The 72,089-nt window shown below is 37.1% G+C and overlaps 4 protein-coding genes across 6 annotated transcripts; 1 reads left to right on the top strand and 3 right to left on the bottom strand.

The window, feature by feature from the left end:
- Positions 1–18,581: 18,581 nt before the first annotated feature.
- On the bottom strand, positions 18,582–19,222 carry LOC121989389 (histone H3.2). The gene has a single exon (XM_042543411.1). The coding sequence runs from the start codon at positions 19,126–19,128 to the stop codon at positions 18,718–18,720; it is 411 nt and encodes a 136-aa protein (XP_042399345.1). The 5' UTR covers positions 19,129–19,222; the 3' UTR covers positions 18,582–18,717.
- A 24,110-nt stretch (positions 19,223–43,332) lies between these two features.
- On the top strand, positions 43,333–45,057 carry LOC121990644 (mitogen-activated protein kinase 1-like). The gene is made up of 6 exons (XM_042544748.1): positions 43,333–43,640; positions 43,726–43,855; positions 43,942–44,079; positions 44,166–44,498; positions 44,605–44,785; positions 44,885–45,057. Exons 1-6 carry the CDS (start codon positions 43,420–43,422, stop codon positions 45,055–45,057), a joined length of 1,176 nt encoding a protein of 391 aa, XP_042400682.1. The 5' UTR covers positions 43,333–43,419.
- Positions 45,058–50,178: 5,121 nt separating this feature from the next.
- LOC121989388 (14-3-3-like protein B) lies at positions 50,179–53,921 on the bottom strand. 2 transcript variants are annotated; one of them, XM_042543409.1, is made up of 7 exons: positions 53,721–53,921; positions 53,310–53,616; positions 53,145–53,232; positions 52,317–52,426; positions 52,085–52,233; positions 50,555–50,595; positions 50,179–50,430 (listed from the first exon to the last, which is right to left on the bottom strand). In XM_042543409.1, exons 1-7 carry the CDS (start codon positions 53,791–53,793, stop codon positions 50,428–50,430), a joined length of 771 nt encoding a protein of 256 aa, XP_042399343.1. In that variant the 5' UTR covers positions 53,794–53,921; the 3' UTR covers positions 50,179–50,427. The 2 variants fall into 2 exon arrangements, with proteins under 2 accessions (XP_042399343.1, XP_042399344.1); XM_042543410.1 differs by having other exon boundaries at positions 50,555–50,592.
- A 4,235-nt stretch (positions 53,922–58,156) lies between these two features.
- On the bottom strand, positions 58,157–69,308 carry LOC121989387 (SCAR-like protein 2). Of its 2 annotated transcripts, none has more exons than XM_042543407.1 (11): positions 68,855–69,308; positions 67,840–68,003; positions 66,572–66,695; positions 66,347–66,479; positions 64,636–64,703; positions 61,829–64,532; positions 61,599–61,700; positions 59,558–59,674; positions 59,436–59,478; positions 58,816–59,077; positions 58,157–58,518 (listed from the first exon to the last, which is right to left on the bottom strand). In XM_042543407.1, the coding sequence occupies exons 1-9, from the start codon at positions 69,010–69,012 to the stop codon at positions 59,437–59,439; spliced, it is 3,612 nt and encodes a 1,203-aa protein (XP_042399341.1). In that variant the 5' UTR covers positions 69,013–69,308; the 3' UTR covers positions 58,157–58,518; positions 58,816–59,077; position 59,436. The 2 variants fall into 2 exon arrangements, with proteins under 2 accessions (XP_042399341.1, XP_042399342.1); XM_042543408.1 differs by having other exon boundaries at positions 67,840–67,992.
- Between the last annotated feature and the right edge of the window lie 2,781 nt (positions 69,309–72,089).

The following is a 72,089-nucleotide window of genomic DNA, read 5'->3' as shown; positions in this document are numbered from 1 at the left end:
CGCGGGCTATATAACCAAAGCTTGGGAGTTTGGTTATAGCTGACGAAATTAGTGGTGGAAAACCCTAATTAGTAGTCTACTTGTTCTCAAGTGTTTGTGAGTGTTGTGGTGAGATTTCTCCACCCACAAGGATCTACTTGAGATAGTCGGAGTTTGCCGGAGGCTAATCCACCGACAGATCAGGATCGTCCACCTTACGGACAGTCGTGGAGTAGGAGCCCTAATCTCCGAACCATGTTAAACGAACGTGTTAGCGATTTGCATTTCCTTAGTTTTAGTCTTTAGGTTGTTTGTTTTGTTTGTATTCCGCTACGCAAGCTAACCTTGTAGGAAGCGAGTATTTGGTCGTCTATCCAACCCCCCTTCAAGCCGGCCACCGATCCCCTCACAGTTAGCATATGAATGTGTTGTGTTTTGTTCTCGTTATGTAGATGGTAACAATGCATTAAAAAATCATGGAATACAACATAAAAAGATACCAAATGTTGAGTTTCTCATACTCCCGAAGTTTCCACAAGTAGGGTGACCAACAAAAGGGCTTCAAGTAGTTACCTTAATTAACAAAACTCTAACTCAAACTCATAGATATATTCTCTCTAATTGTATAGTGTTGTAATCATATCGTGAGTAAGTATTACTTGTTGAATATAAATTTTGTTTTACTATTTTTTTAAATTTTTTGCTTAACATTTTACTATTTTATGAACAATAAATTTTTCTAATTGCATATTAATGTTGACATTGAACAGTAAATTCAAAAATGAACTAAAGAGAAGACAGTGATTCTTAGTTGGACAACATGGTTAAAATGCAATCTCTAGAATGGTTTGTAAGATGAGTAAGTAATATATGTGGTTTATTTTATATTATAAATTTATAATAAATAGACTTGTTACTTTTTTTTACTTTAAAAATTATATGTGTATATTATAGGTTGATCAAGTAAATGAACAAATGGATAACTTAGATCTTAGGGTGCTTTCGCGTGGTCCAAATTTAGTAGTATTTAGTTATTATGGGTTCAACACAAATGATTTTGCATTTCGCACGGTGGCATTTGAAAAACAAAATTAAAAGAGTACAAAATAGTAAAGTCATGATGCAAGAGATTCATAATAATTAATGATAATCACGAGTCAATGTATTATGGTTCACTAATTGATGTCATCTCACTTGATTTTGGTGGTTGTGGACAAATTGTTCTTTTTTGATGTGATTGGGTTAACACTACTATAAGTTTGAAAATTGATCCATTTGAATTTTCAATGCTAAATTTTTCACAATTGATACATACAGGAGAACGTGAGGAACATGTGATAGATCGGATGCGAGCGATAGAGGGGGGGTGAATATCGCTTCTTTTAAAAATTTTATTTTGCTTTTAAATCAAAATTGTGCAGCGGAAATAAAAAAAGAGACAAAGTCATTTACTTCGTTCGGAGCCGAGCTCAACTCCTACTCGAAGGCCCGCGGTCCTTGACCGCACCGATGGGCAAAACACTAAAACCCTTCTTTTTGAAATCTTCGGAAAAAAGCAGATCGTACAAATACAATGAAATAAGATAGTAACAATCCTACTATCTTATTTTAATTTAAGTACAATATAAAATAAATATACCGACAAAAGTATGCATAGGATATAGCTTGGTCGGTACTTCCAGACGGAGTGACTTGCTGGGTTGTTGAAGATGTGTAGTACAATCCGTACGCAGAATAGCTTTTGAGATTATCAGAAGAGTTGTTCTGGCCTCAGACTTCAAGCCTCATTTTATAGGTGTAATGGAGGTTCGGTCGACCGATTCCTCTGTTCGGTCGACCGATTCCTCTGTTCGGTCAATCGAACCAGCTCCCATCCTTTCCTGGCTAGAGTCTGACGCTGGCTCGATCTCTGACATTAACTGATCTTTAATGGTTCGGTCGACCGATCCCATTTTTCGGTCGACCGATAAGCTTCCTTCTCTGTTCATCGTGATTTGCCGAGATCAACATTCAATGCACCATTAATGCTGATTGGTTCGGTCAAGCGATCCATAGGTTCGGTCGACCGATCCGCTTCTTTTCCTTTTGCTGTTGATCGATGTTGATGAACTGGTTGTGCTGAGTCATCATGGTTCGGTCGACCGATCCTCTCGTTCGGTCGACGGATTAAGCTTTGACCGAACTGTACTCTGTTTTGGTCTGAACTGATACCTGCTTTGAGTTGACCTGGTTCGGTCGACCGATCCTCCTGTTCGGTCGACCGATCGAGTCGAACCTGCAAAACAGTGTTAGATAATAATCCTGCAAAATAGAGATTAGCACAGTAATATTATAATGCATGAGTAGTATAAAAGACAGTAGAACTGTCTTGATCTCAACTTGGAAACCTTCCCGGTTTATTCAGTTGGATCAGCGACTTTAGGTTGTTCCTTTCAGCAACCCGACCTCACTATCGCTCCTTCAGTTGTTTACCTCAACTTACCTGCCAAACATGGTCCTCCAAACATGTTTGGACTTTTCCTGCTTAGTGTCTGATCGCCCGATCCACTAAAACTTTTCCTGCAATATTACATTAGCCAACAGCAATAATAGTAATACAGAATACAATGGTAAACCTAAACCTAGATTTACCGAGATCAGCTGGTCCGGTCAACCGCGCGCGGTCGACCAGAAACCATCCGAACAACCTTGCTTAGAGTTCACTCCTCCAAGACTTCTTGTTACCTAAGGTTACCACCCCCTAGGGTTTTCTCAACCTGGCTTCACTCACCAGGACCTAAGGTTACCACCCCTAGGGTTTTCTCAACCTGGCTTCATTCACCAGGACCTAAGGTTACCACCCCCTAGGGTTTTCTCAACCTGGCTTCACTCACCAGGACCTAAGGTTACCACCCCCTAGGGTTTTCTCCACTTGGCTTCAATCACCAAAACTCAGTATTCGGCTACCCAGGGATCAAGTCCTCCAGATCTATCCACCTGGCTTCCACGATATACCAAGATTTTTCCTCTTGCCTAGCCTACAATTAGGACTTCCCTTGATCAAGTTCCATACTTAAGCATACTTAAACATATTTGTCTGACATTAAAACCTTGGAAGTTGATTGCACCAACAACATGAACCTTTTATTTTGGCGACGCGAGCTCAAATGGTTTATTATATTCGTGATCCAAAGGAGGATTGATATTGTGAAATTGTGCATTTGCATTTCATGGAGCTACTCACATTCATCAAAAATTAACTAAATTGGCCAAAATTTAAAAGTAAGCTCTCTATTGTATTTCTTATTAGCCTATTGTTGGACAATATTTCACAATCTAGTATTCTAGTTGTCGAAGATAACAGGGATGTTTTGAATTGAAATTACAAAAAACTAAATCAAACTTATCTCAAGTTGTAAGCCGAGGTTGATTAGGCTGAGTTGATGGGACTTCACTAGCCGACTACTAAGTGCTCTCGAGTGCTTCCCAAGTCTGAGTGGGAAGCTGAGTTCTCATCTGAGTCAAGAAGTCGAGCACCTAGTCAGTTGAGTCACTGGATTGTTGAGTTAGAATGGGTCATTATCTAAGTGTTGAGTGATATCTTATAAAACCTAGCCGCATGAATTCTAGACAATCAAAATAAGAATTCAAATAGGAAAACAAGAACATGTGATCATGAATCTTCGTTTCATCAACATGACATAAGAAAGAAAAATACATAAACAAATATGACAAAGAACCTAATTGAAGAGTCATCCTTGTCTTCAGCGTCGTCCAAAAATAATCCCTGTGGAAGAAGATGCGGCGAAAAGAAAAGGAAGGTCTTCCAAGGGGCTTAGGGATGACGACGCCGAAAAATATTAGGTCAATGGGGAACCAAAATCTCTGTCAAGATTCTTTTCTAAACTCTTGGGGACCAACCCTATATATAATAGATATCTATTATCAGTGCATAGATAATAATATATGCGAGACTATAGATCCCTATATATAGTGAACATTTATTATCAGCATATAGATGATAATAGAAGCGGGACTATAGGTTCTGCACATACAAGGTCTATATCCAATAATCGAACCCAATAGCCTAAGTTAGATCATTTTAATAGGTTTGGTTTGTACTCATATGCACAACTTATAATTAAGCCCATCAATTAGAGATAATAACCAACACTGAGTTGAGAGACCAAATCACTCGACTGTCGAGTGCCTGAGCTTCCAAATGTCGAGTACCGACTTGGACGTGTCGCGCCAAGTTGTCTAGTCACAAATTGTCGAGTCGGGAACTCCTGAGTCGATTGAGCTATCAAGTGGGTTGTCGAGTGCTCGGGAGGATGTTCAACAGGTCGAGAATCGAGGATGAGTACTTAGGAATTAATCTCAAGTCCAAGTGCGTCTTTGCTACCTAAGCAATGAGTCAGAAAAGATAAAAATTGAGGTTTGCATTTAACGCAATTTCCTTAAAATAGATGCGCCCACTCCGATGACTCTTCGAGGTCACATTAGATATATGTTTCCCAAAATACAACGACAAAATCACGTCTACGACCAAGTATAAGTTGTTTGTAGTGAACTGAGCATATACCCGAATGTTATCATAGGTAAAACTATTGAGCAATATGCATGACAGAAGATGAAAAATCAAGGGGAACACAGTGAATGGAGTTTTATTTTTTTTCATATGTATTTCTTCGCCTGTTGCTCGTAGTGTCCTTGTATAGGGGCTCTGATCCTCAGCTGCACTTGAATGGTTGAATAAAGGTCTTTCAATGCCTGAGTATAATAACATTAACAGGCCCGGACCTAAGGTGAGGCCTAGGAGGCGCTTGCCTCAGGCCCACTTTCTAAAAGGGCCCAAAAATTAGTCCATCATTTATGTTAGTATGATAGGTTTATAATTCTCAATTTGCTATAAACTTTGTTAAACATTATATTTTAAATTAAATAAACAAATTGAATTGTTGGACATGAAATGAAAATACATAATTGAAATTGGATTGGGACCGATTTACATCCATCGAGTGGATATGGAGATAAGAATTATATTAATTCAAATTAGGATTGATTTGAACTTAATTTGATCAAATTATGACCGAACTAAATTCATAAGCTTAATCGATTCAGTTGGCTTAAAATGAATTAAGGTATTTTTGAAAATATTTTATCTTTCCTCTTTTTCTCTCCTCAAGCAACAACCCACTGTCTCATGACGCTGACTTCATTTCCTTTTTCTTCTCCCTTTATTTTCTTCCTTCCCTCTGCTATATTCTTCTTCGATGACGACAACAACATTGTTGTGTTCTTCTTAGTTTTCCAATCAATCAACAGCAACCAACTTTTTCATCTCCTAGTCACTAATAACAAGCGTCAAGAGCAGTAAGTTTTTGTTTTTTTTCTTCACAGTAGCAATTCCTCTTTTCATAACAGTTATACAACGATTTGTAGCAGTCCTTTCAGCCTTCTCCCTCCCCTTACTCAGATTATTACTTGTTGTTCAATGCAACAAGCGTTGCTATCTACCATCGCTCATTGTCGGAGCTAACGTTCTCTTGTGGGCCAAACTAAACCAAGGAACCCTTTAGTGTACTTGGTCAAGAAAATTGTTGTTCGTGTACAATTACTGATTGAAACTTGAAAGTAATGATTGATAAATGAATTTCTTGATTATCCCTTAAATTTTTTAATACTTTTCCCCTCTTATTTTTTTATTTATTTATTATAAATGTATCCCTATTTCTTAGTTCTTATCCATTGTTTTTAAATATTTTTTTTAGGTATAATATATAATCATGGCTCCGCAACATTTATTTGGGTCTCAAAAAGGAAAAAACAAAGAAAAGAGACAATTATTCAAAGTCAAATAGGAGATATTAATAAATACTTTAATGGCAACAACAAAATGACTATGGAAAAGAAGATTAAAAACATGATCGGTGTTGAATAATAAATTGTAAATGACTTGGATGAAGAAGATAATGATAATATCTTTAATGTTCAACCTCAAACTATAAACCAACATAGTCCTTCACATTTGAATATTGATGATCATGGAAAATGGGGGAAAAAATTGATCAAAATTTGAGAGTTTTTTAGTTGAAAATTATCCAACTAGAATTGATGGCATCTTGTTTCCTAAAGAAAAAGTTGGTAGACATTTTGATGCATTGCAATATGAATGGATACTACAAAATGGAGAAAAAAGAGAAAATGATTAATTTATTCATCTTCCTTGGATAGAATATTTTACTTTTCTTGTAAGTTGTTCATAAATCATAACAACATCAATACAATTAATCAATTAGTTATTGAAGGCTACACAAATTATCATAATTTGAGTCGATGTCTTATAAAGTATGAAGTAAGGAATATATTGGTTGTATGACAACATTGAATGAATTGGAAAAATGAATGAAAAAAAAATAAGGCAACTGATGAAATAAAGAAAAAGAGCATTAGAGATTAGTGTTAAAGAGGTTAGATGTTGTTGTCTATAGACTTACAAAAAAATAATCTAGCATATCGAGGAAATTGTGAAAAACTTTATGTTGAGAATAATGATAATTTTTTATAAATGATTAAAATGATTACTGAGTTTGATCTAATAATGCAAGTGCACATAAGGTGTATTCAAGCACATAAGACACACTACACATATCTTGGTCAAAAAATTCAAAATGAATTGATTTAGATGTTGGCAAATGAAGTAAAAACTATAATCTTCAGAAAAATTAAAGAAGCAAAATATTATTCAATTATACTAGATTGCACCCAGACATAAGTTATGATAAACAAATATCTCTTGTAATACGTTATGTGGATAATTCAATTAACTCTGTTGTGGTTGAAGAATATTGTATAGCTTTTTTAAAAGTGATTGACACTTCTAGATTTGACATTTTACTGAACTAAAAAATATGTTGAATGATTTCAAACTTAATATTGATGATATAAGAGGGTTAGGGTATAACAATGGATCCAATATGAAAGAGAAGTATAATGGGGTGTAAAAAAGATTACTTGAAATAAATCATAGAGGTTTCTACACTTGTGAATGTCATAGTATAAATTTGACATTATGTGATATGACTAATTATTGTTCTAAAACTATGTGTAGGATTGAAAAAAATGTTAGAAGGGAGTTAGTGCGTGTCATTTTTTTCATATTTTTTGAAAAATAGAGAGATAGCAACGGAAATAGAAATCAAACACAACATTAATATGCACTACAAAAAAAAAAGCTAATAGACAACGCTTTAAAAGCGTTATCTATGTGGTTAAAAAGCGTTGTTAAAAGCACTGTTGTTAAAAGTCTACTCAAAGATAATACTTTAAAAGCATTATCGTTTATAACAAAGACAACGCTTTAAAAGCGTTGTCATTTTTTACAAAGACAACACATAAAAAGTGTTGTCTTTGTTAAAGACAACATATAAAAAGCATTGTCTTTTTGAATGACAACACATAAAAAAGCGTTGTCTTTTTTAGCAAAGACAACAGTTTCACAATGCATAAAAAAATGTTATTTTTTAGCAAAAGATAAAAAGTTTTAAACGGTTGTCTTTTAATACCAAAGATAAATAAAATATAAATGAAAATAAATCTATTTCATTCAACAACATATTATTAAATAAACAACTAAGATAAATATATAAATTATCATCCTTGCACTTCTATAATAAACATAATTACTTGCATACAAAGAAATTTTAATTATGAGACACTCAAAACTACTCCTATCGACTACATCTTATTGCATGAACTTAAAGGATCTTGATAGATGCTACTTATCCTCTTGCCATGAATGTTCTTTACTCATTGGCTTTAATCATTTTCTCGCTTAAATCCCAAAGTCTTCTTAATAGTTCTTCGTTGAAGTACTTTCCAGTCACACCCTTGAGGTTTGGATGGCAGTGTCACATAGCATGTAATTCTTGCTCCTATAATCATCCATACCCGAGCTGTTTAGCTGGAGTTTCTGAATACCTCTATTCACCTTCAAAATATCTGAAAAGACAGTGCACAAAATGAAGCAACACCATGGGAGTTGTAATTTGAAAATATTTACCATAGCTACTTAACTGGAAGCTATAGGATGCCAAACCTTTTTCTTCCACAACTAAACACAATTTTTCTAAGCCTAAAAAATAAACAGTCATTATTGAGTCAACTTAGATATTAATTCTTAAACAAACAAGCCACCGCAATGGCATCAAGAAGAATGCACAAGCATAATTTTCTTTCCCACTCTATGCCCACATCAATACTAAGTCCAAAGTGCCAATTTATAGGGTCGACGACATTGATTTTTTTTTTTTTTTTTGCAATATTAAATGTGTAAAGCTTTCTTTCTCATATGTTATTCCTACATAACAACAAAAGAAGCATATTGCCTTTTCTACTACCACTATGCTTAACAACAATTCAGAAATTAATATGATTTTAGCAAAGGGATTATGGAGATAAAGAAGCTATAATAGGAGGATTATTTGGCAAACATGTTAGATATGTAGTAAGGATGTGAAACACAGGAATTAACTTCAAGAAAAAGCCATATAATCATAATAGATCAGCTTGAGAACAACAGAGAATTCAAAAAACCTTTATGCTTGAGTGTATAAGCATAGAATTTACTTGCATAGACAAGAACTCAAGGTTTCCCAAATGAAAACACCTGAATACGTGGGCATAATCATTGATACTCACAGCAGAAACATATTACACAAGTATCTTCTCAATAGTTCGATTGTAGCAAGGATAGTTATTTTCATGCTCGATCGTAATTTCTGTTCACCACCATGAGCAAGTATTACAAATCTTGAATCAAAAGCATGTAAAGAGAAGTGATCCTGTCTGAGAAACTTGATAAAACAGAAAGCTGGGGAGAGAACCTAATGTTGATGAAAAAGAATACCCGGAGACTTTCGATCCGAGAAAACCAAAGCGGATCCGGAAGAAGAAAATCACAGAATACCTCCTTGTGCAAAGACCCAAGGGCGGAAGGAAGAATCCTTGGAAGAATACTAGGATCTGGAGCTGTAACAACCTCTTGCGCACAAGAGACCAGCCAACACTATTGTCAGCGACCTAAAACCGGGGTGGGAATCCCTGACTAGGCCCTCTAACGCTCAAGTTAGTGATTTCTCTTGGTGGGGAAGAAGGAAGAAGATGAACAATAACTCTAAATTAGGGTTTGCAATAGATGACTATGTGTGTTGTGAGCGTGAGCATACCCGGCCAATGGAGAGGATTCCCCTTTTTATACCACTTCACCTAACCTCCATAGTCATGAAGTGGACCCTGATTTGTTAGAGTTTGTTATGAGATGCCATAAGCCATGTACTTGCATAAAATAGTTTTTAATGAATCTTTCTTGTACCCCAGATGTACCCTTTTTGTCGCTTAGTACCTGCAAAAAAGTCTAGAAACATTTTTCCCATCAAATTAATCAACCTGTTATACAATCACATGCTGCAGATATTTTCATAAGCTATTTATGAATATTCTCGAAATATTTGTTCTCACCCTATCTTATAAATTATATCGAGGTATATTTATCGCTCATGTCTACTTACCTTGTTTTTGTTATGTTATAGACAGCCTGATATTATACTATGATTTGTATCGAACGTTATTGAACCTAATTTATGTTCGGGCGGGTTATTAATATTGTTCAACATATGTCTTTAATCGTCCGATAATATACCCTAAATCCTGTAAGGCCTTGTATCTTTATATACCCGGGTGATCATATACTCTCAACCAATACTAGTCTATATCCAGATGTGCTAATTCAGACAATCTTGACTTATCTATCTTAAACGTGTATACCCGGCCGATATTGGTAGATCTTCCTTAAGGTATTATATCGGCTGATATTGACTATTTTCTTGAGCATATTACCGGCCGATATTCATGCTTGTTTAATCCTACTATCTCTTTTCTCCTTCCCACCGGGGACCCACTAAACCTAACCCATATCAAGAAGCATACTAATTTTCACACAAAATGCCCAATAAAGGTAACAAGACCCTAGCCTTTCTAGACATTCAGAGGTTTGCAAATAAGAAAATTATACCTAATTCCTCAACTTTATCAGAGAAAAAACTACAAATTTCCTGCGACATAAAAAAGACTTATCTTACCTCTTCCACCGGAAATAGCAAGCCATCCGGCCAAAACTAACAGCGTTAACCACGACTGTCAGGCCAAGGCCATCCAAATAAGGAAGATTCCTACATGGAACAGCAAAAATGACTAATCTTTCTATGATTCTTCAAGCATTACATGGAACTAAAAGCGAAAAAGGAGCTACAAAAAAGGGGAACCAAATCTCCAATAGAAAAAAAATGTTGAAATTGAGTGAAAAATCAAAACTTTAGTTGAAGAAAGACAGGAAAAGGAGCTTACTTTCTTTGTAATCTTGTTTGGATCAACAGGCGTCCGCGAATTAATGCGAAGGATCCCATGGGGTTGAAAATGGAGGAGATGCGCGGCGAGGTGGCTTTCGAATCGGTCCAGTTCGCATACCCTTCGTGGTTGGAGGTGTCTATGCTGAGGAACTTCAACCTCCGGGTCCCAGCAGGGCAAACGGTGGTGCTGGTTGGCACCAGCGGGAGCGAAAAGTCGACGGTCGTTGTGCTGCTACAACAATTCTACAACGCGGGCGTCGGCGCGATGAGGATTGACGACGTGGACATCAGGAACCTGCAGCTGAAGTGGATCCAACGCAAGCCGACGGTGAAGATGGAGGAGGATGGACGTCGACCAACGGATTGAGGTCGGCGTTCGGCATGAGAGGGGTTGTGGCATTCAGTGTGAGGCATGAGAGAGGAGACGTCTTGAAGAGACGCGCGTTGTTTTTAGAGAGAGCCCTAGGCTTCTCTCTTCTATAGTGTGGCATCCAACGGTTCAGATCTTTCCAGATTTAAAAGTATTGTCTTTGATCCAAAAAAATATCAATAGACAACGCTTTTTAGTATTTGAACAAAAAAAATTACCAATAGACAACGTTTTTTACTAAAAATTGTTGGGGTTGCAAGGTTGCAAACATAGTCCCATATTGGAAACACATGGGAAAGATCATGGGTTTATAAGAGAAAAGATATCTCCATTGGCATGAGGCCTTTTGGGTAGAGCCCAAGAGCAAAACCATGAGGGCTTAGGCCCAAAGTGGACAATATCATGCAATTGTGGAGATATCTAAATTCTTTTCGATCCTACAAGTGGTATCAGAGCCCGGACTGCCAGAAGGTTTAACCACCGACTGTGCACAAGAGCTATGGTCTGATTGAACCATGTGAGTACAATATTGACCTCGAACAAAGAAAGTGGGGGCTCCTATGTTCGGATCAAGAGGACCAGACACCAGGCAGGAAGTCCTAGTTGCGGCTAGGCAAGGAAAGTCCTAGTAGGTCGGGTGGACCGAGGGGCAGGAAGTCCTAGTTGCGGCTAGGCAAGGAAGTCCTAGTAGGTCGGGTAGACCGAGGGGCAGGAAGTCCTAGTAAGTCGGGTAGACCGAGGGGCAGGAAGACCTGGTGGGTCGAGGATCGGACGTGGGAAGCCTATGGTCCTTTGTTTGAGGGGGGGATTGTTGGGGTTGCAAGGTTGCAAACATAGTCCCATATTGGAAACACATGGGAAAGATCATGGGTTTATAAGAGAAAAGATATCTCCATTGGCATGAGGCCTTTTGGGTAGAGCCCAAGAGCAAAACCATGAGGGCTTAGGCCCAAAGTGGACAATATCATGCAATTGTGGAGATATCTAAATTCTTTTCGATCCTACAAAAATGTTGTAAAAAAAAAACATTTTTTAAAAAAAAATATTATCTTTTAAGTGTTATAAAATCCCAAATTTCCCATAGTGACGATTTTTTTTACTTGGTCCACAGCCTGTAGTGCTAGTTCAAGACCCACGATCATTTATCACTTTCGTTGGGCAATTCACTAAGTATTCAATGAGTACAAAAATTTGAATATGCACAATAATTAAAGACAATAAAAATACCAATAACAAATTGAGATCCGAAGTAAAGCATTCTTGTTGTTGCGACGTTTCGATGTCATAGCAAAATTTTGGAGCAGTACAAAGATCGTTTGAGAGTAGAAAAATTATGTCTGTAGTTGTGATCGAAGACTCATTTTATAGTGCATCATGGACACTCGAATGACCTAGGGGAGCTCAAGTGAGCCTCATCCTATCCGATGCAGTCATGCGTTATCCTATTGAGATATCTTTTTAGTTGAGATGCCTGGAATGACCTAGGGCGCATGGATTCCAAGCGCTTGAAATTACTTAGGGAGCCCAAGATCCCAAGCGACAACCCCTGAGAATTGCCCAGGGCACCCTGGATCGCCCTAGATTCCTCTCCAAGTGTCTAGAACTTTTTCTAGGCTATTTACTTTGGCTACATAGATCATAATGTTAGCACACAAGCATAATATAAAAGCATACATAATTTTGAGTCTCGGGACTCTATTGTCCTAACTTTCATATTTTGTTCAAGGGAACGTGCCCTCACCTATTTTTCTCAAAAGAGTTTATTTGACTTGCCAAGCATTCGATCCTCTATATCTATTTGGACTTCCTACTCGATATCCAATCCTCCGATCCTCCGACACCCCAGACTTCCTCTCGATGTTCAGTCCTTTAGATCTATCAACCTGCTAGACGTCCAGTCCTCCAAACTTGTCTAGACTGTTGGTCCTTTTGGAGGCCGGCAAGAGGAGAGGGATGAATTGCCCTGAAAAATAAATCAACACTTTCTCAGCTTATAACTAAATAAAGAACACTTGTAAATAAAAAGCAAAGAGACTAATTAAAAGAAAGCAGACACAAAGGAGTTACTTGGTTTGCAATCAGAAGATTATTAATCCAAGTAGAATATGGCGCGCACTATTTGAAGATCTCCTTTGGGCGGAGTAGCCTCTTACAGCGTTAACAGCACAGACAGAAAAGTATAGCACAAAGAATTGGATTACAAGTGAATTGATTTAACTGTGAAAATTCGTGCTATATTTATAGCACTTTTCGGAGCGCCTGGAAGGGTTCCGGGCACCCTAGGGGGGGATAAAATTTTATCCCTTTAGCACGAATCGCGGTTTGACCGCGATCTGGATAAAAACTCGGTTCAGTCATCCGGAAGGGTTCCGGGCGTCCGGACCCCCAAAGTCAACTCTGGTTGACTTTTTCCATCCGGGACCTCTGCTCTGATTCAGCTCGCCTCGGTCCGGGTCTTCCGCTCCGACTCCGCTAGCTTGGGTGATCTCGGCCATCCAGAACAAGGCTCACCCGAACCCAACTTTCGGCCTTCTCCTCGAGCAGTCTTCCTCCCCGGTTTCTCGTTCCTCGAACGTCACGTACGTTCTTCTCATCCACCGGTGCACTCTTCCGCGGCACCTCGTCCCTCAGGTGCACCGATCCAGTCCGCTCTCTCCCAGTGTCATCCTTCTCGCTAGCCGCGTCTTCCGCTCAACTTCATGTGCTCCTAAGCTCCTGCGCACTTAGACACAAGGGTTAAACCAAATAAGACCTAACATAACTTGTTTGATCACATCAAAATACCTTGGGATTCCAACAATCTCCCCCTTTTTTATGTGAGCAACCCAAGTTAAGCTAGGGTAAAACAAACATAATGTAGAAACAAATAATTTTACAAATAAGTGTAAGTAAAATTTTTTAATGAAAATTTTGAATACACCTCCCCCTAGACTTAACATTCTTCTCCCTCTTTGATCACATAAAAAAATGGGGTTCTTTAACAAGTCTAAGGTTAATTTTTTTAAAAAGAATTTGCAATAAATTAGAAAATTTGAAGTGTTAAAAAAATCTAAAGTATGCAAATTTCTAAGTAAAAAGAAATTTGATTTTCTAAGTTAAACATAACATTTTGTGCAACAAAATAACATATTTTAACATAAATAATATTGAATTTTTCTAAGTGAAACTTTAGAAGAAATTTTAATAAGTGCTAAGAGTTGCAAAAAGTTTCTAAGTAAAAAAAAATTCTGAGTTAAAAATAATTTTAAAAAAATGATACAATTTCTCTATGTTTTTGCAAACATAAATATTTTTGAGAATTGTTTAAAACAAATTGAGTAGCTCTTTAAAGCATTTCAAATTAATGTTTTTCAGTTAGTCAATTAAACTTTTCATTTCAATACTTGGCTTCCAGACAGTGGCGAGGCACTAGGCCTTCTTGGTTATTGGAGCAACAACCACTTTCTAGACAAAACCTTATAAAGAAATTAAATGTTTAATTTTCTTGCTAAAAATACTAAGTCTAATTTTAAATTTAAATTAAATTGATTTTTGGAACCCAATAGAGGTTCCTTCCTACAGGGTTAATCGGGTATTTTTTAGGAATATAAGCCTTTGATATTTTTCTGATTTGACTTTTGTGAAACCTATAGTACCAGTTTAATCCTCTATAATTTCTAAAAGAAGAAATATTTGAACAAACAGAATTTTTCAAGTTTTCTATTTCTTCTTTTAATTTATCATTTTCAACTTTTACTTTTTCAAAGTCTTCTATTATGCAAGATTTTGTCAAAATTCTTTTTATTTCTAAAATTTTATTTTTTTAAATTTGGTATTTTTACTTTTTAACTTGAACATGGATTTTTCCATAGACTTAATTCCAAAATAAAGCTGATCATGAGGTAAGAGACATACCTCACTTACCATATCAGACTTGAAGCCTAACTCTCCCTCTGTTTCACTACATTCATCTAAAGTCGCTCCCCTTCATCGATGTTGGGTTCCAATGTACTTTGCCCTTCATAGCTCGCCATCAGTGCTAGTCCAGCATATTCTTGTACTTCGGATTCAGATGATGAAGTGTCGTCTCAAGTAGCTTTTAGATTCTTGTACTTCTTGGGTATCTTGACTTTATCTTTCTTGAGTTCTGGGCAATCCTCTTTTAAGTGTCCTTCCTTTTGACACTGGTAGCAATGAACCCTTCTTCTATTTCTCGGATTCTTCTCATTCTGTATTTTTTTAAATTTATTAGATCGAAAGAATTTTTTAAAATTCCTTACCATATACGCTTCTTGATCTTCTTCTGAGTCTAACTCAGGTTCATCCTTCTTGGTTGCATTTAGCATCATAATTTGGCTTGATTCCTTTGTTGTCCCTGCACATCTGGTTTCGTATAATTCAAGAGTAGAAAATAATTCCTCTAGGGTACTTACCCCCAGGTCCTTTGAAATGTAGTAGGCATTGATTATCGAGGTCCATTCCGAAGTTCTTGGAAAAGCGTTGAATGCGTAGCGTATAGTGTCCCGATTGGTTACCGTTTCACCGAGGTTCTCAAGTCTGGTAATTAACTCTTTTACCTTTGCGTGTAGATCAGCTACTTTCTCACCTCTTTCCAGACGGATGTTCGTTAGTTTGTTCCGAAGTATATCTTTTCTTGCGAGCTTGGCTTCAGATGTGCCTTCGTGGAGTTCCAGGAATTTTTCCCAAAGTTCTTTGGCCGACGAGTAGCTTCCGATGCGGTTGACTTCTTGAGGCGGCAGCACGCTCAGCAAGTGATACTTCGCTAGGTTATTCGCTACAGAATCATTTTTCTCCTTCTTCGTCCAATGACCTTCTTCTTTTTCTTCTCCATTTGAATTCATCGGAACTACAAAACCATATTTTATTATTAAACGAATTTCGAAATCGATTTTCAGAAATACCTCCATACGACGTTTCCAGTGTGCGAAATCTCCCTCGAATTTTGGTGGAACGATGCTTGGTCCAGCCATTGGTTCCTTTGTTTCGGTCGGCGATTAGTACTTCTGAAGCGTCCTCGCTCTGATACCATTTGTTGGTCCCTTTGGAGGTTGGCAAAAGAGGAGGAGTGAATTGCCTTGAAAAATAAACCAACCCTTTCTCGGCTTATAACTAAATAAAGAACACTTGTAAATAAAAAGCAAAGATTCTAATTAAAAGAAAGCAGACACAAATTAAAGGAGTTACTTGGTTTGCAATAAGAAAATTGATAATCCAAGGAGAATATGGTGCACTATCTGAAGATCTCTTTCGGGCGGAGTAGTCTCTTACAGCGTTAACAGCACAGACAGAAAAGTATAACACAGAAAATTAGATTACAAGTGAATTTATTTAACTATGAAAATTAGTGCTATATTTATAGCACTGTTCGGGGTGCCTGGAAGGGTTCCGGGCGCTCTAGGGGGGATAAAATTTTATCCCTTTCGCACGGATCGCGGTTTACCACGATCTGGATAAAATCTCGATCTAGGCGCCTAGAAGGGTTCCGGGCGCCTTGGACTGTTCCGGGCGCCTCAGACTGTTCCGGGCGTCCGGACCCCCAAAGTCAACTCCGATTGACTTTTTACGTCCGAGATCTCTGCTCCGATTCAGCTCGCCTCGGTCCGAGTCTTTCGCTCTGACTCTGCTAGCTTGGGTGATCTCGGCCATTCGGAACAGGGCTCACCCGAACCCAACTTCCGGCCTTCTCCTCGAGCAACCTTCCTCCCCGGTTTCTCGTTCCTCGAACGTCGCGTACGTTCTTCTCGTCCACCGGTGTACTCTTCCGCGGCACCTCGTCCCTTGGACGCACCGAGCTCGTCGGCTCTCTCCCCGTGTCGTTCTTCTCGCTAGCCGTATCTTTCGCTCGACTTGTTGTGCTCCTAAACTCCTACACACTTAGACACAAGGGTTAAACCAAACAGGGTCTAACTTAACTTGTTTGATCACATCAAAACGTCTTGGAGTTCCAACATAGGCTTCTTGCCTGGTGTACTCAATCTGTCAAAGTCTTCTACCTAGGGTTTAACTGACCTACTAGGGTTTTCCTTTGCCTAATATCCAAACAACTTAACCTACTAGGAATTTTATCTTTGCTTATTATCCACTAAGATTTTTACCTTGCCTAGTATCTAGTCAACTTAACCTATTAAAACTTTCTAGTTAAGCTATATGCACACTTAGTCAACCTAATTAACTTATAACATAGCTTAACTTTGAATTCTTTACCAATCTCAAAACTCAGGGTTAAACATCTAGTGCACCCTGTACCAACACTATGTCTATGTTTAGAGTGATACAATATATTTATACATTGTTTTCTTCTTCTGCCAAGCATTGGAAAGTTTTTAAAGATCACATAGAAGGCCTAACTGTTAGACTATTGTCACAAACCCATTGAGAAAGTCATGTTAAAAATGTGAAAGCTATAAAAGAAAAAACATAAAAAATTAAAAATGTTTTACTTGATTTGGCATAAATGAGTAATAATCCAAAAATAAAGAGTGAAACTGAATCATTCACAATATATGAACTTGAAAATTTTGAATTCTTGCTTGGCATGGTAATTTGGTATAAGTTGTTGCATGTGATTAATACCTTGAGTAAATTTTTTCAACATGAAAATATAGACATTGATGTTGCAATTCAACAATTAAAGGACTTGTTCTTACTTTTGAAAAGTATAGAGAGTTTTGATTTGATAAGGTCATGATGGAAGCAAAGCAAATGGCGGAAGAAATGAAAATTAGAACTATGTTCAAAGAAAAATTAATATATGAAGAAAGAAATAATTTGACGAAAATAGTAATGAAGATGTGATGCAATCATCTGAAAAATCTTTTAAAGTTAATTATTTTTCCTTTTTAATGGATCAAACTATTTATTTACCAAAAACTCGATTTGAATAATTTCAAGAAACATTTGTATTTTTATTCAATTTAGAAATATTGAAATTTGCTAATAATGATAACCTAATAAAATCTTATAAAAATCTTGAAAAAACTTTGAAATATAATGACAAGTTAGACATCATATGAGTTATCAATTTTAACATGGTCTTAAAAAGAGCATTAGATGTTTAATTACTTATGTTGTCTATAGGATTTTGTTGATTATATCAGTTACATATTTAAATAATGAACTTATCTTCAAAGAATCATGTCACAAAAAAAATTAAATAAATTAAAAATATTATCTATTGAAAAAAAATAGTTAAAGATGTTAATTATACAAACTTAATTGCACAAGATATGTTCTATTTAAATAATTATTAATAATATTTAATTTTTATTTCATTATATTTTATGATATTAAATATTATTTAATTTCATATTTTCATTAAAAAATTATTATCTTGTGACAAATCTTGCAATTTTACTAAAAAAAATTGTTGGACAAAGTCTTATACCCAAAAAAAATTCATCAAATATGTTAACGTAAAATTTTGCCTTAAAAATAAAAAATTATCATAAATACAAAAATATTTTTCACTGCTAATTTATAACAAAATTTTATTCGTCATAAACAAAATTAATTTTCATAACAAATCAACAACATTAATTAACATCACAAATCAATGACAAAAAAATTTTCATTGCAAATCAGCAATGAAATCGTTTTCACTAATTTATCAGACGAATTTATTTTCATTGTAAAATTTATCACAGATTCGGATTTTTCAAAGATCGAGCTCTGAATCAATTTCTCCAGCCGCATCGTGGTAAACAAATAAGATAACAATTTTAAACCTCAATTTGAAAAGAAGAATACTCACATGACAGACTTCACTTATTTAAGTTTGTTTCACGGAAGAACACAACAACGAAAGCATTCATCGTTCAATGTAGCAAGCATTAAAAAGAATAGCATAGCGTAAAATTGCAAAAAGCAAACTTCGATAATAAAACTTTTTTACATCCCAGTAGGGGATTCAAACACAGAGGTAGTAGTAGACAACAGCAAAAACCTAAACCCTAATCAGATCAGACAAGCAAATCAGAGCAATTAAGCCCTCTCCCCACGGATCCTGCGAGCAAGTTGAATGTCCTTGGGCATTATAGTCACCCGTTTGGCATGGATGGCGCATAGATTGGTATCCTCAAAGAGACCAACCAGATAGGCCTCCGCCGCCTCCTGGAGTGCTGCTACAGCAGAGCTCTGGAACCGGAGGTCCGTCTTGAAGTCCTGGGCGATCTCACGGACAAGACGCTGGAACGGAAGCTTACGGATCAGAAGCTCTGTGCTCTTCTGGTACTTGCGGATCTCCCGCAGCGCCACCGTGCCAGGGCGGAATCGATGGGGCTTCTTCACACCGCCGGTGGCAGGCGCCGATTTGCGAGCTGCCTTGGTCGCCAGTTGCTTGCGCGGGGCCTTCCCTCCTGTGGATTTTCTCGCCGTCTGCTTCGTCCGAGCCATTGCGATAGATTATGAAATCGGCGGGAGGAAGAGAGAAGTAGGTTTTGTGATTTAGGAATCGGAACGACGATTTAGGAAGAAACACGGGGTCATTTAAGTAGGAGGAGATGTGCCAGGAAACAGGCGGGTTCCGAAAGTGCAATCCCTCCGACTAAGTCGTAAGTTTTAGACCGTCAGATGTAGATAAATGAATGGTAGAGATCTATCTAAAACTGAGCATGCGGATCGCGATCCGTGGCTAAACCACGAAGCCTTTGCTATTGCCTTTTGGAATATTGGTATTTTAGGAAAAAAATAAAGACACTTAACTTAATCAAAATATGAAAAAAAAAATTTCTGCGCAAATTCGGTAACGAAAATATTTTCATTGCAAATACGATCCGCAACTTCCATAGTTAAGATTTATTTTAAATCAACCTTAATACTTCTCCACTCGCAAGATCGAAATAGCATCTCATTCACAGTGGAATCAGTCGTCTTCCATCCATCACTTCACCTTTTCCAACACCTATATGATTCATGTATACTATCTTTGTTTTGTTTCTCAAGTTAGGCAAAGTTTTCTAGAAATGATGATCGAAATTGTTAAATGAACTTAAATTAGTTAAATTTCATAAATAAATTATTTGTTGTGTTTCTTAGATTCTATGAAATTCATTTGTGCTCTTATTTTTTCTATTTTGATTCCTGAAAGATTATTTATTAATTTTAGTCCAAATTATTTTACGCTTTTATCTTTTATTTAAGTCCTTGAAGACCATCTGGCATCAAAATTATTAAATGATTTTAAACCAATTAAATGTCACAAATAAGTTATCAAATGTTAATTTATAACATAGACAACCCAAAACTCATAAGAATTAGTCTCGCATGTCAAGTTTTGAACTAAAACATTTTAGGCCTGTGTCCGATAAATTAATATATTAAAATTCTCATCGACATGACAAAGTTAATAAGAACTAGTGACTAGAAATTTAAGGAAGAAGAATTAACCTATAAAAATAGTTTTAACTTTTAAAGATTGTTTTTCTTTTATTTTCTTTATAAGGTAAGATTCTAATATTTTTATAATTGTATATACCTTTTAGGGTTACAAAAAATAGGTGGGACAATTATCATACCAAAGTTATATGTTGCTCCGCCCTTATTTGCATGTGTAATATAATATATAAACGTGTGCGGGTAACATATTTTCTTTATAAAAAAATAATTTAATTTTTTATATCAAATATTAAATTCATAAGAATAAATACTATATTTAATCTTAGCTAAAGGAATCTTAGCTAAAAGATCATCCATAAATTAGATAAGGATACACCAAACCCGCTCAACAACAAACTATTTTAACAAATTTCCTCTTATAAAAAATTAATTTAATATCATACTTGATTTTAGCGAAAAAACTGAAAAAAGTATACTTTTTAACATTTTCAACCCACACTACAAAAAAATACAGTTTTACCGACGACCTTACCGACGGAAAATAATTTCCGTCGGTAATATTGGAAATCACCGACGGAATTAAAAATTCCGTCCGTATTATTTCCATTACCGACGGAATTAAAGATTCCGTCGGTAATTTTTCGATGGAATCTTTGATTCCGTCATAAATGTGTTTTTTTTAAAAAAAAAATGATTCACCGACGGAAAAGAGTTTCCATCGGTAATTTATTTTTTACCGACGGAATCTAGATTCCGTCGGTAAATCCGACTAAAACACGAACCCTAGCCCTTTGCTTTCTTTCCACGCGCGCGCAGTGGCACCTTCTTCCTCCTCCTCGATTTCGCCTGTAAGAACTCCTCTCCCGCGTTTTTCTTTTCCTCTCCCTGCTAGCCTTTGTGGCGGCCGACACTGGCCGTCGTTGCCTGCCACCAGTGGCCTGCTGGTCGCTGTGCAGGTCGCCAGCGCCCTCCTGGCCGCTGTGTCGGCCGCCAGCGAAATGTTGGCTATTGTGCTGGCCTGCGCCGGTTGTCTTTCCACTTATTAATTTTTTGATAATTTTTGTGCTAAATTATTTTTATTCTGTAAACAGATAGTATTTGCTGCTCTTCTCCGGTAGACTTTCACAGCTTCAGGTATAATTTAGTTTATTATATTTTATATTATTTAGCATGATTTAATTTAGATATATGTTATGTTTGTATATTAATCTGTAACATAATATCGTTCTTTTGTTTGTTTTGTGTTTATACGTTAATCTAAGCTCATTTCTAATTCTTAATTTATTAGTTTTAGGTGAAAATGTCTATAAACAAAGTTTGGATGTATAATCGATTAGAAAATGGATTTATTAGAGATGATTTTATTGCTGAAGTTGAAGAATTTATCAACTTTGCTAAAAGTCGTCCAGAATATATGAATGGTGTAGAATTAAAGTGTCCGTGCAATCATAAAAAATGTCAAAATAGAGCTTTCCGTGATGAAGATACTGTAAAAATGCATATATGTAGGAATGGTTTTGTGCCAAATTACTACAATTGGTACTGTTACGGAGAACCTTATTTGTATGAACCAATTGGGTCTTCCGGTGGTTCATCATCTGGCACAACTTTTACTGCGCATGACTCATCAACTTATGATATTGGAATGCAATCAATGGTTCACGATGCAATGAATGCCGCAGTTGATTATTTCAATATAAACGAAAGACCTGCACCTGAATATCAGCAACTATATGAAATGTTAAAGGCTAGTGAAAGAGAAGTGTGGGAAGGCATTCCCTCAGGTCATTCGCAATTATCAGCTACTACAAGGTTATTGAATATGAAAGCAGAATATCATTTTTCAGAAAGATGTTACGATGATATTTGTCAATTGATGTCAGAGTTGTTGGGACCGATTATGTAGCTAGAGGGGGGGTGAATAGCTCAGCGTGATCCCGTGTTCGTCGTTGCTTGTTTCTTAAAAGATATGCAGCGGAAAATACAAAGAAACAACCACACAACGCTAACTCTAGGATTATTTGGTATCCACTTCAAGAAGAGGTGACTAATCCAAGGATCCACACACTCACACACCCTCCACTATGTAAATACTCCTTTTCGGTAACTACCGAAGGCAGAGAAGTCCTACAAGTTCACACTATAAGAAGAAAGGGAAAGGGAACAAAATACAAGCTAAAAGCTTACAAGTTAGCACAAGAAAACCCTAACCCTAGATTTCTTCTTCTTGCTGTAGATCCGCCTCTTGACTTGGGAATATCTCCAAGAACCCTCAAGATCTGGCGGTAAGAACTTTGTGGAGTTGATGTGAAGATCGCTGAAGAGAAAAATCGAAGCCGTGGAAGTTCTTACGAGAGAACAGCTCGCCAGCAACTAAATACGACGCCAACGGTCGGATCCCAATCAATTGGATTGCTCCCAATCGATTGGAGAGGCTTTGGATCGATCGACTGATTGATCCAAAGTGCCTCTGTGCTCTCAGGAATTACCTGGATCGATCGGCTGATCGATCCAGGACTTATCGCGCAGAATCGAACCTCCCAATCGATCCACTGATCGATTGGGGGCTCTGGATCGATCAGCCGATCGATCCAGAGCTGTTTTGTTCACGCGACACTTCTCCCCAATCGATCCACTGATCGATTGGGAGAAGGCTTGTCGTGGGGACTTGCCCAATTGATCGACTGATCGATCCAGCTCATGGTTTTTGTCCAAAACCAAGTCCAAAGTCCCCTAAACCAACATCCGGTCAACCATGACCTATTGGTACATCATGCCTAGCATCCGGCCGCCCTTGACCTGCTAGGACTCCCTCACCAAGTGTCCAGTTAATCCTTTTGACCCACTCGGACTTTTTTTCCTCATGCCAAGTATCCAGTCAATCCCTTTGACCTACTTGGACTTTTCTACACCAGATGTCTGATCAGCCTTGATCCATCTGGATTTCCTCGTGTCTGGCTTCACTCACTAGGACTTTCCCAATTGCCTGGCTTCACTCACCAGGACTTCCAACTGCTTAGCTTCACTCACTAGGTCTTTCACCTGGCTTCACTCACCAGGATTTTCTTCTGCCTAGCTTCACTCACTAGGTCTTTCCATCTGCCTGCCTTCACTCACCAGGACTTTCACCTAGCTTCACTCACTAGGTTTTTCACCTGGCTTCACTCACCAGGTTTTCCCTTCTGCCTAGCTTCACTCACTAGGACTTCTCATTTGCTTGGCTTCACTCACCACGACTTTCCATACTGCCTAGCTTCACTCACTAGGTCTTTCACCTGGCTTCACTCACCAGGATTTTCCTTCTGCCTAACCTCCCAGTTAGGACTTTCACCTGGCTTCACTCACCAGGATTTTCCAGTCAAGTATCCAGTCAACCTTGACCTACTTGACTCTCCTTCACAATCTCACCACATGAGCAATTGCACCTGCAATCTCCATGTCTTGTCTTCATGTATTGTCAAACATTGAAACTCAAACATCAAGACTCGAGCTTGACCCAATTCAAGCTCAGTCAACCAGGTCAACCTTGACCTAGGGAATATTGCACCAACAAGAGTTACTTCCTGCTGACAACATAATGATAGATAGTTTTTACAGTACCAAGAAATTGGTTAGAGATTTAGGTTTACCTGTAGAGAAGATTGATTGTTATGTAAACAACTGCATGATATTTTGGCATGAAGATAGCGAACTGAGTCAATGTAAAATCTATACTCACCCTCATTATAAGAATGGTACTCGCATACTAGGGAAGAAAAGGAAAAATATTCCTTGGAAAGTGATGTATTATTTTCCTTTAACTGCTATACTTCAACGTTTATATGTATCTGTCGCTACAGCTTCTCACATGACGTGGCATCATGAACATGAGCATGAAGGAGGTATTATGTGTCGTCCTTGTGATTCCTCTGCATGAAAACATCTTGATACTGTATTTCCCTCATTTGCAATGGAACCACGTAATGTGAGATTGGAACTTTCCGCTGATGGATTTCAACCATTTGGTCAATCGGGATAGTAATATTCATCCTGGCCAACATACAATTTACCACCCTGGATGTGTATGAAAGATAAATTTATGTTTCTTACTATTCTTATTCCTGGTCCAACCAATCATAAAGAGAAGATAGATGTTTTCTTGCAATCGCTAATTGCAGAATTAAATGATTTATGGCCCTACACGTAAATTTGTCGATTCTCGATCTCGGACCCTACACGTAAGATTATTAACTTTATTACAATTGTTCACGCATTTCTATTTTGATTAACTTTAATAATTGATATCAAATTAAATATTGATCAATATTATAATTTTGAACATAGGAGAAAATGACATAAAAAGTGGCTTAGGCCTCTCAGCCACCATCAGAGGGGGAGGAGTCATAGTCTCTATCCACCGACGCGCTAAATGAGATATATTATGATGTTATTGGTGGAAGGACAAAAAACTCCACCCTCTACGGCCTTAACTCTCAGGCCAAAGTGGCATTTGATCGTTTTAGGACTCCGAGGGGTCGTGCTAGTTCCTCTTCTTCTAGTGAGGTGCAGTCATTAAGACGCGAAAATGAAGAACTGCGCACTCAACTAAAGTCAATGGATGAGAGGATGACTTCTATGGATCAGTGGAGGGCCGAGCAAGATACTCTCTTTGCCAGTATGCGACAGATCGTGACAAATTTCGCTCGCACCCAGACGCCACATGGTCCTAAGTCACAGGAGACTCAAGACCCATCAGACCGTGGTGATTAGCATGTTTCGAGGTTTGTTCAACTACTATTTAAATCTTTATTTATCATACAAGTTACATGCAAAATATATTTGATTGTTTTATTTTACTCTGCTCATTTCTAAATATTACATTATTATATGTTTCAGGCATCAGGGTATACATATTCAGCACGATCATCATCATCATCTTCTTTCTATCTAGGTATTTATTTTTTAAATGTAATATTCATTATACATATATGTAATATTTTGAATTATAATCGATATCAATCTCATCATAATTTATTGTATTTTACTTTTTTGCAGGATTTTACATTCGTAGTTACGTTGTTTTGGATTATATGTTATCATGGTATGAATTTATATATATTTGAGCACGGAAATGCTTTGTCTATATTATGTTTGATTCTATATGTTTTTATATATATGGAGTGTGTTGTTTCTATATGTTTTTATATATATACAGTGTTTGTTTCTATATTATGGATTGTGTTATAAGTTTGTGTGTATCTATATATGGTTTGTTAGATATGTAAACTGTGATTGTGTTAGTTTATTTGTAAACTATGGTTGTATCTGTGGTTGTATCTATGATTGTATGATTGGTTTTGTATGGATATATAATTTGTATACATGTTTGAATGGGAAAACAAATAGGGGTTGTCAGTTTTTTTTTATTTTCCTGACGGAATCTATATTCCGTCAATATTTCTATTCGGAAAATACCGACGGAAATGGTTTCCGTCGGTAAATATCGACGAAAATTCCATTTCCGTCGGTATTTTACGATACGATTTTTCCCGTGGTATTTTACGATACAAGTTTTTCCAGTCCCCTGTTCCGACGAAAGTTTTATTTCCGTCGGAAAACTTGGCGCCAGCTGTCTAACGGTGTTTACCGACGGAAATATATTTCCGTCGGTAAGTTTCCGACGGAAATATGGTTTCCGTCGGTAAAATAGGTTCCGACGCATATTCTCGCAACAGATTGATTTCCATCGGAAATATGTCAATAAGACCCTTTAGCGACGGAATGCCGACGGATATTTCCGTCGATAATCCTGGAAATTTTTATATTGCCAAGGTATTTATAGAAACTTTTTTGGTCGCAGTGTTCCCAATTATAAGATGTGGAACTAAAGAGAACTCCAGATTTCTAATTGATTAATGAGAAAAAATTTCAATAATACGGCGCAACTGAGTCTCGAACTCTATATCAATGCATTTATGGAAATTACTAATAAATCTTAGAATTATTGTTTGTGTGAATAACAAAAAGGACATTAAAGTACTTTTATTTTGGGTTTCACCAAAGTTAGTTAATAAAGGGAGAAGATTCTTAATAAAATAATAAGTAAGATATGTGTTGATTAATTTTGTTCATAAAATACAATAAATATATAATTATGGACAAAAATTAAATAGGCATCCATCATTTAAGTTTTCGTCAAATGGATGTCCTATTTTTTATTAAAATCAAATGAACGTCTCTTTGTGCCTTTTTTAAAGTGGCATACCCAAAATATTCATATATTAATTATCTGATCATTCAGCCATATAGAAGTTAGCAACTAGCTTCTATAATTGTAGAAGCTAATGTTAGGACCGAAAAGTAGCTAGAGGGGGGTGAATAGCTCGTCGCGTACTTCATGGTTGATGTTGCTTGTTTCTTTGAAGATGTGCAGCGGAAATACAAGAAACAAAAACATACAACGCTAACACGGTTGGTTTACTTGGTATCCACCTCACAAGAGGTGACTAATCCAAGGATCCACACCTACTCACACACCCTCCACTAATAAAACTCTCCTTTATGGTAACTACCGAAGGCGGAGAAGCCCTACAAGACTCTCAATACAAGAAGAAAGGGAAGGGAAACAAAATACAAGCGCAAAGCTTACAATGAGTACAGAAAACCCTAACCCTAGCTTCTCTTCTTGACTTTGATCCGCCTCTTGACTTGGAAAACCTCCAAGATCCTTCAAGAACTGGCGGTCTGAGCTTTGAAAGCGCTGTGGAGGAGCTGGCGAGAGGTCTAAGATAAAACAGTGGGGAGCTACTGAAGGAGACGCCCGCCTGCAGCTCAAATACGACGCAACGGTCGGATCCCGATCGATTCGAAAACTCCCAATCGATCGGGGAGGCTTTGGATCGATCCAGAGCGCCTCTGTGCTCTGGAAAAACACCTAGATCGATCCACGCATCGATCCAGCGCTTATCGCGCGAAGCAGCAGCGTCCCAATCGATCCACTGATCGATTGGGACCTCTGGATCGATCCACTGATCAATCCAGAGGCTTTCTGTGCGCTGGGAAAAGCCTAGATCGATCCACTGATCGATCCAGCTCTTGGTTTTTGCCCAAAACCAAGTCTCAAGCCTCTCAAACCAACATCCGGTCAACCTTGACCTGTTGGTACATCCTGCCTAGCATTTTGGTCACTCCCTTGACCTGCCAGGACTCCTCACCAAGTGTCCGGTCAATTCCTTTGACCTACTTGGACTTTCCTTCATCATGCCAAGTATCCGGTCACTCTCTTGACCTACTTGGACTTTCACCTGATGTCTGGTCAACCTTGACCCATCTAGATTTTTCCTCATGCATGGCTTCACTCACTAGGACTTCTTTTCTGCCTGGCTTCACTCACCAGGACTTCACTTCTGCCTGGCTTCACTCACCAGGACTTTCACCTAGCTTCACTCACTAGGATTTCTCTTCTGCCTGGCTTCACTCACCAGGACTTTCACCTAGCTTCACTCACTAGGATTTTTACCTAGCTTCACTCACTAGGATTTCTCTTCTGCCTGGCTTCACTCACCAGGACTTTCACCTAGCTTCACTTACTAGGATTTCTCCGCTGCCTGACTTCACTCACCAGGACTTTCACTTCGCCTAACATCCCAGTTAGGACTTCCCAGTCAAGTATCCGGTCAATCCTTGACCTACTTGACTCTTCTTCAATCAACCTTGTATTGTCAAACATCGAAACCCAAACCAAGACTCAAGCTTGGTCAACCAGGTCAACCTTGACCTGAGAGATGTTGCACCAACAATCTCCCCGTTTTTGATGTTTGACAATACCATAATAACACTTACAATACCACATGTAAGTTAGGCTAATCTCATAGCCTAAACCTTCTTCATGTCACTAGGTAATGGAAGCATAACTTAAGCTCTTCATTCTCCCCCTAAGAGGGCAAACTCCCCCTTAGATAATGAAAACCTAACTTACCCCCTTTCATAAGTCCTTTCATTCTCCCCCTATTGGCACACATCAAACCATGCCCCATTCTTGGGCACACATCAATAAATCCACTTGTTGAAAACTCTCCCCCTGAAGAGTTGCTCATCGTTGTTCACAACTTCACTCGGTGTGATCAACACGACAATGAAAGTCTCATACCCTTCATTTATCCTTAACCCTACATTCTCCCATTAATGTAGTCAAATGCCCGTCCTAGAGCATTTCTAACTTAAACCACTTGAACAATGAGGATATCCGATCCCCATTAAAGTTCAAACGCTCAACCTTGAGCATTTTCTGAAAAGAAGGTTAACCACCTTCCAAGGTTCATGAAAAAATAGTGTTCATGTCTTTAAAGAGTCCCTCCCCCTAAAGACATGGTGGTAACTTCTGTCATTGCACCAACAATGACTTGGAATCCCTAAACCTTTAGGAAATCCAAATTTTGAAGTTGTGAGGTTCAAATATTCAAAACTTTGAAACAAACCTCAACCTAACTTCAATATAGTCTTCCTTAACCAATTCATCCTTGTTTTCAACATGAAAACTCCCTTTTTATGTATACAAATATATTTTGAGGGGTTTGGAATGGTTACCTAGACTAATATAGGTTCAAAATGCTGAAATCAGGCCTTCCCAGCCAAAATCAGCAACTTGGATCGATTGGAGTTGGGTTCCAATCGATTGAACCTTTCTGAATCGATCCACTGATCGATTCAGGATGTGTAGATCGATCGGCAGATCGATCCAGCGAGCTCTGCTCGCGAGAATTGCCTTCTGAATCGATCCACTGATCGATTCAGGCACTCCAATCGATCCATGGATCGATCGGAGCTCTGATAGTTGCTGAATTTCAAATTCAGCCAACTTCAGAAATCCCTAGAAAATTCTACAAAAATCCAAAAATCATGAAATTTCGTGTAGACATTATTTAGGGCATACTTTATCATGGAAAAATAGTTTTCTATGAAAATACATCATAGTTTCAAAGATTGGCACATGTTTGAAAACTTGCTAAAAATTTTAGCGTTTTCTTCAAGTTGTGTCTAACTATTCAATGGTGATTACTATCAAAAGATAGCCTTCACCAAGGTTTTCCAAAAGCATTTTAAAATAATTTTCAAAACCAATATCCCATCACATTCCTTGGGCTTAATGCACATGACTTGTACATTAGCTTTCCCAATGATGGGAAAACACATAACTATGTGTTTTGATGAACCTAAAACTCAAAAGACCACACTAAATCAACATCTTGAGTTTTGTTCATCTTCCTAACATCTCACTTGTATCTAATGTGCACTAAAACACATACAAGTCACCTTATAGTCCTTGTGAGATGTGAGATTTTGGTTTTGCCCTATTCTAGGGATCATACATATCTATCTAGGCATTTTAGAGATATTAGACATCCACCTAAGATGTCACTTGTTGATTCCACTTGTTTATAAATGCCATTTGTTTATACCACTTGTTGGTAAAAACATTTGTCCTTAATTTTAAGGAAATAAACATGATGCATGATTATGTTATGGCATACATCAAAAGGAGATAATTTTCAAAAGAAAATATCCTATAACTACATGATGTATGAATGTCATGACATGGTATTTTTGTATTTTTCATAATAATTCATGAATGCAAAATACAAAACTAAAACATGATGTCATGACATATAATGGGCAAACAATCATGACAAAGTTTAGCAAAAATAAAATATACCTAGATTACTTATCTAAGTGTCCTTAACAATTTAGCTAACTCAAAATACACCACTTGTTTTAACTTAACACGTTAAACCTAGATTGCCCTAAATGCTTCAAAGAAATGTCAAAACCTAAATTGACATTTCTATTTCTCTTGATTTGTTTATGTCACTTAAAAATTAAGCATATCCTCAAATGTTGGCACATTCCATTTTTCTTCAAGAGTAATCACATAAATCAAGGCCCGGATTGCCTTAAATTTTTAAGAGAATACCAAAATCCCAACTTGGCATTTCTCTAGGTTTTCCCAATTTATGCCATTTTAAGATAAAATCAATTTTTCCACCATTAGGCACATTTTACTCTTTCAGGGAGTAAATAATAATTCCATTTCATTTTAAGGTTAACAAAAACCTTGAAAATGCTTCTTGAGTGTCAATTTCCTCAAAGTTGAGTTAACTACCATTCTAATCGGAGTTGATACTCTCTAACCCATCTATGGGGTAGAGAAGATGCTCCTAGGAACCCAGCACCTATTGGTGCTCCTTGGATGCTCTAGGTACTCACTAGGGATAACTTCCCTAGATACCTTCTAGTAACCTTATTTGGTTTCTTAGAAGCCCTGGTCACATTTTCTAGGTCAACTCTAGGGATAGCCTCCCTTGTGACCTTGTTAGTGACTTTCTTATACTTCTTAGAAGTCTTAGTCACTTTGGTTGCAAAAATACTTCTAGGGATATCTTCCCTTGTATCCTTGACTTGACCTCTAGACTTAGGGTTTGTTCCATAACTATATGGAACCCTATGATAACTAGGCACATCCTTTTTAGCTTTGAGTTTGTATCCCAAACCTCTATGGCCATTGGATGACTTTTGTACCCCTAAACCTAGGTTATGCTCATTTTGCCCTAATAGGATATTTTTCAATCTTTTTAGGGTCTTTTCTAACTTATCAAGTCTTGACCTCAAGACTTGATTTTCCCTCACTAAGTCCTTAGTATTTGATTTTTCATTTGATCCATGAGCATTTTTATTCTTGGGCTTGTATCTATTATCCTTAGTGTTCTTGCCTAAATTTTTATCTACCTTCCTAACCTTAGGTTGGGTAGTCTTGGCATGTAGGGCCACATGCTTTTTCTTAATGCCCTCATGCTTTCTATTCTTATGGTAAATTGCATTAAGATGATAACAATTAGAACTATCATGCTTTTTACCATAATGTAAAGGGGTAGGCTCAATAAATGTTACCTTCTTCTTTACCTTGGAGGCTCCCCCTTGACTAGTGCCTCCTTGAGCCTTGACCATCTTCTTCCCCTTGGAGCATTGACTTCGGTAATGCCCTTTTTGTTGACACAAGAAGCACACAATGTGCTCCTTGCTCTTCTTTGTCCCGGGGGTGGTCTCTTTGGGCTTCTCCTTGCCCTTTTGTGTCACTTGACCCTTCTTCTTGGCCAAGTTGGGACACTTGCTCTTGTAGTGCCCACTTTCCCTACACTCAAAACATATTATATGATTTTTATTTTTAATTGAAACATTTATACCTTCATGTGTAGGGTTGACACTTTCTCCTTTGGATTCGGAGGTAGAGACTTCCTCTTGATCCGCAAATGATTGTCCTCCCATTGATTTAGCTTGACTTGTGGAGGTGGAAGTTACTTCATCCTCTTCTTCTCTTGTCCCAGATGTAGAAGCTTCTTCTTCTTCTTGATCCGGCGTCACAAAGGATTGCTCCCCCTCAATCCTAGAGGTGGAGGCTTCATCATCTTGTACATGGAACAAGGAGTATGCTCCCTCCTTGTTCTCTTCATTGCACTCCCTTGAAGATGAAGCTTCTTCTTGAACTTCTTCTTCGGAGGTTGAGCATCTCTCAACCTCGGAGTCCTCCTCTTGATCTTGCTCTAAAGAGTCACCCTCTCTGGATTCTTCTTGCTCTTGTACAGTGGAGGGGATCTCTTCATGAAGCTTGGCCAATTTACTCCATAATTCCTTTGCATCTTCAAATTCTCCAATTTTGCAAAGGATGGTGCTTGGCAATAAATTGACCAAAAGCTTGGTCACTTTGTCATTGGCCTCGCACCTTTGGACTTGCTCTTGGCTCCACTTGCTCCTCTTGAGAACTTTGCCCTTTGAGTTTGTTGGAGTCTTCAAGCCTTCCATAAGAGCAAACCATTGCTCTATCTCCATCATAAGAAAATTTTCGATTCTTGATTTCCAAGAATCGAAACTCGTGGAAGTGTATGGTGGAGCCACCCTCGTGTCGAATCCGAGCCCATCTCGGAATTCCATTGTAGAAGTTGAGCTTTTGAATTTCTTTGAGTTTGACAATTTTGCTTCAACTTCTTCACCCTCTAGCTCTTCTTGTTATGCTTGACCCTTCCGGCGATGATTCCGGTGAAGAGCAACATTGCTCTGATACCACTTGTTAGGACCGAAAAGTAGCTAGAGGGGGGTGAATAGCTCGTCGCGTGCTTCGTGGTTGACGTTGCTTGTTTCTTTGAAGATGTGCAGCGGAAATACAAGAAACAAAAACATACAACGCTAACACGGTTGGTTTACTTGGTATCCACCTCACAAGAGGTGACTAATCCAAGGATCCACACCTACTCACACACCCTCCACTAATAAAACTCTCCTTTATGGTAACTACCGAAGGTGGAGAAGCCCTACAAGACTCTCAATACAAAAAGAAAGGGAAGGGAAACAAAATACAAGCGCAAAGCTTACAATGAGTACAGAAAACCCTAACCCTAGCTTCTCTTCTTGACTTTGATCCGCCTCTTGACTTGGAAAACATCCAAGATCCTTCAAGAACTGGCGATCTGATCTTTGAGAGCGCTGTGGAGGAGCTGGCGAGAGGTCTGAGATAAAACAGTGGAGAGCTACTGTTCACTCTCCGCAAGTGTACGGAAATGTCGCAAGTAATATAAAAGATTATCGTATCCACAGGGACTGGAATAAGCACTAGAAATGTCTCAATGCGAATTAGCTAAACAACTATCCAATCGTTTCAAAAGCAAAGTAAAGGTAAACAAATCTAATCTTAAAGATCAACAAACAAGAATTTAGTGTTTTGGGTTATGATAAAGGGAGATTCTAGGAGTTTCGGTTTCTTTGTAGGATTTCTCGAATGTAAATGGTTCACCAATTCTTATCCCTCAATTGCCAAACATGTAGAAAGTTGCCGGTTCTCTCTTGCAATAGACAACCGGCTAAGAACTGAGAAATGTATCTAAATAGGATTAATTAGACATGAACCTATGTTATCCTTACACAGAAGTGCACCTATTACTATGCCTTCCTCGGATATCAACGTAGAAGCCCACGACTTATTAATCTATCAAGATACAAGAAACTAATCACAAAATTCATCCTACTCTCTTGAATATTCCTATTTCCTCTTCAAGATTATCTCTCAAACGTCCTTACACAGGCTTGCACCTGTCACGTGGATCCCTCGGATGATCGAGTGAGAGTTTATCTTTACAAAGTCCATAAGAAATCCAAACAATTAATCAAGAATGAGAATTAAGCACGAATCACCATTAATCATTCAAGATCTAATCGATACAAGCAAGATAATGTCATTGAAACAAGAAAATGGCAAATCCATAAGAGATTACATCAATCCATCATACAAATACTCCCTTCATCCTAGAATACAAGATCTACTCCATGAATCGAGGAAGAAAACCCGAAGAAATAAAGAATACAAGCATTTCTTAAATCCCCAATCCAAGAAACCAAGAAAAGGGGGAAAGAGAAAACTTATCTACGAAGAAGCTTCGTCTTCGGAGCCGAAATCGTCAAGAGCTCCCCTTGAATCGCCCAGAAATCCTCCCAAGATTGGGAGGAAACCACCAAATCTTGCCTTCTCCCAAAGGGGGAGAGATCCCCTTTCAATTCATGAAGGAGGGTTTAAATAGAGGAGGGAATCGGGCGCCACACGGCCCCGTGACACGGCCGTGTGAGATTCACACGGCCATGTCCAGTTCCTTCTCTACCAAAGCTGCACGGCCGTGTGACTCCACACGGCCAGAACCCTTCTGCTCACTGGAAATACTACACAGTCGTGTGGTGCACACGGCCACAGCCTGCTTGGTCTCTGGAAACCTCACACGGCCGTGTAGATCCACACGGCCATGTAAGGCTTCTGCTCTGGTTGGCTTCAAATCTTGACACGGCCGTGCGAAGTTCACACGACCATGTCATCTTCCTCTTCTGTTGGTGCCAAACTCCATACGGCCCGAGCTCCATACCAGTGCAGGGCCGTGTGAGGTACACAGCCCGGTGCTTTCTCCCTTCATTTCCTCCAAGGCTTGCCCAAAGATGTAGATTCTTCACCAAATCGACTCCTGTGTACAGAAAATACACAAAAAGCATATCTCCGAACCAAAAGAGTAAATATGCTAAAAGGAAAGCTGGAAGTATAAAAATGCATAGATCAAGCATGCTCAAAATATGTAAATGTGCGTAAAAATATGCATAAGAGAGTATATAATCTACGCACATCAGCTACTGAAGGAGACGCCCGCCTGCAGCTCAAATACGACGCAACGGTCGGATCCCGATCGATTTGAAAACTCCCAATCGATCGGGGAGGCTTTGGATCGATCCACGGATCGATCCAGAGCGCCTCTGTGCTCTGGAAAAACGTCTGGATCGATCCACGCATCGATCCAGCGCTTATCGTGCGAAGCAGCAGTGTCCCAATCGATCCACTGATCGATCCAGAGGCTTTCTGTGCGCTGGGAAAAGCCTGGATCGATCCACTGATCGATCCAGCTCTTGGTTTTTGCCCAAAACCAAGTCCCAAGCCTCTCAAACCAACATCCGGTTAACCTTGACCTGTTGGTACATCCTGCCTAGCATTTTGGTCACTCCCTTGACCTGCCAGGACTCCTCACCAAGTGTCCGATCAATTCCTTTGACCTACTTGGACTTTCCTTCATCATGTCAATTATCCGGTCACTCTCTTGACCTACTTGGACTTTCACCTTATGTCTGGTTAACCTTGACCCATCTAGATTTTCCCTCGTGCCTGGCTTCACTCACCAGGACTTCCAATCTTCCTAGCTTCACTCACTAGGACTTCTTTTCTGCCTGGCTTCACTCACCAGGACTTCACTTCTGCCTGGCTTCACTCACCAGGACTTTCACCTAGCTTCACTCACTAGGATTTCTCTTCTGTCTGGCTTCACTCACCAGGACTTTCACCTAGCTTCACTCACTAGGATTTTCACCTAGCTTCACTCACTAGGATTTCTCTTCTGCCTGGCTTCACTCACCAGGACTTTCACCTAGCTTCACTCACTAGGATTTCTCCGCTGCCTGACTTCACTCACCAGGACTTTCACTTCGCCTAACATCCCAATTAGGACTTCCCAGTCAAGTATCTGGTCAATCCTTGACCTACTTGACTCTTCTTCAATCAACCTTGTATTGTCAAACATCGAAACCCAAACCAAGACTCAAGCTTGGTCAACCAGGTCAACCTTGACCTGAGAGATGTTGCACCAACAACTAACACCTAGCTTCTACAACTTGCAAAAGCTAGCAAGTAGCTTCTACAATATATTAGCTGATCATTCAATCATATAGAAGTTAGCAATTAACTTATACAATTATAGAAACTAACATCTAGCTTTTACAATACATTATCTAATCATTCGATCGTATAGTAGCTATTGTAGAAGCTAGTTGCTAGCTTCTACAATAATGTTTTATATTATTTTGATTCTATTTATTTGAGTGATAACTTAATTAAAATAATATTTTAATGAACAAAATAAACAATTAGGACTTTAAACACTTATTAGATTTTAAATAAATATTATCTAACATTTAGCTTCTACAACGTGCAGAAACTAGTTGCTAACTTTTACAATATATAAAAGCTAGTTGCTAGTTTTTACAACCATAATTTTATATAATTTTGATTTTGCTTTTCTAAGTAATAATCTAATTAAAATAATATTTTAATAAGCAAACCAAACGATGTAGACTTCATGACATTACATTTCAAATGAATATAATTTAATCATGATTGAGTATTTCGAGCTAGTATATAACTTTTACAACATATATATAGTAGCTATCTGGTAACTTCTATAACGTGTAGTAATTATCTGTTAGCTTTTACCTATTGTAGAAGCTAGTCGGTAGCTTCTACAATAATAATGAATCCAGAGGAATTTTTGAGATAAAATCATGAGAGGAGTGTGTAAAGGGGCTGAAGAGGCATTCATTTGACTATTTAGAAAAAGGGGCACTAATATGATGTTTCTATTAATTTGCGGTTCCCTTTTAATTTTTGCCCAATAATTATTACTATGTTCAATTTATAAGAATGACTCGAAGAGTCTATGTACCAAAGTTGGTCACACCTAATCAATTTGATCATTTATATTCAATTTGCTTGATAGACTTGGTCAAAACTATCTTATATTGTCAACTTTGGAAAAAACTTGAAGGGTCATAAAGTACTAGAGGGGGGTGAATAGCATGCGTCGTTTTTTTTATCTTTTCGGAAAACAAATAATACGCAGCGGAAAAGAAAAGAAACAATCCTAACACTTTTTCTTTTACTTGATTCGAGCATTCAACGACTCCTACTCCAAGACCCGCACTCGCTGAGTGATTTCGTTAGGCAATCCACTAAACGATCAAATATTACAAAATGATATAGAATTTAAAGTACAAGTAAATAAAGATAATTATGCTGGCGACTTAGAGCAGGAACTTGAGTGTTATTGTCGGAGTAGCATTTCGGCATTATAGTAAAGTTTCAGAGTAGCACACGAGTATGAAAGTCATAGTCGATTGATATTTGAGGCTATTGTTTGAATCTCATTTATAGACATTTTCAGGTGTATGGACCACCTTGAGCGCCTGAACTGAGGCCTATCTAACCCTACTTCGTCATTGGATTATCCACCTCCGGGTGTCTGGACCATCCCCTAGGTGCCTAGACCACTGGTGTGGCTGCACCTCGATGAAGCTCTATCCACTTCTAGGGATATAAATGAGTCGAACCGAGCCGAACAGTATTAGGCTCGAGCTCGAATCGAGCTTTTATCACAAGGCTCGAGCTCGGCTTATTTTAGAATTATCAAGCTCGCGAACAGTTCGAGCTCGGCTCGTTATTAGCTCGATTATCAAAGTTAACGAGTCTAACTCGTTAAGCTAGCTCGGGCTCATTTTCGGGCTCGTTTAGAGCTCATTTTTGGCTCGTTTTAGAGCTCATTTTTTAGCTCATTTTAGAGCTCATTTTTTGGCTCATTTTAAGGCTCGTTTTAGAGCTCGTTTTTTTTAGCTCGGTTTAAGGCTCATTTTTTTTGGCTCGCGAGCCTATAAACGAGCATGTTCGCGAGCTCACGAGCCGAATATCCTTAAGCTCGAGCTCAGCTCGATAAAACTGTCGAGCTCGGCTCGATAAGATAAACAAACGAACTCGAACGAGCTTTTTACCGAATCGAGCTCCGAATAGCTCACGAACCGTTTGGTTCATTTACATTCCTATCCACTTCACTTCTATCCACTCCCAGGCACATGAATGTTGACGAGTGTTGACCAATCAAAGTGTGCTAACTCATCTGTATGAGTAACTGGGTTTGGGCCAATCCAAGCACCTTGACCCACTCCGGGTGCTCGGACCTCCGGGTGCCTAGACCCTTCTGGGATGCCTGAAAATCCTTTTTCTAGCCAACTTGCAACTTCAATTTCATAAAAGACACGTTAGTCCAAATACCAAAAAAAATATCCTACAAAATAAAATTTAGCATATTAAAAATAAGAACAATTTATGACTTAGATCCTGTCTCGCCAAGACTAGGATCTAGTTATGGTCTTAATTTAGATTTTTTAAATGGATATAAGTTGGATCAGCGCCTATAGCCTCATTGGGGCTCGTCCTAACTGGATCATTCTCCTCCAGTACTTACCTCACTTACCATTTGTCGACTTACCAACTTTTGACCCACCAGGTCTTCCTGCCATATGCCCCATATAGACTTCAGCTAGTTGTCAGATCCCGCAGACCCAATTGGACTTCCTGCCATATATCAACCTATCTAGGTTTTGCTACCAATTTTCAACTAGACTTCAGCCTAGTGTTAGGTCTCATCAAGTCTTTCGGTCCTGCACACTTGGTAAATAAGTTAAATCACAAGTCTAACTTTAACCTTTGTCATACATCACAAGTCCTACTTGATTATAGACTTTAACCTTTGTCATACATCACAAGTCCTACTTGATTAAATAAACTTTAGAACTCATGCTTTAGTTGATTAAGTTTAATTAAGTTTTTATTTACTTAAGTTTAATTAGGTGTTTAAGTTTTAATTTAGGTTTTTAATTTTGAATTAATTAAGTGGGTTAAATTATCTCTTTTTTTACAAAAATGTACTTAAGATTTAAATTTCCCTTTAATCTTGAATTGGTTGAATTTGTTAAATTATCTTTATGTGAAATATTATCTTTAATATTTAATTTTTATTAATTTTTAATTTATTAAATTGGTTAAATTATATTTTTTTAAAAGATTATCTTTAATATTTAAATTTTTATTAATTTTGAATTTGTTAAATTATTTGTGTTTAAGATCTTATCTTAAATAGTTTTTTTTATTAATTTTTAATTTTAAATTTCTTAAATTATTTTTATTTTAGATAGTAATTTCTAGATTGACATTATCTATATTATCAAATATTTTATGAAAAAATTATTAATTTTATCTAGATCAAAATTCTTCATTTTTAAGTTTTAAATTTAGATTTAAATTTATCTTAATATTTGAATTGATTAAATTATTATTATTAATTAAATTTTTAGGGATAAGATTTGAATTAGTAAATTGAGATTTATCTTATTTAATTAAGTTTGAATTTTTCAAATTCAAATTATTTAATTTAAAATTTTTAGAATTAATTAAATTTGTATTTTTATTAATTTTATAATTAATTAGAGTTGAATTTTTATTAATTTTAGAATTATTTGAATTAATATTTGAATTCCAGAAATTATTTAAATTTAATTTTTTATTACTTAAATTTTTATTAATATTCTTATTTCCAGAATTAATTAAGTTACTTAATTTGGTCAATATTTTATTTGACCAAATCAAAATTGATGTAGATTTGATCAAACTTTTAATTGACTTGATCAAAATCTAAAATTAATTAATTTAAATTGATTTGGTCATTTTATCATTTGAATTATTTAAATTTTATCATTTGAATTATTTAAATTTGAATTTGTTGAGTTAATTAAACCTAATTTTTTTAATAAAATTTTCAGTATTAATAATTTTATTTTCAGAATTATTAATTAAAATTTTAGAATTATTAATTAAAATTTTGGATTTATAAATTAAGTTTTTTCAATTATTAATTAAATTTTTAGAATTATTCAAAATTTTTAAAACTAATTTGTCATCCAAAACATTATATAATTTACTGTAAAAAGTAATTTCTAATTTATCATGCATATTGATATTTACGTAATTGGATATACTAATCAAAATCGTAACCCCTAATTCTGTAAGTTTTTTTTTATTAGTTTGGACTTATATCTTGATTCAATTTTGACTTGATCCTCTAGCTTCAACGGCTCCTCGTGAAACTTGATCAACTGAGTCTAAAACTCATATGCATTCTTGTATTTTTTTAATATGCATATAACATTATTAGATAAAATATTACAGACTAATTTAGTTAACTTTTTATTCAACTTTGTGTACCAAAAAGGTTTTTTTAATATCAACAAATTGTCAAAATTTATACTTCTTAAGAATCATTCCATTGCTCACCTCCAGTAGTTAAAATTTTCTTGATCGTATAGTAATATGGTAATGGATCGTGGATGCTTCATCCTTCTTGATGACACATTAATATACTTACAAGAAATATAGATAAGAAAAAATTTCTAAGACTTTATCTTGAAATTAATAGTGTGGGAGAATAAACCTAAAAAACTAACTCGAATGATATTACACTAATTTTGAGAAAAATAATAAAAAATGAAAAATTTGTTAAAAGATATTATTACATCAATTCTGACTTGCCAAAAAATGAAAATGCAAAATCTGAAAAAGGCATAAGATTATTTTTTTCATCAAAAACAATATATATTTTTTCAAAAAAGAAACGAAATGCTTTTATGATGATTTCACCCCAATTTAGATTGACCCCGCTCTAATATCAATTGAAGCATCGTAAAGCGCTAAAGGGGGGTGAATAGCGCGCCTCACTTTTTTTACTTTTTGGAAAATAAAGAATACGCAACGGAAAAGAAAAGAAACAGTGCTAATTCTTTTTCTTTTACTTAGTTTTGAGCCTTCAACGACTTATACTCTAAGACTCACACTCGTTGAGTGCTTTTATTGGACAATCCACTAAGAGATCAAATATTACAAAATGATATAAAATTTAAAATACAAGTAAATAAAGACAATTATACCGACAACTTAGAGTAGGAACTTGAGTGTTGTCGTCGGAGTAGCGTTTTAGCGTTGTAGCTAAATTTAAAAGTAGCACACGAGTATGAAAGTCATAGTCGATTGATATTTGAGGCTGTTGTTTAAATCTCCTTTAATAGATATTTCCGGGTACCTGGATTGAGACCTATCTGATCCTACTTCGTCGCTGGATTATCCACCTCTGGACGCCCTAGACCGCTGACGTGGCTACACCACGACGAAGCTCTCTATCTCGCCTCTATCCACTCCCGGGCGCCTGGACCACCCCCGGACGTCTGAATGTTGACGTGTGTCGACCAATCAGAATGCACCAACTCATTTACACGAGTAGCTGGGTTAAGGTTAATCCAGGCGCCTGGACCCACTCTGGCAGTCTGATCCTTTGGGCGCCTAGACCTTTCCAAAGCGCCTAGAAATCTTTTTTCTAGCGAACTTATATAGGGGTGTCAATTCGGGTGGGTCGGGTCGGGTTGGGTCGGGTTGAGTTTTTTTTTTTTTTTTTTAACCCAACCCGAACCCGACCCGAACCCGAGTTCAACCCAAAACACCTCAACCCGAACCCGAACCCCGAAAAACCGATTCAAAACGACTTTTTTGGGCTATTTTCCCTATAATTCTTCACTTTTATCTCAATATTCCATCATTATCATACAAACATGATATTAATATACATAAAAACATCTAAATTTTTAAAATAAAATTTGATTTAACTCTAAAAAAACTAGGGGTGTCAATTCGGGTGGGTCGGGTCGGGTTGGGTCGGGTTGAGTTTTTTTTTTTTTTTTTTAACCCAACCCGAACCCGACCCGAACCCGAGTTCAACCCAAAACACCTCAACCCGAACCCGAACCCGACCAACCCGATCAACCCGAACCCGACCCATATAACCCGAAAATCCGATTCAAAACGACTTTTTTGGGCTATTTTCCCTATAATTCTTCACTTTTATCTCAATATTCCATCATTATCATACAAACATGATATTAATATACATAAAAACATCTAAATTTTTAAAATAAAATTTGATTTAACTCTAAAAAAACCCACAAAACCCTATATTTAAGCCAACCCGGTCAACCTGAACCCAACCCGACCCAACCTGAAAATCCAACCCGAACCCGACCCGAACCCGAAAATGCCCAACCTGAACCCGATTTTTTTCGGGTCGACTCGGGTTGGGTCGTCGGGTCGGGTTCATTTTTGACACACCTAAAAAACTATTTAATCAGCCAACCAACAACCTGAACCACAAATTTTTTTTACCCTCCAACCCGAACCCGACCCGAACCCGAAAATGCCCAACCCGAACCCGATTTTTTTCGGGTCGACTCGGGTTGGGTCGTCGGGTCGGGTTCATTTTTGACACCCCTAAACTTATAGCTTCAATTTCCTATTAGACGCGTTAGTCCAAATAATAAAAAATACCCCGTAAAATAGAGTTTAACACAATAAAAACAAGATCGATATATGATTTAGATTCTATCTCCCCAAGACAGGATCTAAGTTGGACCAGGGCCTACATGCCAATTGGGGTTCGTCCTCACTGGATCACTCTCCTCCAGTGCTTATCTCACTTACCATTTGCCGACTTACTCAACTTTTTATCCACCAGGTCTTCCTATCAGATGTCCCATCAGGGCTTCAACCAGTAATTGTCAGGTTCCACAGACCCAATTTGACTTCCTACCAAATATCAACTTATATGGTTTTCCTGCCAATTTCTAATAGGACTTCAGCCTGATGTCAGGCCTGATCAAGTCTTTCAGTCATGCACACTTGGTAAATAGGTTAAATCACAAGTCTAACTTTAACATTTGTTATACAACAAAATCTGAGTTTGATTATTAGTGGAAACTGTACCAACAAAGCTCCTCCCATCTTCTAGTCATTTGACAATTGACTATAAGTTAATCTTATGATTTATCTTCCTTTATATAACTAGGAGATGGTGGATACATGAGATGAACTACTCAATCCAATTTGAGTAATTTCTATCCTATCCATCTAATTCGCTAAATTCGATCCATCTTCCTATTTGATTGACTTGTCCAGTTGGCCCGTCTCACCACCCAACTCAATTATTTATTTACTTTATCTAATTTTAAGAAGGGTCTCTTCAATTTAGGGACGACAACGGAGCGGAATAGGAAGGGACGGAGTAGATTTGCCATCCTTATTTTCGTCCCTGAATTTTATCTCAATCTAGGGATGACAACAGGGCGGGTTCGAGCCGGATTTGGCCAATCTCAGCACCCACTCCGTCAAAAAAAAAAAAAAAAACCGAACCCTCCCCGCCTACTTTTTCAACCCGCCCTGTCCTGAACCCGCTCAAACCCGACAGGTTCGGGGCTGGTTGGACTCGCCAACCCGCTAAACTTTATATATATAGTTTAAACCCAACTCATTGTCATCCCTATCCCAACCCCTTGAATTTTATCCCTGCTCTTATCTATTAAGGTAATCCCCATCTCCGCCCCAGTAGAAATTAAATCTACATCCTTGTCCAAATCACCGCTTTTCATCCAACAAAATAAATATAGAAGGATATGGGAGAATCTCATTTCCATCCCAATCCTTATTTCCATTTCCATTTCCATTTCTATCACCAAACCATATTTATGTCGTATCAAGATAGATTTGAGAATAGGATAGCATCCCATATCAGTCCTAATCGGATTCTGAAAAAATCCTCTTAATCTAAATCCGAATCCGATTTTTTTTTTTTTTCCAAATCCGTCCCTCTATCAGATATCTCCTATGGGATCCTAGAGTACATATGGGAAAAATTGTCAACCTGCTCCAATCCATCATCATATGCTTAACCCAACGTCCATACCAACTTTAATCATCTCAACTATCTTACATAGTACGTTCGAATGTAACTCATTTGACATGACTGTTCAACTTGACCTAGTACAGTCGTGGCTGCGTTCTTTCTATCTCCAATTTTTTCAATAATCCAGATATTTAATTTTTACGATCAACCTTTAAAATTTCCAACGTAAATCAAAACCGAGCTTGTGTAAATCAGGCAGCCTACGTAAACACGTTCATAAATGGACTTCTGCACCTATTTTTATCCTTCCTCGTATCTCGTCTTCCAATCCGTGGTGATGGCCAAATATAGATCGAGCAGCAGCGACGCCGAGAGAAAAAAGAGGGAATAAAGTTCGAGAAGGGAGCGATAGAGAGAGGTGAAGATGGAGGGGGGAGGTCAGCCTGAGAACTCGAAGATGGCGGAGGAGGTCGGAGGGCCGGTGCCGGTACCGCCGCCGGGGCAAGGGCTCCAGGGCATCAAGGCGACGCTCAGCCAAGGCGGCCGCTTCATCCAATATAACATCTTCGAAAACATCTTCGAGGTCACCGCGAAGTACAAGCCCCCGATTATCCCCATCGGCAAGGGCGCCTACGGGATCGTCTGGTGATTCCTCCTCCCCTGTTCCCTTTCATTCATTTTGCTTTTCGGTGGTTTAATTTGTGATTTTCACATCGAATCGTGGTTGCAGTTCGGCTTTGAATTCACAGACGGGGGAGCAAGTGGCGATTAAGAAGATCGCCAATGCTTTCGACAACAAGATCGACGCGAAGAGGACGCTGCGGGAGATCAAGCTTCTCAGGCACATGGATCATGAAAATGTCAGCAGCGAGTTTCATGAATTTCTACTTCTCGCTTATATGAATACGTGTTAAAAGGAGATTCAACAACCTCGTTCGAATTGCAGATTGTTACCATCAGAGATCTGATTCCACCGGCTGTACGCGATGCGTTTAAAGATGTCTACATTGCTTATGAGTTAATGGACACGGATCTCCATCAAATCATCCGTTCGAATCAAGCACTTTCCGAGGAGCATTGCCAGGTTATGCTTCAATCTCATTCATTATTTATTCTAAACATTGTAATTAATCGACTAAACTCATATTTTTTTTAAAAAAAATTCCACAGTATTTCCTTTATCAAATTCTTCGTGGGCTAAAGTACATACATTCAGCAAATGTTCTCCACAGAGACCTGAAACCAAGCAATCTCCTCTTAAATGCCAACTGTGATCTGAAAATTTGCGATTTTGGACTGGCTCGCACCTCCTCAGAAACCGATTTTATGACTGAATATGTTGTTACGAGATGGTACCGCGCGCCAGAGCTGTTGCTCAATTCTTCAGAGTACACTGCAGCCATTGATGTGTGGTCTGTCGGCTGCATATTCATGGAACTTATGGACCGGAAGCCTCTGTTTCCCGGAAGGGATCATACTAACCAACTAAATCTATTGATGGGGGTAATCGATTTCCTCTCTTCTAAACTTTAAATCAATATCCAAATTGTCATTTTTGTCTAGAATTTGCATGATGATTGTCGTATCCGATATGACTCATATCGTGCAGGTTATCGGCACTCCAGATGAGGCTGATTTGACTTTTTTGAGTGAAAATGCAAGAAGATACCTTCGCCATCTTCCTCGCCATCCACGCCAGTCCTTCCCCCAAAAATTCCCCCATATTCACCCTACAGCCATCGATCTAGTCGAAAGGATGTTGACATTTGATCCTAGAAAGAGAATAACTGGTGAGTTCTTACAATGTGGCTTTTTCTTTAATCTGGACAAATTTTCTAACCATCTGTTTAAATTTGTTTAAACAATTGACTGTTTTTCTTCTCCTTCAGTTGAGGATGCTCTCGCACATCCTTACTTAGCCTCTTTGCATGATATAAGTGATGAGCCAGTGTGCAATGTGCCCTTCAACTTTGACTTTGAGCAAGCAGCTCTCTCTGAAGAACAGATGAAAGAGCTTATCTACAAGGAGGCTCTTGCTTTCAACTCTGCGCACCAACAATGACTTCAAGTATTTCTTATTGGCCTACTGGTCAGTGTACCAAACAATTTAATTTGATGGTGTTATTGACTCATTGGTGTAAATACTTACCTCATGATGAGAATAGTTGCTCAGTGCATCTCGATTATTCGTTATGATTTGTCGCTCGAACTAGTACTGTTTTATGTGGTCAAAGCAAAATCTATGTTTACTATCGGAGAAAAGATGCAATAAATTGGTGCTTCCGTACGAATGCAGTGGCTTCAAGCTGCTGCACTCCGAGCTATGCAAGACATCATTGGAGTGGAAGAAATGAGACTGAGAGTGCTAGGAATGGAAGATTTGCAAGAGAAAGAAAAGACAGCTGCAAATGAAATTTTATCATCTATGTGTATTTTTTTGCACTATTCTTCCTCTTGCCATATATACCATCTGAGTAATTATATCAGAGGAATAACGCGGACAAGTGAACCTAGAAAGACTTCGAGTTAAAGGAACATAAGATCCCTACAGTAGAATCACCAAGCCTTCCATGCTGACTTGTGGTGGTTCTCAAAGCAACCCATATCATTTGAAAGGAGATAAATTATAGAGATTTATTCAATCTTAACCGAGCGATATTTTTAGATAGGAGCATGAGATAATCTAAAATAATATTTGTATTTATCAGGAATTGAATCATGCCTCTCTAATAGTAAGTCTTGCCTGAATATCAACTCGACTACACTTGTGTGGCTCTTTCAGTATTTGTTGGAGCAAAAGGTAGTGTTACTCAACTCAAACAATTTAGTATTGCCAGTCTCACGGCAAGATACATATAGGTAAATCATATGAGACATTTTCCCTTAGTGGAGCAGTCCTTTGTATGAGGGAATTAGACACCTAACAAGATATTTTATACCCGTTAGAAACTGACTTTAAAATCTATTAGAACAAATATCCATACATGTACCAACTAAGTCAATTCGTGGGGACCTCCAAGCTGAACTTGTTACATCAAAAGGTGAAGTCATCATCTTTAACGGCCCCTCCCTACACACTCTAAAAGAGAGTAATCATAGGAGTATTTATTCTAACACAGTAATTTTTTTTCATGAAAAAAATCAGACATCTAATAAAATAATTTTATCCTTACTGAAAATTAATCTTAAAATTTATTATATTAAATACTCATATAGTATCAACTATATCAGCCGTGGGGGCTTGTGTTTACAAAACAGAAGGAAAATTTATTCCGTGAAATTGACATGATTCCTAAGTACCATTTGGAGGATTAGATTGTTTCATGCACACAGTCAATTCCTTCCCTTGTTTACGGGCGAATTAAATGTGAGTCAAACAAATTCAATTACATGTGATAGGGCTAGAAATTGTTTAAAAGTTTTGAAAGATCTCATTATTCGAGATTTGTTATATATTTAAAATTTAAAAGTAATTGCTCTAAAGTTAAAAAATGCATTATTGGAAAGAAAATCTTTATTAAATATTTAGATTAAATTCTTAATTGTGTTTATAATTTGATTAAAGAATTTTGAATTAAATATAACCTTTATCTTTTGTGTATATTTTACTCTAAAATTATTAGAGAGCATCCACATTTGAAAGAATTAATGGAGTGTTATACTAATATACTTCAATGGTTGTTAAAACTAATAGGTGAAAATATTTGAACGAGACTAGCCCATCGAAAGCTCTAAAAGTGTCATTGAATTTTTTTTTTTTTTATTTTCATCTGTACATGAGATCCCACGTCTCCTGCTTAAGAACGTCCACGTGACTCATCCCACGTCTCCTATTCTTTTATATATATATATATATACTATTAAAAAATTAAAATTAAAAATTTTATAATTAAAAATTTTATAATTAAAAACCAACAGTAATTAACATTTTTAATAAACAAACTAAAATTTCATCTATAAATATTGATCAATTTATTTCAATCTTTCAAACAAAAACAACCTCTAAAAATCTTCTCATATTTTCTTCTAAAATAGATTAAAATAATCGAAGATTTTTTAAAAATTTTATGAATTATCAAAAATTACTAGAAAAAAATACTTCTTCCCAAAATTCATAAATTTCATCAAATTATCAATATTTTCCATATTCACTAAATTATCCACATAATCTATATCCACCAAATCTATATAGTTTATATCCATCAAATTATCGATATAATCTATATCCATAAAATTATCCATCTAATCCACATGCAACCGGTATGCATTTTACATCTCTAGCGAAAAATGAATCGTTTACTCAAACTTTTGTTCCAATGACTCAAGTGTCTGAACGTGACCGTGAATCCCCAATTGAACTTATAAATTTGGAGAAGGAGAATTCTGGCGCTGCGGGTAGAAGAAAAGTGGTCAACATGGAGTAAGGTTGAATACAAGGTTTTAGCGAGATCATTTGTTACTATCAGCGATGATCCAATTATCAGCAATGATAAGAAGGTAGATGCTTTTTGCAGACGTATTGCAAGCTACTACAATGAGAATCGTCCTTCAAGTACACCCAACATAATTACAAGTGTCATATGATTGCACTAACACAATACCAAATAAAAAAGTAGATCGCTTCAACACAAATTACAATAGTGTTTATAGTGTGTATCGTAGCAGCCACAGTGATGAGGACATATTGTAGCTTGTGTATAAAAAATATCACGAGGAAAATAATGACATTGCATGTAATCTCGAGCATGTATGGAGAATTGTAGTCCCCTCAGGGCGGTGTGGTGGTTAAAGCATAGGGTATTGCCACATCAGGTCTTGGGGTCAAAACTCGATGTATCCGAACATGCCTCCTCCCCCCACATGCCTTGCCACCTACACTAATGGCTAGTTGTTGGTATCCCAAGGTGGTTTTGATGTAATCCACCAAGTCAAGTTAAGTCCTGTTGGTGTTTAACTCTGTGTCTAAATGTGCAGAAGCTTAGGAGCACAGGAAAGTCGAGCAAAAGACGCAGCTAGCGAGAAGGACGGTACGGGAGAGAGCTAATGGGCTTGGTGCGTTCGAGAGACGAGGTGTTGTGGAAGAATACGCGGGCAGACAAGAAGGAGGCGCGTGGCGTTTCCGAGGGATGAGAAGCTAGAGCGGAAGCTTGCTCGAAGGCCGGAAGTTGGGTTCAGGTGAGCTCTATTCCGGAAAGCCGAGATCACCCAAGTGGAGCCAGAGCCGAAGCGGAAGACCCAGACCTAAGCGAGCGGAACCGGAACAAGAACTCGGACCAAACAAGCGCCTCGACTGAATCCAGGCGCCCGGACTGAATCTAGGCGCCCTTACCTTGAATCTTATCCGGATCGCGTCAAACGTGATCCGTTGCGACAGGGATAAAGTTGTATCCCCCTCCAAGTGCCTGGAACCCTTTTAGGCGCCCCAACCAGGGCTATAAATACAGCCTTGATTCCAGAAGCTAAATACAACAAAAAAGAAGAGAGAAATAACACTTGTAATCGTTTACTTGTCTATTTGCTTCGTGATTGTGAGCTTTGATTGTTGTAAGAGGCTTCTCCGCCCGAAGGAGACAATATTGAGCTTTTCATCATCCTTGGATTAACAACCTCCTCAGTTATAACCAAGTAAATAACTATTCACCTCCCTCTAGTCGGCCACCCGGGATCCAACACTAGTACTCACTCGTAATTTACCTCCTCTTTGTTGACCTAGGGACGAGTTGGCGAGGACGCTGGGGCCAGCAAATCACCTTTTGCCACGTATGGAGAATCGTAAAATATCACGATCAATGAGACTCAATATACGAAAGAGTATTATCTAACAGATGGAATATATCTAGAATAAGCTACTTTAGTGAAAGGTTTTCCTTGTCCGGAAGATCCCAAAAGGAGGTTGTTTAAGGAAAGACAAGAGACTGCAAGAAAAGATGTTGAACGAGTATTTGGAATGCTCCAAGCTCGATGGGTAATTGTCAGAGGTCCAACTCATTATTGGTATAGAAAAAAGTCAAAACATATTATGTCAGCATGCATTATTTTACACAACATGATTATTGAAGATGAAGAGGTCATGTGACAAATTGATACAACGATGAAGATGACAAACCTACACAATCCATCCAAGGTTCAAATCAAGGATTTCATGATTATCTCCAGACAAATTCCAAAGTACGTGACAATCATGTGCATCACCAACTTCGTACAGACTTAATTAAACATATTTCATCACAATATAATAATAATCCATGAAAGTGTTATATTTTAATTTTATACTAGTGTAATTTTTTTCATATATTGTACTCCATTTTAAATTTAAAATAATATTTTACTCATATACATATATATTATTATTATTATTATTATTTATTTAATTTTAAATAAATATATTTAAATTTTACCTAAAAAAATATATTAAAAAATAATAATATTATTTATTTTAAATAATAATTAGTGTAAATAAAATTAAAATTATATTTATTTAATATATAATAAAAATAAAGATAAATGAATAAACAAGATGACCCACAAAATATATATATATATATATATATATATATATATATATATATATATATAAAAGGAGGATTCTATACTATTTAGGATATTATAATACCCGGGATGCCCTAACAAACCAAGCTAATGTCAGACACAAGAAGTCTAACTTGTGAAGAACGTGACACGATCATTGCTAGGAAAGGAGATTGGCACTACCTCGGGTTACCATGCAGTCCATAAAATTGATTTCGTTAGGTTTTTGTAAAATACAATATTAGGGCTGATATAACGTTGTTAGGCATACCTCTGGTACACAGATTGAATTTGACAAATGCCCGTAATTTACAACTTACAAGTGAGAGCACAATAAGTTGTGCTGTTACCATAGCCATAATTTCTAGCAACTAGTTCCAAGGGCTAAAGTAGATGACACTTATTCAATAGACTTTGTTGATCAAAATGGGTCATAATGCTTGACCTAAATTTCAAGAAGATGAAATGACTCTTTAGACTATAAAATGGCTATCTTATCCCTAATGTTGTATTTCAATTTTCAAGACAAAAAAATAAAAATATTCTAATGATATGATACCATCTTTATCCCTAACAATTCCCCAATTGTAGGATTATAAAACCAAATAGAAGCAAACACTTAGGAAACTAAAATAAAAACATGAAATGCTTTCGAGACCACAAAAATCACTTAGTAGTACTAAGTTAAGGAACACTTGAATCAGAGCCACACTAATGTCCATATAGATCTTGCTAGAAACATGACAATGTAGGTATCAAGCTATTCCACGGATAAGCTCAAAGGTGACTGTGATTTCCAGTAGATAAATAGTATCTGAAAATAATCGGAAACCAGACAACATTTGCCATAATGGTCACTGCAGCCAACTTAGCCTGGAGATCCTTGCCCTATAGCTGGTAATATTTACTGCAATTTTCATTTGTCAAACTTTAGATTGTTCAAGGATAATGCACAGGGCAAAATATAGCTTCAGAAATTTAAAATTTACTAAGATTATGAGAACAATAGTTGAGCATAAATATAACAACACCTGCCCATCTTCACCAGCTCCACTCTTTGCAGGATCCTCTGCTGTAGCCAATCAAAACAGCAATCAGAGTAAGAAAAAACATTATTTTTCATCAAGTATAGGAGAAAGAATTGTTTGGCAAATGACACAAATAAGGCCAAAGAAACCAGTATTCAAATCACTAAATAGTGTGTTATGAGGAGCAGGTACACCTTGGTATAGGATTCACTAAAGAAATTTCAAATCAACCTGAACATAAACCGAATTAATTTGAAAATTTTCAAACTAAAACCAACGAGTTTCCAAGCTAGTTGGTTGGTTTTAATTGGTTTAACCAGAAAATAAAATTTATATTTCTTTTTTATTAAATTTTAAAAAATGCAAAAAATAAAATCTTAAGTTCTACATTTTAGTAGTATGTCATCGCTCATTACAAACCAAACAAACATGAGAATTTCTCTATTTTCAAACCCAAATTGAGCAATAAACTTAATTTCAAGAGTTATTTTGGTTTTGTTCAGACTTATTTTTCACTCTTAAAATAAGTTGCAATCTAAAATACATAATATTATTGTAATCAATTTCACTAAGCAAACAAATATAGAACCCAGAAGTTGGAACTTCGGAGCTCATTGCCACAGTTAACACTACTTATGTACATGTTCCGAGAGTAGGAAAAACACTAAGATCATTTTAGTTGGCACCAGGTATCCTAATCCTAGGGACGACCGGCCTTGCCCCAGAAGTTTCCCATCAATAATCAGGTAAATTGGGAGGCACTAGTGGCGGTCTGACCAAATGACCCGCTTTCCCGCTACTCATTGGAGTGAAAATTCCTTGCAATTCACCGTAACTGAATCTTGACAGATTCTTAGGATCCGCACTTGGAGGTCTAAGCACTACACCGTAGCCCCGGAGGCAACACTAAGGTCATTGTTGATTGCAAGATTGAGTACTTCCAAATGATAATTCTAACAGGAAACTTCCATGTCATGGCCTCATGTAAAATTTGATTGAACCAAGCATATATGAAATACCCTGAAAATCCCTAGGAACCCCAAATTGTAGATATCCAGCCTACCACTATTCCTTCCTCACTATTAAATTTGAACACACTAAAAAAGATTAAGTGAAGGATTATCAAAATCTAGAATTATCCCTAGTTCCATTTCTTCAGTAAAATTGAACTGAAATCACCTATCATACAAAGCTCGCCTACATGGAAAATTTTAGTCTAGCAATAACTCTAATGCCTCAAGCTTATGAATAGTTTTACATGCAAATATGCTATGAAATAGCACATCATGCCATAAATTCGCTAATGCAACGTTATTTAACAAGTATGCATAAACATCAATTAAAAGGACAGCCCGGTACACAAAGCTTCCGCCATGTAGTGTCCCGGGGAAGATTACGCAGCCTTACCCTGCGTTTTGCAAGAGGTTGTTTCTAGGATTCAAACCAGTGACCTTTTGGTCACCAAGCAACAATTTTACCGTTGCACCAAGGCTCCCCTTCATGCATAAACATCGATTATATACTGAATATTACCTCCATCCTCAGGGATGTCAGAAGTCCACAATGAAAGATTGTCCCTCAAAAGCTGCATAATCAATGTGCTATCTTTGTATGATTCCTCACTCAATGTATCCAACTCAGAAATTGCTTCATCAAAAGCTTGCTTGGCAAGATGGCAAGCCCTGGATATAGATCCACATAGCATGAAATCTATGGTACAAATTAAAAGCAAGAGATATAATAATAAAACCTTAGCAGGTAATACCTTTCTGGCGAGTTTAGGATCTCATAATAGAATACAGAGAAGTTTAATGCCAAACCCAGTCGAATTGGATGTGTAGGAGACAATTCAGTCTCAGCTATGCTCGTAGCTGCCTGTCAGTAAGCTCAAGATAATAATGTCAAACATGACGGGAGGAATAGTCAGAAATAATGAGTGTAAAGAAAAACTAATTTAACACCTCACCAGGAAATTTCCAGGACGAATACAAATAACAAAGACAGTACCCAACAATGAAAAGCAATAGCATTTCTTATTTCCAATTGTCTATAGAGAAAATAAACGTGAATTTCTTGGCTATGAAGCTTAAAATTGTGAAAATAGGTGGGAATCTTCCGTGCAATGATTTTTTCCCTATGAATAAGTCAAGGGAACTAGTTTTCAAATAGTACAAACAGGCAATAAAAATCTCGTCAAGCAAATTCTAGAACACAAGAGATACCAGGGCAGATTTGTTAGGAAGGATAAAGAATACAAGTGAATCACAAAGAGGGATAGAAAATGAAAGAAAGGAAAAGGGAAAAAACATCTCAAATTGTATTTCCTTTGAGGAATGTAAATAAGCAAAAAGTTATCCTTAAAATTCATCTGTTCTCCAAAGAATGAGATCGGATGGTAACTAAAAATATGGTAGGTGGCTTAAAACGAGAGCAAGCAATCCGATGCACGTTAAAAAAAAACAAAAAATGCCAACATTGAAGTTTTACCTGTTCATATCAGTGTCTCTGATAATCTTAAAGACAAAAAAATGAATCAGATCTCGAACAAAAATCGTAGCAAAATTGGAGAGATCATTCTAGAGAAAAATGCTACCTCGTAAGCTTTTAGGGACTGGTCTGCAACATCCTTCTTCTCGTTTCCAGTCTTGAATTCTGCCAGATAGCGATAATAATCTCCCTTCCTACATTTGCAGCCAGACACCGATGTTAATCCTCAAAAGCCTCTTCAAGTTGATCCAAAATGTCAGATCTAACTCACATCTTATTGTAGAAGACCGACGACTCCGCGGCAGTCGAAGACGGAATGAGATGCTCGTCGATCAAAGTCATGATGTCGCCGCAGATGCCAGAGAGCTCCGTCTCCACCTTCTGCCTATACTCCTTGATGTTCTTCACGTGCTGCTCGTTCCCCCTAGCTTCCTCCTTCTGCTCGATCGAGGAAAGTATCCTCCACGAGGCCCGGCGCGCCCCAATCACGTTCTTGTATCCCACCGACAGAAGGTTCCGCTCCTCCACGGTGAGCTCGACGTCAAGCTTTGCCACTTTGTTCATGGAATCCACCATCTCTGCACGATAAAACACGACCAGATGAACCATAATTTCACGATCTACTAGCGTCGCCACAGCGCTAGGGTTTGGATATCACGAAGGGCAAGAAGGGGACGCATACCGTCGTAGCGCTCGGCCTGCTCAGCGAGCTTGGCGATGTAGACGAAGCTCTCGCGTTCCTTCGGCGACGCCATGGGAGATGAGGCCGGATCGAATCGATCTCCTCTGCTCTTCGTTTTTCGGTCTTCCTCTTCCGAGGAATGCAGGTTTTTTCAATTTCCACGGGAAGACGGAAACGAACGACCGAAGAAGCGAAAATAACGAGAGAAGAAAACCTTCACCAAACGGCTATCAGCCGTACGTTTCGCATCAAGATTCGGGATCGAATCAGCATGGCATTGCAACAGGAGTTTCAGTCCACCCATGACTAATGATTAGGTCCCGAAAATGGGATGGTCACATGGCGAACCCAGCCAGTAAACACAGCAATGTGGTTGCTCGAAAATGCATCACTGGTCACATCTCTATTTATGACGGCACCGGCGGCCATTCATTCCCAGAGGACGCAGAAAACTGTGGCTTGGTCGGATGCGCAATCCTATTCGAGTGGCTCCGGAAAAGGACGCGGAAGGAAGATCTAGAAATTAAAATAATAAAAAAACAAACTTTGTCAATATAGCAATGAAATGAAATCCGGAAACAATACAAAATTAGAACGGTTCACTTTTCCTAATATCAATTTTCTTAAATATAAAATTTATTTTAAATTTTATATTTTATATAAAAAATCTTTACATCAATTATCTTATTCATTATTTAAATTTATATTTAAAAATAATATTTATTAAATTTAAAAAATAAAATTCATTCTCTAATTATTAAAATATTATAATTTAAGAGAAAAAAATAAAGAGAATAAATTGAGTAATGACAAATAAATATTAAAGAGAAAAAATAATAAAAAATAAAATAGATAGTGAAAATAATTATCTAAATTTAATAAAATGGATGATAAATCAAAAAATCAAAATTAACCATCAATTTTTTTATCTTTACTAGAATTCGATCATAATTCAATCAATCTTATAAATCTATTATATGATAACGCAACTATACGCTGAGAACAATTTTAAAAATATTATAAAGACATATATGATGATGCTCTACTACTGGTCGTCACCAACTGTGATGTTTATGCTTTTTTATCCCATTAAATAAAATGGGCTATATGTATCTTTCATTATTGATATTCTCATCTATAAAATATTTTTTTTTCTATCCTACGTGATATTAGAAAATGTAAGAAATTAATCAGCATATACTAATTGCATCCGAGAAACTTCATTCTCTGAATGAGTCAATAATTTTTTTATATGGTAATTAATGTTTTATTTTTTTTAGTAATCTAGTGTCTAGCATCAAGCTCAACAAATTCCGGATATGAATGACTTTACCCCTAATTAGGTTGATGATCATACCCCTTAGTTAGTTCATTAGATAAATTTGAAAGGACAAGCGGATCTACATCCAACAATCAACTCCGAAAAAAATATTCTACAGTGTGTCGTAATTAAGATATGAATCGTGAGTACTTGAGAGTATACTGAATGCTTTTACTACTACATTATGTCCGAGGAGACTAATTATTTTATTTTTTTTATTTATTAAGATATCTTGGCATGCAATCCAACTAATCTTGGAAGTGAACAACTTGGTCCAATCCCACATATCAACTACCACGTAAAAATGGGAAGCGCAGGTGGATCCTAACATGACACCCAGCGTCACTAGTGGTTCAAACTCCGTAAAAAATGTCCATCGTGAGATTTGAACTCCCATTGCATGGGAATCACCTTACTTATTTCCATTGCATTGTGCCCTATGAGGCTCCCAGAGAAAGACTATTTTTTATTTTTGTAATCCATGTATCCAACTCTGGAAGGGCTATTTTTTTTTGATAATCTAGGTTTTATGATCCCACTAATTTTGAAAGTTACTGGTCTAACCCTATAAAAATTTCCCACAAATCAACCATCACATAAATATGGGAAGCAAAAATGGATCCTGAGATGACACCTAGCATCACTAGTAGTTTAAACTCTGTAGGAAATGCCCCGTGTGAGATTTGAACCCTCATTGCATGGAAATCAACTTGCTTCTTGTCATTGCACTATGCCCCATGAGACTCCTAGAGAGACTGTTTTTTTTTAAAAAAAAATTTATAATCCATGTATCTAGCTCTGAAGGGTCTATTTTTTTATTTTTTTTATAATCTAGGTCTTATGATCCAATTAATCCTAGAAGTGACTACTCCGACCCTATAAAAAAATTTCATCGACCGCCAAGATAAATTCAAAAGCGCAAATTATAGTTCACACCATGGCCAATGATCCTAGTGATTCCAACAGGAAAGATGAATTTCTTGTACTTTCTCAATTTTGAATCCAAATGCATAAGGTAAATCCAGAGGGCTATTTTTTTTTTTTAATATAATGTAGGTATCCAATTTTTCGAACCAATTAATCATAAAGGTGATCGGTCTAACTCAACAAAAATTTTCTACCAACCATCAAGGTAAATCAAGAAGTACTCGTGGAGACTCATCCAAACAACCAACGTTCTAGGATTGTCGTTCCACTAGAGAAAAATTCCTACAATACGTCACCACTAGAATTCAACCTTTAGACACCTAATTAGCCATTACACAGGGCGAGAGGGTTAATTATCTATAATAATTAGCCCCATTGTTCACGGATAATGTTCAACAGTTATATATTTTAACCCTAATTATGATAGCAAAGGTGGAATCTGTCACTCAACGACCCACGAGGTCAGCCCCATGTTTAACCCTAATTATGTAACAAAAGGTGATTCACTCGTCCCAACACCCCCGTTAATTCGTCCCTAGACCAACACAAAAGAGGTAAATCACGAGTGACTATTAACCATTAGTGCAGGTGGCCAAGGCATGGGGAAGGACATATGCTCGAATGCATCGAGTTTTGACTCCAAAATCTTATATGACAATACTCCATACCTCAACTATTGCACCACCCCAAAGGATCACGTTTAACCCTAATTATTATGGCAAAAAGACGAATATGCTCGCCCCCAGCGCTCCTGCCAACCCGTCCCAAAGTAAACACGGAGAAGGTAAATCACGGACGGCTACTAACCTTTGGAATAGTGACTAGCACATAAAGGAGATATTTACTTTGATTTTACCGAGATTCGAATTCCAGACCTCATTATGACGAACACTTCATGCGTTAACCACTAGACCCATCCGAGGGGAACATAGGAAAGTTGTCCTCATACTGTAATCGTAATCGTTCATACTTATTCAAGTAAATATATTCTTATCCTCAAATAAAGATTTAAATACCGTATATATGATAAAGGAAAACAACAAGGATTTAATCTAGGCTGTTATAAGGGTATTCTCAAACGGTCAACAACACTCCCGCATTAGCATTCTCACCCCGCTGGCTATATTGAAAACCAGATTTGGTGAATTGAGTACTGAAAGATAATGATTGAATTTTTTTTTTATTACCGAAGTCAAATCTGAGTGACATACTTAGCACTTAGCCCATAATGAATCTTTAAGACTTTAACAAATGATTAAATGATGAAATAACTAAGAATTTTCACTGAGCTGAACAGCGGAGCAAGTCTAACGAATATAGTTCAAAAGCTCATCTAGAGGAGGATGAATAGATGACAAATCTAATTTGTCTATTCTAGCACACATGGCAAACAATACAAATGTTAGTAGCTAAGTGTGTTCATGTGTTTGGTTGATCATGTCAAATATATGTGTGCAAAGGAAATAATACATACACAAATAACAATAATGCAATTGCAAGAATATACATAATTTAAAGACTCCACTTGTACTCGTACTCCGCAATCTGATGTATTTTAATGGCATCACCTTAAAAATTCAATATAACCACCCCTTTATACACTCGACCAATAGGATGCTTATAGTCAAATTCTACTTTAAAAGATCACAGAAATGTAAAGACTAGGAGTAGAGATTACAAAGAACTTGAGTTGAAGTCTTCAACCGCGATCTTAACCCTTGAAGTCCCCTAAGCACTGAGCGTAAGAGAATTAAATGTTGCTCAAATAAGTATCTAGTGTCCAAAAACTCTTCATAATAAAGGCTCCAATGACTTCATTATGGTCACCTATCTATAGGATTGGACGACCAAACATAATGAGCTAACGACTCTAAAATTAGTCGACTAACTAGTCAATCAACTAAGATTACATTTAATTAACTATTGCTCAAAAATATTTCATTCATCCAACACTTGTACTTAGTCTACTTTGTAATCAATTGTCTTCCTCTAGTTGATTGCTCAATGATTTGACTTATATCCACCATTGAAGCAAAGGTGAAGTCGTTACCTTTACAGTCCCTTTAGAACAGCTCCACATTCTCTAGAAGTAAATCACGGAAGACATTTATAATAATCCAGTGGTCCTTTGCATAGAAAAAAATATATAAAAATATAAATTTAACATATCTTCCAAACATAATGCCCATCACAAACCTATGCAAAAGTGCAAGACTAAATTGATTGAAAAATTAAAGCTTTGGACATACAATCTCTTGGTCAAAGGCTTCACAATCAATCCATTAATTAGCCTACTCTTACACAGCTAAAACCATCATTTACAATACAAAAGCCCCAAAATTACCTGCACTCTTGTAATCTCTCGTGACTTTCAACTCTAGATCTTCAACTTCCTCAATCCAGACCATCAATCTATTGAGTGGACCAAGCTCCCCTGAGCTCGTTCCATGCTACTTAACCGATGTTCCATATCATCAAGTCCATCACTCAATGCTTCGTGAATCCTGAGTTTCTCTGAACCTCCAGTGCTCATTTTATGCCGCCATTGAGCTAAACACAATTTGATCCCATCAAGTCAATATACTTATACCAGCTCTGTGTATTGTTCTAAATCTCTATATATTCGATACAACATATCAAAAGCACAAACAACATTTAACTTAAATCATATTATCAATATATTGAAATAATATGATTAAACCCAACTGCAATAAAGTATTGTTTTCTCAACTATAACATGCATTTCAAACCTGAAAATGACGAGCTATTTGTAAAAGAAATCCCCAAAGAGCTAAAAAGTGATCAGGAGACTTATAACGTGAAAAGAACAAATGATTTCAAACGTACCAGCTAATGATCGCCATTGTGAAGCGCTTTGCAGTTGGCAGTCATCAACTACATGGTTCCTGGAGAATCCTATGGTAAAGACTAAGAATCAATCTGCCAAATCACTTTGGCAGTGGAGACGTATATTGTGAGTATACAACACATTCACTGTATAGGAGAATACGAGAAAGAAGGCAAAAAGATAGGTCCGGAACTAGCTTCCAAACCTTTCATCACGGAACAGTGCTGCTGCTGATCAGTTACGGTGCCCATGACTGTGGCCCTAAGACACCAAAAAGGAGAGACAGTACATATATGTATGCAAACGTGTGCTGCCTCAAGTTTTTGATCAATTAAATGAGATGCAAAGTGAGAGCAAAAAACGATAACAAACTAGACCAAAAAACAAATGATCACATCATTTAAGAAATATCATGTAAGATAAAGAAACAGGCAAAGAAAAACCTGTGAGATATAATTACAGAAATTAACAGTAGAGTTAACATTAGAATTCTAAGCAAGATCTTCATCAACTAAAAAGCTAAACATAAACATGAGGCTAATTATGTATATTAACATATTTGAAACATGTATCGGCATCAACTTGAGTAAATGCCAGGAAAGGGTTGAAAACTACTGACATCAAGCATCACTCCAGTTGTCGTCATCACTGCTCACAAATGCCTGATAGAAATTGAAGAACTATTCAGAAACAAACTAACGTAGGGAAAGGAAGTTTCAGAGGAAAAAAAGTGAAACCAACCTGGCGTATGGCACTTGCCTTTTGCAAAATTGTATTAACATTACCATTTGCAGCATTGGTTGTGGGGCGTGGAATGTCTCGTGGTATTAATGTTGCAGTCCGTCTCAAATTAAATTTCTGCAGATTAACAGCAACAATTGGTCAAACAGTTTGGTGAAGGTAGTTATCAACGCCATTAAGGAGCACGGACTATTTTTTTAATCAAGCAACATAGCTGTGAGATGTAGGAGTAGCGCTATCTTAATTTTGTAGATACCCTGACTATAGCTATTAACTTCTGTCACATTATCACCAGGAAAAAACTTCTTAAATGATGGGTTCATAACATAGTTATAAAAATTGAATTGAAAATGTTTGAAGGTCACACCAATGGGTGTCAGTTGGTCGAACCATAAGTAGATTTAGACATTGACTCAATCGATTCCATTGGCCCAATCTACCAATTAAACCACTAATTTATTGATTTTATTCATAAATTATAAATTTAGAAAGTGAAAAACATTTAAAATTGTCACAAACATTTTCACATAACAAACAATTCTCACATTCCTTCTATTATTTTCTCAATTTTTACAAAAACCATCAATCTGACAGGAATTTTACTGCATATTTTTTGATATTCAATCCCGGAGAAATATCTGGTTCCCATTATTTCCTGTCCAATCAGAAGTCTGTTCCAGTTTTTATAACTATGATATATTTTCTGATACCCCAAGAAAGTGAACCTGCTTTTTTTTTTCCAATCTCATGCAAAAGGAAATTAAATTGTGTCAGAGAACCACAACTTAGTACAGACTCTAAGTTAAAACCTAGCTCTGATTCAATGTATCAGCTTTGGTTCCATGTGACACATCAAGGGATAATGACCACTCAATCAAAAGTCTTGCATGACTATGTAAAGCACAAACTTGGGTATAATTATATTGCAATTGGAAGATTAAACAAAACGTGAATCAAATATAAATGAGGAGAAATTATGCATAAATCATGTTTTTCAAATAAGGACACTAAATATTATTATAGATACTATAGATAATGAACATTTATTCTGTGTTTGTCAAGATCAATGTAAATGTGGATGAGAATTGAGATATAGATGATGATAGACCCTGAGTATATTAAGAGGGCTTCATGTTCTTACAAATACTGAATGAATAGTATTGTGTTTGTATGCACTGATTTTTGTTGTCAAGGTTGAGATTTAGAGGACTACATTTCTGATTTCCCTATAAATGTAATATAAACCGATTTTTTTTACACTGTCCTATGCAAATTAAAGATATACATGTGGTGATTCTCTTGGAACATGTATACTAGATATCATTGTTGAAACACAATGAACGACAAACTACCACAGTGTGCAGTCATCTTTTGTTATGCTGATAATGTTATTACTACTGATTGATAATAAGAACGTGAATTATCCGAATCCATGTCTCGCATAGGCATGTGACATCTTTGTTTGCCTGTGAATCCACAGAATAAGAAACTAAAGAAGGATTGCTATTAACTATATTTACCCAGAATATGATTAAAACATCCAAAACAATGAATCATCATTCATAATTTATACTATCTTACAAAGACATGGGTATGGATATCTAACAAGGGAATGGATTAAGGTGGAAACACTTCACATCGTCAAGTGGGAACATAAGAGTATCTAAATAACCAAGATAGCATATCCTTGCCAGGTGGTTCTGAGATCACTCAGGTACCTTGGGTAACCAAATGAGTTTAATCGGCCGAGTTCTTATGAATTTCTGAACGGTTATTGTTTTAGGACATGAAAGCTCTACATATTTGCTGGAATGTACTGTGCAAGTTACTTAAGAGGAAAGTGAAATAATTAAGTTTAACAGTAATGCTCAATTTTGAAACTGAGATGGAATATAATACTGCAGCACATTGCAGGGACAATGAATAAGTTTTTTTCCCTCGATGTGCAAGAATGAAACATCATACAGGAAATCCTGCAAGCAGTATGATTAATAAAAAAAGATTGAATCTTCAAAATTTTCATTCTAAGTTCAAAATCAACCTTATTTCTGATTTGTTGAAGCAAATCTTCCCTCATGTCGACTTCATTATGACTAGGACTCTGAGTTAACCCTTTTAGTTCATTCAACTTCTGCTGATTTTGCTGAAACACAATTCACTGAATGAGGAATCTACTATTTCTTAATAATGGAAACAAAATTATGCTAATAACTCAAGAAAATTCCAATTAGTTCTATCCTATATATTGACTGATAAAAGAACAATGCATACCCTGGTTTCTGATGTAATCACTTTCTCCTTTGGATGTTCTAAAACAGCTTGTACTATGTGTGAAGAGATGGCTGAATTTTGTTCCTTTTTCTGTGAAGGAGAGAATTTTGGAGCTTGTAAGCCATCCAAGTGATCAAGATTTTTTTTAAAATTATCATAATCTTCAAAAGTAACTGAAGGCTTTGATGTCCTCCACTGAATAGGGGGCAGGGGTGGGGGTGCCTCATCTTTAGGTACTCTTGTATTTGCTAGATTTTCTGGCAACGAATAATGTACACCTTGTTTTCTTAAAGGTACAACAGAATCAAGCCCAGGAAGCTCCATCATGGATCCTAAATGGAAAGGTAGTTTGCTATTGTCAGCAATAACATCAAAGTTTTCCTCTCCTGGTATGTGCATATTGGCATGGTTCATTTGTTCAGAACCCACAGGCCTCGATATGGATGTAGTTGAGGATTGACACCTTTGTGAAATATCATTGAATTCATGATCAAAGTATTCACTTCTTTCATCTTGATCCCACTGCTCAGAGTTTGAATATGAGCAAGGACTGAGAAGATCCTCAGAAGAATATGGACAAGATCTGCAGAACGTGTCGTCATCTGATTCAGAGCAAATTTCTGGCAAAGTATCAACGGGGCCTTGCAGCAATTGAAATGATGGAAAGATGAAATCTTCATTATTTTCATAGAGACTACCACTAGAAAAATCCAGCTTCAATCTAGAATTTTCCAAGCCATTCATAGGATGGAAAGGTATTTTCATATATTCAAGGGGTGGAGAACTTTGCTCAGCATAGTGCTGAGTTAAAGAGACTGGCTCCATTTCTGATATGAGAGTAACCTTTTCATTGACAATTTGTTTGTATGATGTTTGAGATGCAACAATATTTGGTTCTTCCTGGTTATTATTATTCAGACAGGAATTTCCCTCGGTTTTCTTTATTTCAGTGCTTGTATGTCCTGAATTTGTGGAAGATAATACTTTTCTTTGGATAGTATTTGAAAGAAACCTCTGTGCAAGCTCAGAAAAACTGGAGGAGACTGCCATTGTGCTCTGGCTAGGCCCTGTATTTGACCCAACACAATAACTATCTCTTATAGGTGCTCCATTAATGTCACTCGTTCTTGTGGTTCCAAGTTTATTTAAGAAACCATCATTACTACTATAACTATCTTGAAGATTATTTTGCACCTTACTTGGTAAGGAAGGTTGAACAGATATATGCAAGAACTGTTTGATATCCACATCTTTGGACATTTGAACATAATTATTTCTTCGTGCTGACAATTGACCCTCAGCTGAGTTTTGTGGAATGCAGGAAGCCAAATTTGTGCATTCAGAACCCACTTCCATTTCCGAGATGAAATCTACTGATGATGTATCATTTACAGAGGACATTCCATCTGATTTTGCACCTGGTTGGGTAACAGACATCTGAGACTTAACAGTGGAACTCGAAAAACCAGTTGCAGAACCTCTAGAATTAGATAAGCAATTCTCATTTTCTTTATTCACAGCCCCAAGGTCTGGCGGTTTTGATGGCTCAACTCCAAATAGGTTACCATTTGTCCAAAGCTGAACAGAAGGCATAGAAGATACATCAGTAGGAACAGAACGTACCAATGTAGATGGCTCAGATGTGGCTTCATCTAATCTCACTGTTGGTCCACATGAAGCACCTGATTTCGAAGAAAGACCACCATCAATGCACTCATGATGATCCTTAATTTCTGTCCCCTCGGGACGGTCCGAAATATCAGTTACATAATTAGGGATAATATGGTCTTGGTTTTGCATGAACTCTGTGGCATAAGGTTGCTGCACAGATTCCAGACAATTTGAAGAGCTCAAATGTGAAAAGTTTTCAGTCACATTTTGAATCGGGGCACTATCTGATGAAGCAGGAGCTTCAGCATCACTGACATCTGGACTTTGTACAGATATAATTTGATTTTCCGTTGTTTCAGATTCCACTGCTAATGGATTGGTGTTAGCTAATGACTGCACTTCTATTTTAGTGCGATACTCAGCTTCTGTCTCTGTCTCAGAATCCAATGTGTTTGGTGCATCCACGTAGTTGTCTGTCTCACTGGTGACTTCATCAAAATGGTTGACATTAGACAATTGTTCTGGAGTTTTGATAGCATGAAATAAGATGTCTTCATGAATCAATGCTTCGAGTTTTGCATGTTCAGCATCGACTAATTCAGGATTTAATTGGAGAGAATCTGAATCTTCAACTATAATGCCATCTTGCACCATTTGAACTCTGTCAACAAGTATGTCGTTATATGATGCTGGACTTGTAGGCTTAACTATTTCAGTTTTTTCCTCCCATGTGACAGAAGATCTTGGCATACTTTGCTCTTGCAGTGAATTATGTTGAGAGACATCATCAAAATTCTCTGTAGCTGGTTCATCTTGTAGAGGAGAAACAGTAAGACCACTGCCAGTGCCATGTAAATTAGGATTAGACAGTCCACTATAGTCTAGCTCATCGGGCATCACTAGAGGGTCTGCATATGAGGTTTCCTCAACAAAGCTTTCCTTTGTCTTTGAACCAAAAGAGGTAGATCTACTTGAAATTTCAGTGTTTAATCTCAATTCGAGTGAAGAAATATTTTCATTCTCAAGGGAAATGCTATAGCCATCAGTGCTTAGGGATGCAAATCTTTCAACTCTGTCAGATTTCCTATTTTCACTAAGAGTTCATAATGATCAAATTAGTCCAAGGTAAAGGAAACCAGAAATTTTTTTGGTAATGCTAAATAGCTTAATACTTCAAACAATAACCTGCAAAATACCTGCTGGGACAGCGTGCTAAGTAAATTGCCTGTTGAATTTCTGCATCCCTAAATCTTGACCCTTTCCTCTGTTAGCATATAACAAATCAACTTTAGTTTGCTACTCTTTTGAAATCAAATGCTTGAAAAGCTTAGTTAAGTCACACATACATGCCACACATTACAAATGATATTGGATTGTTATTATTTATAGAATGATTGAAGTTTTTAGTTATATTTGTTATGATTTTACTCTCACATTGCATGTTTTAGATATACAATAGTATGTTGAATTCAATATATATCATGCAATAGTTGTCTATTAATGGCACACAGTATTTCATCCTACTGAACTTGATACCTGAGCGCATTCCACTCCCAGTGTATCATTTTTCCCCCAGTCCCCAATAGGGAGGTTGCAAGTTAATGCCAATAGCATATTCTCTCTCCTGCCACTATAAACCCTAATTTTTGTTCATCCCCTCTCGTTATAAACCCTATTATTCATACTTTCCTCTCTACACTATCACATTTTTCTTTGTCTACACTACATTATCGTAACCCCTAATTTACTTCCTCACTTCTCCATTGTTGACACCATCATATTTAGCTCTACCATTTTGTTATTACCATGCTGCCATCCTCGTATTGATAACTCTTCCATCCTCCAATGTTGTTAGATAAAAATGTTAAATGTAACTTATGTTATAGTCGGTGTAGCTTTATCTCCAATAAGTGGTGAGTTTGTCAACTCAATGGTAGCTCAGAGTAGCAGGATGAAGGGTCAGTAATGTGAAGCATGACTCAGTTAGTCGATCCACCCCTTCGAATGGTCAAGGCAACTCTTCAGGTAGTCATCCCAAATACATTATGGTGACACGACAATGCCATCAAACAAGATGTCTGGTTGCGACAAAGTAGCATTCTCTCTTTAACTATTTATCATCAATGCCATCAAACTTAGACGTGAGCATAGTTGGACTCTACAGATAATATTGCCTTTCTTGGAATAAGAATAATCTAATTCCAGAACCCAATTTCCAACACCTAGGAATACTTTAGAGAAGAAGATTGGAGAAGTAAACTCAAGAGGAAAGCAATTACATGAATTTGAATTGAGTTGGAGTTTTTTATATGGAGATGGAGAGGCATCACCAAAAGTCACCAGTAATGAGGTTTATCTATTAGATTCGGAAATTAAGAGTGAAATGCATAAACAAAATCAAATTTTGATTTTGATCAACACCCAAAATTTGGCATATTGAACTCCTTTTTAAAGTCAAGGCAAGGACATTGGCCATGCATTGACAACGCCCATGAAGATTAATTTGTCTAGCCTTCTTTGAGAAGCTTTGATGGATATACATGGTAGCCGTCAATCAACCACATGGCTTCCATGTGGGCATCCATACAAGCTGCCATGTGGCATGCCACATGAACTCTTACGGACCCCATTATGCAACTGACTACAAATAGCTAGGGCGAACGGACAAACACAACTTGATGACACTGTATTTAAAATAATATAATTAGGTTGAGGCTTGTGTTAGAGCTATGCAATCAGTGTTAAAATTGTCTAAACCAAATACAATTAAATAATGATGATGACAATGTATTTAGAAGTCGACTAAATTCTGCATAGAAATGTTTTTCTCTCCTAATGTTGCCTCAGGTTATTTAACCAGTTAGTTGCCTACAGAAGGTATAAAATAGATTCTAAAATGAACATGACCTTGAATTTTTCAACTTTCTTTTCTTTTCTATCATTTTTAGCTCCTTCAATATGCGATGCAGCCCACACCCTCTTGAAATAGGATGGATCTGAATATCTTTTTAGACAAGCTCCAGTACCACAATGATCAAATCTGAAATGGAGGAAGGATTTTGAACATATATACATGAGGAGACAACAAAAGGAAATAGAAGATCAATCATGAATCATCATCAAATAGCTTACTTGTCAAGGAGGAATAAACGAGGTGGATCACGGCATTCTTCATAACAATCCATCATAAAGCGAGGAAGTTCACTGGAAAGTAGGAGGTTTTGTCCATGTGGAATCCGAGTATGCCAGTCAGAACCTGGAAAGGAAATGACTTCAGGAGTCAAACATGCATAGCCATATTCTGTCATAAGATTTATAGTTGAACACGCGAAAAGAAATTTTTATTCCTAAAATTAATTCTATGATAGTAGCATTATAGCCTTGGATAGAACTCAGTAGAGAGAGAGGATTCTTGTTCCCAACCCTAAATAGTTGGGACAAATACAGATGATGGGAACTTTCTAGCAAAATATCTTCATTTCATCGTTAATATTGGAATCCTTTGTAATGATCAAATATCTCAATCAAACAATATCTATGATGAGATTCTATGATCATAGTCAGCAGCTAAATGCAACCAAATAGAGAATAAGCACTAGAATCAAATCATTCTTTCTGGCTATATTATTTGTTAGGCAACGACAGAGCAGATAAGATTGTGCAACACAGAGAAATCAGCATTAATGGTTCATCTTAGAGCCTACATCCATAGGAGAGGATAGACTAATTTCACTACGATAGCCATAATTATCAGGAGTATAATTGGAGAAATCTGTGTAACTCTTGTATCAAAGAAATAAAACATTGATGGGCATACCATAATAGCTTAAGGAATTTGAGGCGTAACCTATTGTCATGATTTGAAATCTAGTTATGTGACCAGCGACAAAATTGAAATAAATGATACCATAAGCTACCAAAAATTGATATGTCGCTGTGTCAATAATGTCAATGAATATCATGTCACACCAACAATTGACACCCCTTGGTATGCTATAACAAAGGTTAAGATAAATTTAGATAATATTATTATTTTGTTGTTGTAATTTGTGTTAATATAATATAATATCAAAATTGTATCATTCCAAATGGAATATAAAGTTCAAAGTTAATTATATCGTTGTATTATGTTTTTAATTTCCTTCCTTCTTTCATTTCCAATTCGCCACCAACACCATACATCGAAACATCGTCATGATACCAATACTCCAGTCAAAGACCGAAACTTCAACTTGGCTCAGAGATTTTGAACCTTGCCATATTATACAACAATATTCAAGCCAAAAATATAAATACCAAAAGTGAAGCATCTAGTATATTTGACCAAAGAGTTTCCCTTTAAACTAGAGTACTTTTTTTTTTTTTTGCAAATAAGCTTGGAAGAAGCAATAGACTGATACCTGCAATATATGCAAAGTGGATATGACTTGTTTGTTCTTTAAAGGCCTTCTCAACAGATGGAATTGCCGATTCAATGTTCCTTACTTGTGCCATAATTTTACGGCTTCTTCCAGATGTAGCTGTTATTTGCTCATGCAAGTCATGGAAAACATCTGCAGCAAATCTTTGATATTGACAAATTTACCTCAGTACAGTGTAATTGACCGGACAATTAGCAAGTATGCAGGGACTCAATAAGCATGGATTATATAAAACTCACTGTGCGGGCATACAAAAGGTAACTGAGGGATATAGATAGAACATGTGTGATAAAAAAAACCTCGTATTTAAAGGTGGTAAATGCAACTATCCACTGAATCACAATAATAAATCAATGTAATATATAATAGCATTTTTTCAATAGTCACTTGTTTATAGAGCAATAGAACTTTCAGAATTCTTGGGATCAACTTAACTTTGCCTCTCTTCGAGGTCCTTGACTGCTAATTGTAAATATAGTAAAATCATGGATCATGATAGCTCTCTGTAATGGAACCTACAGATAGAACTAGCAATTTTATCTTTTGAAATCATCCCTAACCAACTGGTGGTAGACAAGTTTCCCACCTACCCTCTTCAACCCATCCAATATATGGTCCGCAAAACTTATCCACCTTCAGCGAGCTTATCAAACAAACCTCCGTGGTATTCACTATTAAATTAGTAATAGAGTACCATTTGATCCCCCCTGTCACTTCAGTCAGCTCCATCAATGGAAATAAAGTTTAAATTAACTACAACCAAATTGAACATAAAGGGAATTTTCATTCGTATCGAATCAAAAAGTGGATTTCAAAGAGAATAAGCACGGCATTATTATGTGAGGACCAGAAATAGAATTTCCCATCGGATGCATAACAAGCATCATCCAGTTCCTAAGAAACTACGCAAACAAGGAATAGAAAGGAGAATAAGTCAAGACGAAAGAAAGAATCCAAACTGTAGCACAGACAAGAGAAAATCAAAAGAACTCACTCGGCGAGATCGCCCAACTGCCGCAGGATCCCTACGAGACCGGCCACCGCGACGCCATCCAAGATCGCCTTGGGATCCTCCTTCCTCAACGACTTCTTGTACAGCTCCGGATCTCCCAACCCGTACTCATTTCTCACCTCCAACCGCACCAGCGGCATTCTCTCACTCCTTCCCCTCACCTCCAAAGATCAGAAAACCGATTCGAGCCCGAGATCTCCGCGCTTCAACGGCAGAGTCGACTTGCTCGCATAGATAGGTAAGTCCGGGAGGCGGTGATTGACAAGGCTCGCACGCGGCGAAGGCGGCTCAACCGTCGCGCTCCGCACGCTCTCGCACAGACACACATTCACCGCTAAGATTGCCGTCTCTGCAAGCCACTCGCCAAGCTTCGGGTTAAAAAAAGCAGACTCTGTCTCTGTGTCCACACGACAAGCGGAAGCAAAAGATAGCTTTTAAGCCTAGTGAATATAATACAAATTAAATTAATTAATTAAAAAAAATAATACCAAAAAGAAACAAAAAATAAACAGAGAAAATGGTAAGGAAACTTCTTTCTTGGCTATAAAATTAACTAAATAATGTTAAAAACGATTTAGTATTCATAATCATCTATGGAGAGGAGAAAACTATGTGAACGTTGCTTCCTTTATCGTTCATTATTGAGAGCTGTATATATTTCAGCAGAACTATTATTCCATCAAATGAATAGTTAGTTCTTCATCAGTTTAAAAAAAAAAGGGTTTCTCATAAGGGACAAGTACAATTTTTTTTTTTTGTGTGTGAATAAGAATCACAAGGACTGTCAACTAGCTGAGGTGAGCAAAAGGCACACAAAGCTGATCCTGATGGCCCCCATGGCAAACCTAACCTGAAGTAAAATGCATGAACAAGAGACTTGGCTTGACCCTCGGAAGCAGACAATTATTGTACGGGTATTAAACTCTGCTGGGCCATTCGCCAAGGCTATGTTTGTCAGATTGCGATGCAGTTCTTAAATGCGCAGAGTTGGCTTGGTAAAACTCAGTTGACTCCATTTTAAATTACAACAGATCGATCATTTTTTCACTCTTTGGACAAGGAAATTTTTGTTAATACAAAAAGAATCTCACACTAATGCATGCATGATATCTTAGTTGTAGCCATGTAGTAGTCAGCTCGACCTCAACGCATTCTTTAAAAAAAAAAGAAGTCAAATTGCAACAGGAACCTAACTGTATGTAAATAATGACTTGATGCTCAAGAATCTCAATACATTAACTCATATTTATTTTGTAAACGGTGTCAGATTGTAAGAAGTTGAAAATGGGCCATATCACCACCAACCGTGTTCCAGGTTTTTCTTTTCAAAGAGAAAATGACCATGAAAGCTCCTTTTTTCTTGTCGAACAGTTACATCGAAGCCAAATAGATGGTGACTGAGATTTTATGGTCTCCAATATCAAGAGCCAACATCCATGGTCCTACTAACTTAATTATCACTTCTTGAACATGAGATGACTAAAGACAAAGATAGAGAAATTTTAAGATGCCTGAGAAGTGGAAAAAGGTCTTTCTTTATACATAAAGAAAGATAAGAGTAAAATGCACGTATTGTAGATAAGTGTAGAGGAAATATGTTTGTTGTTGCTGACTAGATTGATGCTTCATAAGAGCATTTGTGTTGAATGATGGTTTTGTTTCATCATTAGGTTTAATTTGTTTTTTCTATAGCAATGAACACTGATTTGTCATTATTTGTTATGTCATGCTATCATTTGTTCGGAGAAGGGTCTTTTTCAGCTCCACCGAGTTGACAGAGCGGACCTGGACGTTGAAGTGGGTGAGATTTAATCACCAAAATCCAGCAATGCAGCGAAAGGAAGATTATGAATGACAGTACTGTACCTAATATCGGTTATTTTAGTGAAAAAGGGTAGAGGAAACGGGTGGCAGCTATGTTTAGTTCGAATAGTTTGGTTTGGATCAGTTGTCAATTGAACAAAGGGCACAAGTTCGTATATGAGTGTGGTCTAAGGACATAAATATATGAACACTAACTTGAAGAATATGCATGACCAGAAATTCATATGAGACAAATTTTAAGTGAAAATAGTTTAGACACAAATAAACTTTGTAGGGCAAAATTCAAGCTAAAAGATTGGTGAAACGACTAATTTGGGTTGGGCCAAACTTCCAAGGCCAGCCAGCCTTGTAATGGGCAACATCAACAAATTGGACTCCAAATTGGGAGCCCAATTAACGGATACTACAATTGTGAGTTGACGAATAATCATTAGACATGGCTTGCAAAACAGTCAAAATGAGTATTCTCATGAAATTGATTCTCTATTCCTATATAAATAACCACAATTAGCCATTCGAATTTACTCGAATCTCGAGATTGGATATTTCCTCTTGACTTTTTCTCCTCTTTCTTTGTCATTCTAAGAGTTTCAAAGTGTTAAAAGTTCACCATCACTCCAAGTTTAGGGTTGTTCTATTTCAAAATAAAGATGATTTGTATATTAAAAGACGATTGTTGACAACTATAAGTCCCTATGAGAAAATGTTAAGAGGATCCTTTTAAATCTTAAGATGTGCCAACTAACTAGGATCAATGTCTACGTGTTAGTGATGACTAACCCAAAGGGATATGTTAATTAAACTAAAGGTGTCTTGACTAACAATCCTATCGTCTAACTCACCCCCTAACGGAGATTAGGGTTGCAAATGAGCTGAGCCGAGGGATTGACTCGAGCTCGAAAAAATTAAAGAGGCTCGGCTCAAACTCGAGCGAGTTTCTGAATTTGAGCTCGAGCTCGGCTTGGCCATTTAATCATGAGCTCGAGCTCGGCTCGAAAACAGTGAATTTAAATGTAAAAACAAATGTGTACAAGTTAAGATGTGCTAACTAGCTAGAGGATCAATGACTACGTGTTAGTGATGACTAACCCAAAGGGATATGTTAATTAAACTAAAGGTGTCTTGACTAACAATCCTACTGTCTAACTCACCCCCTAACAGAGATTAGGGTTACAAATGAACCGAGCCGAGGTGAACTTGGGTCGACTCGAGCTCGAAAAAAATTAAAGAGGCTCGTCTTGAACTCGAGCGAGTTTTTGAATTTGAGCTCGACCTCAGCTCGAAAACAACGAATTTAAATGTAAAAACAAATATGTACAAGTTAAGATTCGAACCGTCAAACTCTAACAACCTTATGAAATATTTTAACCACAAATACCTCCTTAAATTATTA

Source organism: Zingiber officinale, chromosome 6B, assembly GCF_018446385.1.
Source record: "Zingiber officinale cultivar Zhangliang chromosome 6B, Zo_v1.1, whole genome shotgun sequence".
NCBI lineage: Eukaryota > Viridiplantae > Streptophyta > Magnoliopsida > Zingiberales > Zingiberaceae > Zingiber > Zingiber officinale.
This window is presented reverse-complemented; position numbering and strand designations above follow the sequence as displayed.

Bases quoted from the DNA above. Each gene is read 5' to 3' on its own strand.
- LOC121989389 (XM_042543411.1), bottom strand. From the start codon at position 19,128: ATGGCTCGGACGAAGCAGACGGCGAGAAAATCCACAGGAGGGAAGGCC.
- LOC121990644 (XM_042544748.1), top strand. From the start codon at position 43,420: ATGGAGGGGGGAGGTCAGCCTGAGAACTCGAAGATGGCGGAGGAGGTC. The intron at 43,641-43,725 runs GTGATTCCTCCT...TCGTGGTTGCAG, and splicing joins GGCGCCTACGGGATCGTCTG to TTCGGCTTTGAATTCACAGA. The intron at 43,856-43,941 runs GTCAGCAGCGAG...TTCGAATTGCAG, and splicing joins GGCACATGGATCATGAAAAT to ATTGTTACCATCAGAGATCT.
- LOC121989388 (XM_042543409.1), bottom strand. From the start codon at position 53,793: ATGGCGTCGCCGAAGGAACGCGAGAGCTTCGTCTACATCGCCAAGCTC. The intron at 52,234-52,316 runs GTATTACCTGCT...ATCTATATCCAG, and splicing joins ATCCTAAACTCGCCAGAAAG to GGCTTGCCATCTTGCCAAGC. The intron at 50,596-52,084 runs GTAATATTCAGT...GATTGGCTACAG, and splicing joins TGACATCCCTGAGGATGGAG to CAGAGGATCCTGCAAAGAGT.
- LOC121989387 (XM_042543407.1), bottom strand. From the start codon at position 69,012: ATGCCGCTGGTGCGGTTGGAGGTGAGAAATGAGTACGGGTTGGGAGAT. The intron at 68,004-68,854 runs GTGAGTTCTTTT...TCAATATCAAAG, and splicing joins CAGTTGGGCGATCTCGCCGA to ATTTGCTGCAGATGTTTTCC. The intron at 64,704-66,346 runs GTCATGTTCATT...ATATGCTAACAG, and splicing joins AGAAAGTTGAAAAATTCAAG to AGGAAAGGGTCAAGATTTAG.